Source organism: Polyergus mexicanus, unplaced genomic scaffold, assembly GCF_030449975.1.
Source record: "Polyergus mexicanus isolate NDT 795.1 unplaced genomic scaffold, iyPolMexi1.0 SCAF_9, whole genome shotgun sequence".
Taxonomy (NCBI): domain Eukaryota; kingdom Metazoa; phylum Arthropoda; class Insecta; order Hymenoptera; family Formicidae; genus Polyergus; species Polyergus mexicanus.
This window is the reverse complement of record NW_027223329.1, coordinates 4,362,212-4,423,159: the sequence shown is the minus strand read 5'-3', so window position 1 is coordinate 4,423,159 and position 60,948 is coordinate 4,362,212. Positions and strand designations below refer to the sequence as shown.

General features: G+C 34.2%; 5 protein-coding genes and 1 pseudogene across 7 annotated transcripts in view; 4 read left to right on the top strand and 2 right to left on the bottom strand.

The window, feature by feature from the left end:
* The first annotated feature begins 1,621 nt into the window (after positions 1-1,621).
* LOC138936461 (uncharacterized) lies at positions 1,622-2,635 on the top strand. The gene is made up of 2 exons (XM_070301880.1): positions 1,622-1,793; positions 2,025-2,635. Exons 1-2 carry the CDS (start codon positions 1,622-1,624, stop codon positions 2,633-2,635), a joined length of 783 nt encoding a protein of 260 aa, XP_070157981.1.
* Positions 2,636-6,348: 3,713 nt separating this feature from the next.
* Positions 6,349-7,931, top strand: LOC138936460 (uncharacterized; annotated as a pseudogene).
* An 8,933-nt stretch (positions 7,932-16,864) lies between these two features.
* On the bottom strand, positions 16,865-17,956 carry LOC138936459 (uncharacterized). The gene is made up of 2 exons (XM_070301879.1): positions 17,786-17,956; positions 16,865-17,518 (listed from the first exon to the last, which is right to left on the bottom strand). The coding sequence occupies exons 1-2, from the start codon at positions 17,954-17,956 to the stop codon at positions 16,865-16,867; spliced, it is 825 nt and encodes a 274-aa protein (XP_070157980.1).
* Positions 17,957-27,295: 9,339 nt separating this feature from the next.
* Positions 27,296-28,325, top strand: Pig-f (phosphatidylinositol glycan anchor biosynthesis class F). The gene has a single exon (XM_070301427.1). It carries the CDS (start codon positions 27,443-27,445, stop codon positions 28,139-28,141), a length of 699 nt encoding a protein of 232 aa, XP_070157528.1. The 5' UTR covers positions 27,296-27,442; the 3' UTR covers positions 28,142-28,325.
* Positions 28,326-31,200: 2,875 nt separating this feature from the next.
* Positions 31,201-49,813, bottom strand: Ltn1 (E3 ubiquitin-protein ligase listerin). Of its 3 annotated transcripts, XM_070301548.1 has the most exons (9): positions 49,588-49,813; positions 49,128-49,337; positions 45,119-49,056; positions 44,882-45,028; positions 44,195-44,325; positions 40,848-41,056; positions 40,573-40,764; positions 31,498-31,665; positions 31,201-31,429 (listed from the first exon to the last, which is right to left on the bottom strand). In XM_070301548.1, exons 1-9 carry the CDS (start codon positions 49,630-49,632, stop codon positions 31,370-31,372), a joined length of 5,100 nt encoding a protein of 1,699 aa, XP_070157649.1. In that variant the 5' UTR covers positions 49,633-49,813; the 3' UTR covers positions 31,201-31,369. The 3 variants fall into 3 exon arrangements, with proteins under 3 accessions (XP_070157649.1, XP_070157650.1, XP_070157652.1); XM_070301549.1 differs by lacking the exons at positions 31,201-31,429; positions 31,498-31,665; positions 40,573-40,764 and adding an exon at positions 42,403-42,491 and having other exon boundaries at positions 40,944-41,056; XM_070301551.1 differs by lacking the exons at positions 31,201-31,429; positions 31,498-31,665; positions 40,573-40,764; positions 40,848-41,056 and adding an exon at positions 42,502-42,652.
* A 10,742-nt stretch (positions 49,814-60,555) lies between these two features.
* Positions 60,556-60,948, top strand: part of LOC138936458 (terpene synthase-like) — a 7,448-nt gene continuing 7,055 nt past the window's right edge. The window contains exon 1 of the mRNA XM_070301877.1: positions 60,556-60,626. The gene's annotated coding sequence lies outside the window, so the exon portion shown is untranslated. The remainder of the gene's footprint in view (positions 60,627-60,948) is intronic.

Genomic DNA, 60,948 nt, shown 5'->3' with positions numbered 1-60,948 from the left:
CCTTCCACACCAATCAATAAAATTTGGCAAACAATACGTTCCTTTTATAATCCATTTAAATTAGCATGCGATGAATCCTCTAACCACATTTCTCTCAATCACTTTGAACAAGCGTTTGACGCTATAGCCCCTCTGATCTTGATCTAATCGGAATCATGCAGATATCCTTTCTTTCCTAAATGATATTTCGATCCTTCACATTAATATAGATCCTTCTTTCATGATACTTCCCTTCTCTGCCTCTGAGTATGACTCTGCTCTGAGTTAGGAGAAAATAGCGCCTTAAATTGCGTTCTGCCCCCGGACCGGACTTAATTTCCAATTGAATATTAAAACGCCTTCCTCCCGAAACGCATACTTTTATTTTGAAAATGTTCAACCTCATATTTCATAAATGCATATTCCCATCCGATTGGAAAAAATATTTTATAATATTTATCCCCAAACACAACAACAAAAAAATGCCTTACGTCCCATCTTACTGTTCAATAATGTACAGAAACTTTTCGAAAAATTAGTTTACAAGAGAATGGAATGGTGGGCAGAGAACAACAACACCCTCCTCTCTTTTCAATTTGGCTTTAGAAAGGGGCTCTCGTGCACCGAGAGCGTTGCTTTTTTGGTCTCCAAAATTAAGATCGCTTCAGCCCGATGCCAGTTCACTGGCGTTTTGTTCCTGAATCTTGTTGAAGCTTTTGACCACGTCATACTGGAAACGCTAATACTTTTATTTAAAAAATATAGATTTCCTTTCAAAATTACTGCTTTCATTAAAACGCTGTTAAGCAAAAGGCATCCGGTCGAGTTAGCCTTTGGCATCCATATGTAGGACCGCACAGCTAACCGCGGTCTGCCGCAAGGGTCTATTCTCAGCCCGCTGCTTTTTAATCTATACATTGCCTTGATCGAAAAATGTCTTCCCCCCCCCCCCCGTCCAGATTCTTATGTAAGCGGATGATCTGGCGATATACTGTTCTCACGAATCGATAGCATATATCAAGAATCAATTGAATCTGGCTCTGAGTGGCCTCTCTGTTTCTGAGGGACTTGAATCTTTCTATCTCCCCTTCCAAATTTTCTTTTACAATTTTCTCGAATATGAACTCCAGGAACTTGAATACTTTGATGCGATCTAACAATATTAGCGTACATTTGAATGGAGTCCGGGTTCTCTTTTCTAGGACCTCTCGCTTTCTGGGTGTCCAGTTAGAGGCTAATCTGTCGTGGGGATCTCACATCAACATGACTAAAAAGAAAATTCTGTCTAGGTCCAATATATTAAGAGGTATGACGGGAATTAGATGGGGAGTACATCCCTCCACAATTATGATGGTCTAGGAGCATCATCCCGTCCGTTCTTGATTGCCAGGTCTTCCATCCTTTGAACTGTAAAGAATATACGACCATGTGCAAACTACAATACGCGTCGCTTCGTTCGGCATTGGGCCTGATGCGCACAACTACGATCAATGCCATACTGGATCTCTACGGTGAATTCTCTATGCAAGGTTATCTCTCGTGAATCGCATGTCCTTCGCCATCTTCTCATTGATCATCTCATTGATTGATTCCTCGGAGGAGCAATCCCGCATTATGTCAGGCCTAGGGCCTAGGTCAAACTATGCGGCTTGGTTCTGATTTGTTTAAACGGATAGAATCGGCTTGTTATGTTGGCTATCTGTCTGCTCTTTTTGAGGTGAATCATCACCTAAATTTAGAAATCAATACAACTATCGGTTTCACGAGTAGAGTGTCGTGGATTCTTTTGAGTCTTTGGTGGGGCGCTTTGGAGAGTATGCCGTATTGCTCACGGATGGGTCTAGGGCGGAGGTCGAGGGTGCGGTTAGAGTCGGGTTCGCGGTGGTTGTCCCTCATCTCCACCTGACAGTCGGGGTTCGTTTGAGTGACTACTCAACAATTTATGATGCGGAGCTTTTGGCCCTTGAATGTGCCCTACGACAGAGTGTTAAGCTTAACCTTCCCAAAGCCATTATATTTTTTGACTCTTTGAGCGCCTTGAATAGTCCCTCTTCCTCCGGATTACAAGGGCAATTTGCACCCTGCAGTGTACAAAATTAAATCTATACTCTATTCTTTTAACAAATCTGGCCGACGGGTTGGCCTTTACTGGATCCCGGCCCATAAAAGTATCCCAGGCAACGAAAGCGCGGACGCTGCTGCGAAGGAGGCTTTGCTTCTCCCTGATTCCCTCATGATTGCCAAATGCTATTATACCAATCTTTACTTCTGCTGCAAAAAAGACGCGAAATCTGACGCAACTAACATCATTAAATCGGAAGCTGAGAACAAGGGGTCTAGATACTTCAACAAGAGCGATACAAAACTGGCTCCACCATGGTATGAGGCTACGGGGGAACGCTTACCCAGACCATTGATCGTTCTAGTGTCAAGGCTCAGATCGTTCTACGTCTGTGTCGACACACACCTATCGGATAAAAACATCATTTCCGACCCGGCTTGTTCATGTGGACACGGGAATCAGACTATAAATCATGTATTCTTTGACTGTCCGCTGCTCTCGGAGCATACTGAAACCTTGATTTCTGATCTCTATCGCGCTGATCCATTAGTGAACTTGGATATCCCATCTATTAATGTTTTCAAAAAATACTAAATTATTTCTGGCACTTCATAAATTTGTCACTAACGTTCAGCTCAACATATAATCCATCTAAAAGCAATAACTAAAATAGGTATATTACACCGCCTCTCAGGAATTCACTAACGGTCGCAGAAATCGCGACAGATTCATATCTTGACTTGAAGATTTTTGAGGATCATTCCATCGCAAAATCCCACGGCTGTCAGGCAGCTTGAGCACCAACTGGCGTATGGGCGGGTCCCTAAGATGCCTAAGTGCTATATAGAAGAAGAAGAAGAATCATATAGTTACATCTCAGCAAATAAATTTAATCGTGATAATTTATTCACAGATTCTCCGTGCTTGCTATGCAAGAAACAAATTTTGGTGCTATAGATTTCGCACTACTCCAGAAAGTGGAAGATGTTGATGAGATATCAATAATTCACAATATAAGGACAATTTACAGAAGTTCGCTTATTAATCAAGTAAGTGTATAGTAATCAGGCAAAAGAGCATGAAAACTATTGTCCCTTATTTCGTTGTTAGTTCCACATTCGTAAATAGATTAGCCTCTCTCAAGTCCAGCTATTGCTCTGCATTATTATCTATTGTATTTTCCGAGATAGCACTACACATTCTTATGAACATTCTATGAATATTCTTCAAGAATATTTCAAATATTCTATAGGACATTCTTACACATTGATCGTATGTTCATAGTACGAAGGGTATAGTTCGAATGGCATAGTTCGAATGGCATAGTTCGAATGGCACTACTATAAATATTCGTGGAATGTAAATAGAATAATCTATCAAATATTCTGGAGAATATTTTATACATATTTATAGAATATACCATAATTTTTTTATAGAATGCTTTATGAACGTGCATAATATATTTTACAATATGTTTTATAAATCATTCTATGTATGTTCATAAAACATTAAATAAATGTCCTATAAACATATTATAGTTATTATTTCCAATCGAGTAAATCCATTTTATCTCTTTTTACAAGAAAAACAAAAAATTTGTTAGGAAACAATATAACTCGAGAATATTAAAGTGTTAATATTATCTGTTTACTGATATTATTGGTATCTTAATTTTAATACTTATGCATTTTCAACGTGTATTATTGTATTTTGACTAACCTTTAATTTTCTTGTAAAAAAAGGTGAATGCACTTTCTGGTGAAAAATATTTGACAGAAGTGGACAAAAGTTGATTGAAAGGACAAAACTTTTATAGAAAATATTAGCTATGCAAATGGATTGTTTAGAAGATATTCAAGGAAATAATTAGACAAAATACTATTTATCATCAAAATTTTCAACGTGTATTATTGTATTTTGACTAACCTTTAATTTTCTTGTAAAAAAAGGTGAATGCACTTTCTGGTGAAAAATATTTGACAGAAGTGGACAAAACTTCATCAGACACAGACTATTTTACAATCTGTCATTAAGAAAAAAGAAATATGGTCTTTAGATGATTCAAGATCAATGAACATAGCCAAAAAGATATGTATGTTTTATTTTTGTATTTATTTTACAGAATCACTATGTATTTCATTGTTACGTCCTGGCAACTCCTTCCTTCCGCGATATAGCGGCAACGATAGTCGATCAGTGATAAAAATGAGTCGTTCGGTAAATAGAGCATCTTGCGCCACGCATTTCTTTAAACATTTAGTCACTTGTTATCTATGAGTAACCGTGAGAAAGACGCGAGAGACCGGTGACGAAACCGCGCCGGTCGCCTAAAAATAAATAAAAATCAGTAGGTACCCTCGCCGTAGAATTTTCCAGCGGAAGAATAAATTGATACCGAAAAGATAAAAAAAATTCCTTCTAACGAGATATCTGACAAGTATAATTAAATCAATAACGATGAAACCTCTATAACGAAATATTCAGTAAATACAGCTACGTTAATATTGATAAAAATAATCATAAGGAAGTAAGACTTTTTCTAATCAGATCACGTGCGTAAGGGAAATCTAATGCTCAAGAAACTTGAACTGATATCGAGATCACCAATCGACGATCACCACGGGTAAAAATTCGAAAAATAGAAGGAACACCCCGCCTAATAAGGACACTAGCATAATTTTTAATTCGTTAAGATGAAGGATTCCCACTTCTACGCAATTCCAATTCGTTAAAATTTTTGGAAGATTCCCACTCTTGGAATTAGAATACACCCCGAAAAGAGAATTATTATAAAAAGGGGACTCGAAGAGACATTTAGACACACTATATTTCTCCGGTCTTCAACTTCACGCAGTCTTACTCTATGCTTCGCGAGTTAGGCACTTATGCTACCACTGTCCTTACTTGGCATCATCTCCAGGTCAATCACAAATCGAACATCGGGTTGTCGACATGAAACGCAAAGCGAAACACCGTACAAATTCGCCACCCCTCCATCTTTGAATTACTATTTTAAAGAAGTAAGTTTAATTGAATAATATTTCTTTTCTTCCTTCTTGTCTTGTTTCTTATTTAAATCAAAACTTTCCGAAGAATGTCTTATTAAAAAGTCGGAATAAAGTAAAAAACAAAATTAATTATTTAATTAAATGTCGAATAATTTCTAGATAACACAAAAGGCAAGAAGTATCTTCGCATATAGCTCGACAAAAATAATTTTGGAGGCAACTTAATTTACAGAGTTAAACTTTTCTTCATGTTTATTTCTTGAGCCAATTGAAATCATTTTAAGGGAATCCTGGACCGAACGTAATTTTTTGAATTATTATTTTTTTAATAGACTAGAGTAAATATCATCAGAGAGCGACATAGTAGCATAACATTCTAAATAACAAATGCATATGTCATTATTCTGATGTTCAATGGTGTCATTTGACATCAACTAGGGGTTTGTTTTTTATAGCTGAACTGGCTGCATACACTTGTTCAGAGTTTATCTTTTTTGTCTCCGTATTGAAAGGAGAAAGATAAGCTCTGTATATTATTCTTTTAAATCATCAATTCGTTCCGGCAATAAGTCTTAGAAAGTTTTAACTCGTGATCTTAATCTAACACGTATGCGAGCGAACAATTTTATACTTCTGACCGTTATTAACATATACAGTTATTTACTTATACATATTGATTTTGATTTTATTTTTTTTATCCTTTCATCAAATATATTTTTATATTGTATTAACCAGTCAGAACACCTAAATGTTAACGATAGAATCTTTTCTCTGCATTCTGATTGATGCCCTCCGTATTAATGTAATATCCGCGAATTAAAACACATATACACACATGCATTCACCGAGAAATTAGAATCAACAATATTTTATTTTTATTTTTATATAATCATGTGTACATCTATCATTTATTTTAAAATATGAATAAATTCATACTTTGTTAATTTAAATAAAAGAATTACTCTTTATTAAATCCCCACTCATTCCTAGTCAAAGGATTGCACTTGGTCCCATTCCGCGTAAAAAAGATTAAATTCTCTTACCGAAAAGGGACCACCGATCTAACGTCTGAATAACGAATAGCGTAATAGCGACTCAGTCGTTTACCTGTTTTTCAGGCCTGTCAGTTTGTTCGACTCGATTCCAAACGCCACGAGATGTTTAACTTCGGGATAATAAAAGATAGTTGTTACGCCCTTTCGTCGACTCATCCTTCCCCGAGTCTGGACGTAACATACTATTTTTAAAATTTTGGGAGCTCGTCCGGGATTGTAATGTAACGCGATCTTTTGAACTGGAATGAGTAAAGGGACAAGAGGTACAGCTGATAAAGACGAAGTAGAACAAAATTTTCAGCTTACTCAGGAAACATACAATCGAACAAAATCTAACAAATCAGAAACACACCACACTTTCACTTCTAACAAAACCACTAAAAACATTAATTTTTCATTAGACGAAACTGTAATTGAAAAAGATTTCGAAAAAAAGTTTAGCGAAACAGCGGCCGAATCTCATTTTGCCGATTCCTGCGATAAGACTATTATACCTAAATTTAATAAATCCGAAAAAAAGAAAGACCCTGGCGGTACCAGCGGCAACATGGCTCAAAATAATCCTTTCGCTACTTTGAAATACGCGGTCGAAGCCGTCCCTTATTTTGACGGTCAAAACATTCCACTAAATTATTTTATTGAAGGATGTGAAGAAGCGAAATCCATGTTGCCTAGTGAGGCTGAATCACAGTTCACTAAAATAATAAGAACTAGGATAATAGGTGAGGCTCGCCGCACTATACAAGATCAAGATTTTGATAGCGTTTAACTAAATATTTAAAGCAAATTTACGGACTAGCAAAAAATTTACTAGCAATTTATTAATTACAAGGGGAATTAGGTTGTATAGTATATCAAAAAGGAGATGAAGATGTAATAACTTATGCAACTAGAGTAAAAATTCTCGGGAAACAAATATTAGAAGCATATAAAAGTTCGGGAAACGTGACACATGGCCAAAATATTAAAGCTTCATTAGAAAAGGACATGTGCAAATTAGAGGGCTTTATTAGAGGGCTAAAACCAGAAATTAAACAACGAGTTGCAAGAAATTTATTAGATGTACAAGAAACTGCAGCTGACGCTATAAGTATAGAGAGAGAACTACGAGCAATGACAGATTTAAGACAGGGAATAGATAATATTTCAGGTAGACAGAAAACTAACAATTTAAAAAAAAATTGTCAAATCTGCTATAAGGAAGGGCATGTAAGTAGTAACTGCAGAAAATATTTACAAACCTCTCAGCAAGTTAACAACCAGACTGATTTAGGAACCGCAATATTAGTTTGTCAAATTTATAAAAAATGCGGGCATGGAGCAGAGAAGTGTCGTTTCCGCGATCCACAAATCCGCCGACCGGTAAACGTAGTTCAAGGAAGAATAATAACTTGTCAATGATGCTTAAAACCTGGTTATGATGCAAAATCGTGCCGACAGAATAATACAACTAACAACAATAAAATTTCGGTAATTTGTCAATGGTGCGAGAGACCCGGCCATTCTGCAAACAATTGTTGGAAGAAACAAAATGAACAACGTTATACGGAAAACAAAACTCGTATAACTTGTCAAATTTGCAACAATTTCGGACACATTGCTAAAGATTGTCGATCAAAACTAAACCAGCATATGGAATCCAGGAATTCTTTATTCTGTCGCTATTGTAAGGAGCAAGGTTAATTTCTCGAAAATTGTCAATTATGCCATGCTAGTAACTTTCGAAAAAAGGAAAAAAATGGAAACTACAACGGCCCCTCGACGTCGGGTGCACAACAGGGGTCCGAACGAGAGCCGCGCCCATCCAAAACTCAGATAGCCAAATAGACAAGGACAGAACCACCATAAGGCCCGTTACTGTAAACCTCGACAAGTATAGTCGCGTGCCTACCGTTCAAATCAATATCGACAACTTAGGTACTCGTATAACCTTTATGCTAGACACGGGATCTGGACCAAATATAATCAAAGAAAATCTTGTCCCCGAAGAAATAAATATTAATTACACTAATATCCTCAATTTGAACGGTATAAATAATTATCCTGTACATCTTAGGTGAAATTACATTAACTCTTTTCAAAATACCGGTTATATTTCATATTGTATCTAACGATTTTCCAATCCAGCATATTAGGAAACGATTTCTTTAAATAAACATCATCGAAAATAGATTACGCACAAGGGCACTTGGATGTCTCCGGAATCAACATATCTTTCTTATCACCTGAAGCCATTGTAGTAGCTCTGCGATCCGAATCATTATTTTATATGAGAATAGAAAATCCAGAAATACAAATAGGCTACATACCAAGATTAAAAATATTGTAGTATATGGAATTTATTTGGGGGACACCATCGTGGAAAATATTTCTGGAAAAGCATATTTAAATGTTATGAGTACTTTAGATGAAGAAGCAGAAGTACATGTTCCGACCTTGCGCTTGAAACCATTGAGCGAATTATTAGATGACCATGATTCAAAGAACGAGGCTTTGAATAAGGAAAAAGAAGAAACCATACTTACGGAACTTCTATACATACGAATGAATACGATTATAAAAATTATATGAATATTGAAAATAAAAGTGAAAATGAAGATGAAGAAAATATTATTATCCAAGAAATCAACTATGAAGACAAAGAAAAAACTTTAAATAAAGAAGAACATAAAAATAAGAATAAAATTAAAAATGAAGACGAGATAAAGGAGAATACACTTAACGCAATGAGTAGTGTATCTAGGCCGGTTCTAAGCCATGGTCCTCTGAGGGGGGGTGAGGGGTGAGGAGAAACCGGCGCGGGAGGGATGACGTCACGGGGGGGTATGACGTCACGGGGGTGAGTATGACGTCACGGGGGTATGACATCACGGGGGTGGGAATGACGTCATGGGGTGGGAATGACGTCACGCGGGGGTGACCGCGGCGGAACGGTAGGCGCGGGGTCCGCGGTGAGGGGGAGGGGACCGCGGCGGAACGGTAGGCGCGGGGTCCGCGGAGAGGGGGAAGGGGGACCGCGGCGGAACGGTAGGTGCGATGGCCGCGAAGAGGGGAAGGGGAACCGCGGCGGAACGGTAGGTGCGGGGTCCGCGGAGAGGGGGAGGGGACCGCGGCGGAACGGTTGGCGCGGGGTCCGCGGAGAGGGGGAAGGGGGACCGCGGCGGAACGGTAGGCGCGGGGGCCGCGGAGAGGGGAAGGGGGACCGCGGCGGAATGGTAGGTGCGGGGCCGCGGGGAAGAGGGAACGCGAAGGTACGATGCCGCGAGTAGGTGTGGCATTGGTGTTGGAAAAGGATGACGTTCGCGGGAGAAAGAGATAAAGAGAGATAGCGCGAGGCATGCATGTACCGATGAGATAGCGCGAGGCGATGCGAGAGAGAGCATACGCGAGGCGGTGCGAGAGAGAGCATATGCGAGGCGGCGCGAGGCGATCACAGGCACGAGGGAGAAGGATAGCGTCCGCATTGGTGTTGGAAAAGGATGACGTTCGCGGGAGAAAGAGATAAAGAGAGATAGCGCGAGGCATGCATGTACCGATGAGATAGCGCGAGGCATGCATGTAGGAAAAGGAAAGAAGAAGGTGTAGAAATAATTGATACTTTAATTACAATTATAATAATAATAAGTTTATTTCATAATTGTGTGTATATTACAATGTGTGTGTGTGTGTGTGTTAAAATAAAAATAAAAATAATAATAATAAAAATAATAATAATAATATATATATAGGCGGCGCTCCTTCTGAAACAGAAAAATATTAAATATTAAAAATTAAATTTATATTAATATAATATTTTTTTACATAGATACTTACATTTTTATATATCAAAATCCCAATCCTTGGACATCACTATATAATGATCTCGCAGACAATGATCCAGATCTATTGTACGAGATTTATTCAAACCGATTGCTTGACCTTGCACCATTTGTACAATTGAAGTGACAGGAGTGTTTGTCGATAGCGCTGGGACACGGACATCTAAAGGTTTGTATTTTGTGCGTAACGAATGTCTTAAACTTTCAAGTCGCGCGATTCGGCTAGCCAGCGATTGAATTCCATGCCCCTGTTGTAACATCTCGTGACGGTACTGTTCTTCCAATCACTCGAGACATTTAAAGCATGTTCTTTCCCATAACTCACATGCACACACCGAGTTCACCTGTATGAAATCCTCCCATAGAAATTGTTCTAATTCCGCAAAATGTTCGGAGGCCCCCATATTTCCTATTTAAGTCTTTTCACAACACAAGTTTTGTCCAGCTTATACTGTGCAAATTGGGCACATATTGCAGGGCATTATCTGGTACAGCGGTTTTCCACACTCTCTGCAAAACGATCCCAGGATTAGTTCATAAATTGCACTTTCATGCTCTCGCACAACACGAATATTCGAAAATAAATCTGAAATACGCATAAAACAGCATGTGCAAAATTTTTTGTTGTCTTCACTTTTATAATAAAAGTATATACCGCACATTTTTACCGCACCTAAACTATTTATTTCAACTCGGTTTAAAGTACGTTGATTTATGTCCGTAATAACACTACTGCAATCACTATTGTAATCGGAATCCTCAGAAAGTATGCGGTCTTCGTCTGATGAATCGTCCGACAAAATCTCAATTTCCATCAAGTTGTCATCTTCGAGAATGACATCCTCATCTTCAATAATAATAACTTCTTGATCAGCCATAACACATATTGTTAAGATCGTCGTAAGGATGAAGACGGTTGCGTATTATAACGTTACACACTCCTCTCAATTATATATTGTAGTTTCATATCTTTTGTCTCCTTCTAACTGGAGTATCACGTCTCATCTACCTCATCATTTTTTCTACATCTTTAGCAGAGTGTGTCGAGAGAAAGATTTAAGTTTTGTAGACTGTGCATATCTATTACACAGTTTTATTCATACATAAAGGATGGGATAAATAATTAAATTCACAGATAATTAGTAAAATCACTTATTTATTACAAGCCTCGTGAAGAATATCATTTACAGCACATGTCAATCACTCGCAATCTATGAGCGATTCGCTATTAAACATATCACTTTCATGTATAGTTTTTGTAGCGTCGCATACATTAGCGATATTATTCTGTTGTAAAACAGTTACAAATTGTTTGAATTTTTCATTTACAATATGCGTATTTTCGCATAACCAGTAATACATATGATCTATACATTTTTCAAAATCGAATAAATAGAATAGAGTTGGCGGTTTCATATATAAAGAATTATTTGATAATCCAATTTTTATAATATTCGAATCAGATATTTTAACCACTTCGAATGTCAAATCTCGAATCCGCAATGGGATTTCAGCCGATTGTAGAAGCCGTTCAATGTCCGCACGTTTCTGCATTAGCGATTTCCACGTTTCAAAGGGCAATATTATTTGATTGCCCCGATTATCGCCGAGAACCAATTCCACGCAAGATACAGCTCCAACGTTTATTCCAATGTCCAAATATTTGTACGACGTCGGAGTTAAGGCGTATCGTCTTCCGAGTATACGAACCGCGCGACGAGACTCAGATGAAATGCTAGGGAGTAAAAACAATATTATTTATATAAATATTTAAAAAGTATAAAAAATATTTAAAAAGTATAAAAATTTTTCAAGTTAATTAAAACTTACTTGTTACATTTCTTCTTACACGGTGAAGTTTCATCAGCATCTTGAATCGGAACGTAATAATTCATGCGGCTTCCTTCAGTGGGATACATTTTTATATGAACTTTTCACACAAGTGGTCGATGCAATACTGAACGTATTGAACATATTTAAAATATGTATTAGCGTTTCAAAATTGCAATGTGGTGGGGATTATTGATGACGCGATATTTTTTTCAATTCTTCCATTCAAGCGCCGATATACGGCTGCTTCGCGATGACATCATCACCAGGTGTGAGATTTAGCCGAATGCACAAAAATGCAACGTAATATAAAATTTGCAAGCGCCGATGTGCGGCTGCTTCGCGATGACATCGCCTATAGATATCAGATTTCAAACGCGCGTGTCAAAACATAACAAAATTCTAAAATATAAGGATAATCCTCATGATTAAATTGCAGTAACATTGGGCAGCTGCATGTAATTTGAAACTTTTGCGATACACCTGGAATTTGACATCATCTCTAGACGACAAAATGCAATAATCGACATTAGCCAAAATGTACGTGACAAATCGCGAAGTAAAGATTTAGATACACATAATGGAAAGAGACATCAAGATAAAATATAAAATCGAGGTAAAAAGGCACACCCTGTCAGTATTTTCGCATAGAGTTCCGAGACAATAGCTGTTAATAAGCACATCTTGTTAGCAAAAATTTTTGGCATAAATTTGGAAATATGGCGGAAAACAATGCCGAACGAATTCTGCGCGAGCAATCTGCATGGGTAAATTCGATAGAGGAGTACGTTGCGTGGGAGCAACGATGCGACGAATATATCGAATCATTGGAAGAGTAAAGCCGAATCAAACCTCCACGATTATCGATTGGGATTCGACAATCGCTGATTGCCCGAATCGCACGACTCGAGGGATTGAAGCAGTCGTTACGCACGCGTTTTGTACACGCGGGTGCAGGATGCAGCACGCGGCAACACGGATTGATTTGGCGAGAAATCGATACGGCGTTCGAGAGCCGCATATTGACTGGTGTGGTTATAAATCCTAATCACATCGAGCCTCGCCAATTTTTCGAGGATGCCAAAGACATTGTGCTCGAACACGTGCAAAATGTGCTGAAAAACGCTTTAATGTGAAAATTAATACAGTGTTCAATGGTGAATTTGTGACGGGTGATAAACGCGCAAATAAAAGTATCAATACGAGAAACTATGAACTTTTTCGCACATCCGATTTACGCGAATGGTACGAGCGGCGCGTTGTCGAGCCCACTCTAGCATCGCTCGAAGAATTTCAAGAACGCGATAGTAGGTGGGCATTATCGCGAATACTCGATTTAAATGTAAATATAAATAAATATAATCCATTGCGCGCGGGATGCCACATAAAATTACCGCGAGAAATAACGATGAAGAGAGCGGTAATCAACGTGCAATCTAATGACAATGCGTGTTTCGCGTGGTCTGTGGTCGCCGCTCTATATCCAACTGAAGATCATGTTTATCGGGAATCTTCGTACCCGCATTACACGACAGTGCTGAATCTCCAGGACATTGAGTTTCCAGTGACTGTGAATCAAATTAAAAAATTCGAACATGCCAACAATATCTCAATCAATGTATATAGTATCGAGGAAAAGAACATTGTCCCGATACGTCTGAGTGAGCTGAAAAAAGACAAACACGTCAATCTGTTGTACGTGAAAGACAACAACGTTGGACATTTCGCGTGATCAAGAATCTATCCCGCCTCGTGAGCTCGCAATTGAGCAAAAAAGAACACAAGAAATATATCTGCGATCGGTACGTATATATTTAATAAATTTGTAACGATGCATCCCTCCACCGTTACCCGGCCGTCGATCCGCCGGAAGTCCGCCGCCCGACAAACACCGGTCGGGCATAATGCGGAGGCGCCGAGCGCCCATTTTTAAGATATAAAGAAAAGCGTTCAAATTTATAACCGCCGTCAAGACGCGTTGTTTACCGGGAATCGTCGCCGCGCTCGGGTAACCGTACCGACCGTTCCCGAAACCACCCGAGTCGCGCGCGACGGTTCAAATTTAAACAATATGCCTTAAAACAATCAGGCATATTACGCACGCGCACCCGCCGGAAAAAGCGGTATAAATAAGGGCACATTTTCCATATCGAGACCAGATCTTCCGCAACCGCCAGAGTCAGTACGACGCCTGGAATCCAGAACGATCCTAACACACGCTCGAAGAGAGAGAAAACGGGGTTGGGAGTACCCAGCCTCCGCCGAGAGTTTGCGGCATCTCTAAGAGCGATCCTTTAAACATCTCTGCGACCGAGGGACACGAGGTTGGGCGTACTCAGCCTCCGTCGGGAGTTCTCGACACCTCACACGCATCCGTCCACCTGCGTGCAACGGCGATCATCCAGTGGTAGGGAGTTCCCTGCCATTGACGGGTATTCCCGTCGGTCGTTGCACTCCTGCATTCTACGGGAAAATCATCCCCGACGAAACCATACCGCGATATCCGCGAACTCGCGGTAATTCCGCGACCGCCATTACCGCGATCGGACCCGCCATTAATACGGCGCGCTAAGTCCCGCTCAAGGGGGAGGATCTAACCCGGCCGCGACATCGATCGACGCAATCAGATCAATACCGACACGTTTAAGGACCGCCCACCGAGCCGACCGAAATTACCGCCCGGTAGTTAGCGGCCCCTGCCGAAATCTAAATCCGCTCTCGTAACCGATATATTTACGAATCGCCGAAATCGCGCTCCGCACCGTGTATCCGTGAATCCGTGCATGTAATTCGGATGCACCGCGACCGACACTCACACATACACGAGGGCGTTTGGCTGCATACACACGATCACACCCACATACTTTCGATATATTGTAAATCCCACGCAGATATTACACGTTCGCACACGCATTCGCTCGCTTATCACTTACTCACACACTAGCGCTCACACCAACACCTACAATAGTTACACACACACTCACTCTGTATACACACATATTTAAACGCAATAAATTATATTTTACCTAACGCATCTATCGTTCGTCTCTCGATACCCTTTCACGAGCCCCGGATCCCGACCAGTGTTGTTGTTCGGGCCGGGTTTTTTCGCGCATGCGTGACAAACGCGGTATCAGTACAGTGCTTAAGTTGACCAAAAAGAAGTACCATTAATCACCCGCACAAAAATATCTAATAATTGTTAAACATCTATTATAAAAATATTAAATATTCAAATAAACACATATATATTATAAATAAAATATAAATAAACTGAAAAAGGAAAGGGTAATAAAATAATTAATTAAAAAACATTTTAATATAAACAAAAGTAAAATTTTATTTTTGGCAGAATCTCGGAGAATACCAACATTTGTTGCAAGGGTAAGGAAAACTGCCAAAAACCTCACCAGTATTCTTACAAAAAATACAAAAAATAAAAATATTTATTTGTTTAAATAAACATAAATAAAATTCATTAAATATAATTGTCGAAACCACCGACACGCTACCGTGGGGACATTACAAAATACCGTTGTAAATAAAAATCATGTATATTTATTGTAAATAAAATATTACGTATATTTATTGTAAATTAAAATTATATGTATATTTATTGTAAATTATATGTATATTTTATAAAGTGTACAATTTTGTTTATATATTTGTAAAATATCTTTAATATTATGTATTATTGTTAACATATTTATAATATATTATTTTTATGTGTCCAAGAATTGTGCGTTGCATCAAATCCCAGCCATTTCACATAAACCTCGTCATCCTTTTTGCGTATTACCTTTTCCACGAGATGTATGTCGGGATTCGCAACGCGTTGGCAACTCATATTCGTAAAATCCGCCGGCGACGGCATTTCCGCGCGAATCTTTGAGTATATAGGTCACGGGATTAGTTTTCTGCACTTTAACGATCTTAAACACTTCGGTCGACCAATTTGGCGTATAACCTTTGTCAAAAATGGTCTTGAATTTACTCACGCGTACCGGATCGCTTACTTTGAATCTTGCCGGTGCCGCAATCTTTACATTGTATACCGTATTTAAAAGTTTATCGGCGATCGCGGTGGTAACATCGATAGGTCTCATGCCGATAGTGCGATGTTTTCGCGCATTGTACTCTCTAACGAGTCGGGATAACGCGTCGATCCACTTGTAATTTCCATTAAACGTAAACATTTTCCACATATTGCTCTTTAACGTTCGGTTGAATCGTTCCATGACCGAGGCTTTCATGATAGAGTATGTCGAATAATGATTAATGCTGTGTTTCTTCACGAGTTTCTGTACATTTGCATTGTAAAATTCTTTTCCTCTGTCGGTTTGAAAATTTTTCGGACATCTTCCATCGTCTCGAATTATCTTTGCGATAGCATCAGCCGTCTCGTTTCCACTCTTACTCTTGAGCGGTACAGCCCACGCATACTTGCTCAACACATCGATAACTGTGAGTATATAGTTGTAGCCTTTGTTGAATCGTGCATACAGACGCATCTCGACCACGTCCGCCTGCCACAGATCGTCGTATCCGCGTACTATGACACGTCTACGTGGGAAATTTTTTCTCGCTGGAGCATGCAATTCTTCCACGAGCAGCTGTTTTTCAGAGGTCTTTTGCGACATATTTGATCGAGGCATAATTTGCAATAATGAGATAATTCCTCCACATATATTCTTTATATATCTTTCTTCTCCTGCGCTGAATTAGATGTTGTCTGCGCGTGAATTGCATACCGAAGCATTTTCTGCATCTCATCCATCATTATTTGCAGCGTTTGCACATTCGTCTCGAGCGTGATTATTTTTTTCTCAAGTTCTTCCTGTCTGTCTTCCAAAAGCTTGACACGTATTTCCACGTACTGTTTGTTTGCTGCATCAGTATCATCTTCCTTGCACTACGCGTCGTATCTTGCGCGACCTTGCGTCAAAGCCGGAAGCTGTCTGACACAGAGCGTTATCGCGCACATAATTTCTTAGTAATCCATTCCATTGATAGTATGAGTTGTTTGGTGTTCCCAACGATAATCCAAATTTATTAATCGACATTTCGATACAAACAATAATGACAGACTGACTCGTTTCGCCGACGCACAGATTAATTTATAATAAGGCCAGCTTCGTAAAGTTCCTCGATAATTGATAATATTTCATTGTCGTGGGCATTGTTGCCGGCTTGACGCGAAGCTTCCAGCAATCGCAAGCGATCAACCAACTCGTTGGGATCATTCCAATGCATGTAATCGATCTTATTATCGTTTAACGTCATAGCGCGCGGTATGTTTATACCTCTTCCAGCTTTTTTAATAGAGATTAATGGTGCTATTATATTTTTATACTTGTATCCCTTGTTACTTAACACTGGATTACGCATATTATTGCCACGTCTATGTGCATTTGTTGCCAGTAATATATTTTTGTATTTAATTTTATCATCGTCATTGTATACGTCACCGTCGGGTATTCTCTTGGAAATCAACTCATAGAGACTTGGTGTTCCCATGTATCTTATTCCACCGATAATTATATTGTCATCTTTATCCACATCAAAAATTTGATCACCAAGCATCATTCCTTCGTTGCAAAATTTAACACCGTAAACATAATCCATACTGTTATTTTTATCTTGACTCAAAATTGCTCCAACATATTTTTGCCCTAGTGAACCCAGATGTGTGCGCAATGTATTTTGACCCTCGGACGTTTGTAGCAGATGTTGAACCGATGTCACAAGCGTTTCAGGCGTGGTTTCGAAAACTTCTTCCAGATACGGAGACGATCTTTCGTGCAATATTTGACTCGATTGTACATCTTTTATGGGAGTAGAAGTTATCACATTCGATAATTGTTTCATTCGCTTACGTTTCGATTGATTTGGAGTAGAAGTTATTAGCGAATCGTTCAATGATATATTTGACCTTGTTCGCTTTGTTCCAGACTCTTTTTTCAGATGCTTGTCTTTGAGCATACTCGATGGTTCGATTTTCGCTTCATTAGATTCCACATTGATTGTATTTTCGACAAGTTGTTTTAGAGGTTCGATAATTGGTTTAAAGTGCCTCTCCAATGCGACGTCTTCCTCCATTTGACCGGTTTTTAAAGAACGATATTTTTTGCGGATTGATTCGCTCGTTTTTACAATCTCTCTCGCAATTTTCTCACGATCGTCACTGTCAATCGTCATCGTCATGTTGCGCTTGGACGAAAATTTTTAGACGTTGCTCGATCGATATATCGATAGCGACTAACCACTTTACGGTATTGCAAAATCGTTAAATCCTTTTCGATATCTTCCATTAGTCTGTAAATTGTCTTTATCAATCACTACAAATCCATACTTGTGTTGCCAACATTTCTGACAGAATGCGCGAAAATCGCCGTAAGACATGTCAGTATTTACATGATCGTTGTATACATGTTTCAAGTTTGTACCATCTTGTTTAAATAAAATCAGTAAATTTGCATTGTCCCGTATAAGATGCTTGGGTATCTTGGCATACGTTTGACAAAGATAGAAACAGTCGACGCTCGAGTGTCGACCCATTGCAAAGTACTCTCTTATCGTATCTTGCTTATCGCACGCCACGTCGTCAAAGATAAAAATGAAATTCGGAAGCGCCTCGCTCGGTGGAATAACGTCACTATTATTAGAGAATGTAAAATAGCCAATTTCATCGATCGATAATAGCAAATTTTCCAAGTATCGATATTTCGGTTGTTGAAGCGATTTCGAATATACGTACACATTCTCGAAATGTACACCGTGTGGACTTTCTATCAAACTTATCAACACGTTAGTCTTACCGCAATTCGAAGGACCGCAAATGATACCGCGTATAGTAGTCGGCAGCATGTTTCCATGCTTGCGTATTTCTTTCTCGGACATTACTCGTGTTTTATCGTCAAAATTTATCACTTTGATTATCGTCGCTTGTCGCGCGAACCGCATGTTTGCTCTCGCGAATCTCAAATCAGATTTTGGAAAATGAGTCATCGGGGCCCTATTTATAGAGGCGCACCGAATCGAAACCGCTCAGTCTCAAAAATGTTTCTTCTTCTATCGGTTGACAGCGATATTCTCGAACTTACCACCGAGCAGTTACAGATTATCTCCAAGATTGTTTTACTGCGAGACTTTGGTAGCTACGTGGAACAATTGTGGGACAAGCTTCCCGAACATATAAAAGCTGACTCAGAGGTTCAACAGTATCGTCGATGCACGCGACATTATAATTTGTCGTGGCAGCAAACACATTTCGACGGTCCAACACCGTTAATAAAAAATTGTGACAAATGTCAGCAAAAATTATAAGAGGTAGCGGTTTGTTAAATCGTGCGATAAACGCACTTCCTATCGAATTACATATTCCAGGCTATCAGTTTTGCGGACCAGGAACTCATTTAGAAACACGATTGGCTAGAGGCGATCGAGGTATCAATCCATTGGATGCCGCGTGTCGCGAGCGCGACATAGCTTATTCCCGAAGCAACGATCTTGGTCAACGACACGTTGCGGATAATATACTCGCCACGAAAGCGCGAACGCGTATTACCGCGAGAGATTCGACTCTTGGCGAAAGAGCAGCCGCTACAGCTGTTTGGGCGGCTATGAAGGCAAAGACAAAATTCGGTATGGGGCTGAAAACAAAAAAATCATCGATGAAGAAAAAGACTGCGAAAAAACGAATACTTCCTATAGCGAAGCGCGGTGGTATCTTACCAATTTTACCATTATTGGGAGTTCTCGGTTCGTTGGCTGGCGGAGCTGCGGGAATCGCGAAGGCGGTGAACGATAGCAAGGCGACGCAACGTCAGCTCGAAGAAATGCAGCGTCATAATCGCGTCATGGAAGGTCACGGACTTTATCTCGCTCCATACAAGCGTGGACGAGGGTTCTCAACAGCAGCCAAGAAAAAAAAATGTCAAAATAAAAATGCCTGCCGATGTAACAACTAATGTACAATTGGAACAGCTTGCAAGACGTATGTGCCCAGTCAGCCAGGTCTGTTCTAACAGATATTGCCAAGTGCTTGCTACAAATTATTGTCAGCAAAAAGGCTACAAATTTGGTACAAGAGTTGTTATTACCGATTAAGCTGGCAGATTGCCGGCAAAAATCAAGCAAAGCTTGCTAACATAACTACACAGCAAATTGGCAGCAGAAACCGAGCAAAGCTTGCTGACATGACTGACATCAGATTGTCGGCAAAAACTGAGCAGGATCTAGAGTGCGCAATTTGATGGCAAATTGGCAGCAAAAACCGAACAAAATCTGCAGCTTATTACAAAGTATTATAAAATAGTTCAGTCGCTTATCGCTATGCGGCGCGTTATTCATTATCTATACCCGTATTCAAATTCTTGTCATGAGTGTATATAAAGCCTACAAAATGCTAATAATATTATAATATATATATTTCTATCAGTTCAATTTTTGACATAATTCTTATACAGGAAATTCAGATATTGAATTGATTTTTGGCAAATCGGACAGATAATTGTTCGATTTTCACTTATTCAAAACAATTTCTGTCCAAAAAGATCCTTAATTTTACAAATTAAGTTATTTGAATTTATTTATATGTTTTAACATATTAATATATGATTTTATATAATGTCTAATTATCTAATGGTCATTTTATGACCAAAACTTATCATCATTTTGTTACTTAGGGTTAAGGCTTTAAATCTATTTAAATATATACTTTTATATGAATGGCCAAAAGCTGCAGAATTTGTTCGGTTTTTGCTGACAATCTGCTATCAGATTGTCTTGCGCAGATCTTGGTCGATTTTTGCCATCAATTTGGCGTCAAATCATGTCAAGCTTTGCTCGGTTTTTGCCGTCAATTTGCTGTCAGGTTATGTCAACAAGCTTTGTCACCAAAACACAAGCTTAATGCGGACACAGATGGCACTGGATTTGTTACCAAGTTTTGAGCGAATTTGATGCCAATTTGGCGACAATTTGTTAACAAATTGCTATCTGGGTGTATACAATTTTTTAAAGGTGTTTTCATGCGCAATAATTTACCGATAAACGGTGTACGACGAAATGAGAGCGGTATGTCAATTTGGATGACGTCGATGGTTCCGGTACTCATTGGGTTGCGTATGCAAAGAGGGGAGATCGTGTAGTATATTTCGATAGTTTTGGAAATCTGCGACCGCCCAAGGAATTAGTGCGATATTTTGGACAGAATGTTGCAAATATAGAATACAATCACACGGCCTATCAAAATTATAATCAAAGTATTTGTGGACAATTGTGTCTTGGATTTCTTCAAACGGTCGATGATCGATATAAATTTAAAGCCTGACAATTCACCATCGCGACTCAGTATTCGTTTGACAGTTTTCCAGCATGTCACTTACACTTACGTTGACCGGCAAGAGTAGCGCGCTTGCTGTAAGTTACTTTCCGGCTATAGATTTAGACGATGGCGATTACGAGCTTGGTTTAACGGACTTTGAAACGTATCATACGATATCGAATGTAAATTCTTGGAATAATAAATTTTATTTTGATAACGACGATAAGGAAATTACGATTCCCGAGGGATCGTACGAATTACACGCTATAAACGAATATCTCCGACGTGCAATTTTACGACATCGACGCGTAGTTGATTCCAACGATATTGTTGATGACGAAGAACACGATGAATATCCAATAACGCTTCGCGCTAATCATAATACGCTAAAAAGTGAAATCAAATGTGTCTATAGAATAAATTTTAGTAAACCGAGCAACGTTGGATCGTTGTTGGGATTCTCGTCGAATCGTATATTACAGCCTCGGAAATGGCACGAATCGGATGTACCAATAAATATTATTAGCGTAAATATTATTCGTATAGAATGCAGCGTAACCACTGGCGCGTACAGCAATGACAAGCGCGTACACACGATACATGAATTTTCACCGAGCGTGCCGCCAGGATATAAAATATCGGAAACGCCAGCACAGATCATTTATCTACCGATCGTCGCACGGAGCATTACTGATTTAACGATACGCATTGTTGATCAAGAAGGACATTTGCTCGATTTTCGAGGAGAGGAAATTACCGTAAGATTGCATATACGGCGGCGGCAAAAATAAAGCTTTTGACAAATGAAATGCTTGTGTTGAACGGAAGCACGGAGCACACGAGAGACAATATCTTTGCAAGGGACAATATTTTTGCGAGAAGGCGAGTGACTGCTGTATCGTGTGACAATAATCAGATATCTGGTTACGCTAAAAAGAAGCTCAGCGCGTTGAATCGCGAGTTTTTAAAATCATTGGGATTCGTCGTACGAAATACATAACAATATGATTGACATCTTGAATATCGGAGATGAGCAGATCTTTGACGACTGTATCATCAAGATTGAGACTCATACGTACAATCCATACGCCAACACAACGCTTGGATATAGCGACGAGATACGGATACCGATACAGCATCAAGATTTGTACACGTTACCATGTGAAAGTTTTCTATATGTCGAAGGAAAGTTGATGGTGCGTAAAATAGCTGAAGAGGGAAGAGTGGTATTGGGAAACAATTGTGTCGCGTTTATGTTTGATGAACTTCGATATGAACTCGACGGTGTGGAGATTGACCGCAACAGAAACGTTGGAATAACTTCCACGATTAAAAACTATATCTCTCTAACAACCGAGAAAGATAAAATCTTGGGGAATGCTGCGTGGAATATGTCACATAATGCTGTTGAATCTTACTTCAATTTTTGCGTGCCGCTAAATATACTATTGGGTTTTTGCGAAGATTATAAGCGAATTGTGATCAACGCTCGTCACGAATTAATTCTGAGTTCGCGCAACGACAACAATTGCATATTTGGACATGCTTCGACTGAAGCTGATATCGAATTATTCAAGATACAATGGCGTATGCCACATGTAATATTGAGCGAGATCAATAAACTATTCTTGCTGCGCGCGTTGGAAAGCGGGCGATACTTGAATATCAGTTTTCGCTCTTGGGATCTATACGAATTTCCTCTATTGCATAATACGACCAAGCATTCGTGGACCGTGAAAGCCGCCTCTCAGCTGGAGAAGCCGCGATACGTGATCTTTGCGCTGCAGACTGGTAGAAAAAATGCTGTGTCAAAAGATATTACTACATTCGACGACTGCAAATTGACCAACGTTAAACTCTATCTAAACTCGGAATTTTATCCCTACGATGATTTGAATTTAGATTTCGATAAAAATAGATTCGCCCTCTTGTTTGATATGTACTCTCGTTTTCGCAAATGTTATTACGGGTGTGATAATGATGATGTGCTATTAAACATTTCAAAATTTCTACATTGCGGTCCTCTCGCGGTTATCGATTGCTCGCGACAAAACGAGTCTGTCAAAAATTCCACCGTGGACGTGAGATTAGAGTTTGAGTGCAAGGAGGATATACCGACAAATACTACCGCCTATTGTCTCATCTTGCACGATCGCGTTGTCGAATATTGCCCATTGACCAACGTAGTTCGTAAAATTACCTAAATCAGCAAATATCCCCTCCAATGTCAAAATATAAAAAGATTGAGATTTTGACGATCGGCAACAGTCGTACATCGTTCTTGCAATTGTACGGTAATATTATCAGCATTATCGCGCCAACGTTTGTGGATCTGCAGGGATTCATTATCGGGAGAAACTTTGTCGTGAAGGAAGTAGCGATATTGAGAAATGGATCTGTTCTCTCTCATTACTTTTTTGCAAGTCCCCTACCATGACGTGCGCTTACAAAATCTGAGAGATGCCAAGCTTCATGGTTAATCGGACATCACCATGGACTTCAATGGGAGGATGGAAACGTTCCATACAGCTTCGCTAGGCGTTTGATTACGAGAGCTGTGATGGGCGCGACGGAAGAGGAAGATGGAGCATCTTCTATCGTGTACGTTAAAGGATGCGAAAAACGAGAATGGCTGGTCGATATACTTGACGATGATGCGAGAAACGACGTTATTATTGAGACCTTGGATGCGGACTATGAAGATATCACTTCGTTAAATAAGCTAGATGTTACTAATACTATGCGCTGTGAAAAACATTTAAAAAATTGCGCTTTACAAAATGTATTTAAAATTTTCAATTGGTGGACGAATCATCATAAAGATTTGCCCAAACATTATTTAGAATAAACTATTGTTAAAATATATTTTATTCTCTTTTATTCTTCCCTTTTCCTCTTTCATATCCCAGTATGCGAGTATTAAATTTCAGTATGTGACGTTAGATAGCAGCGTCACCCACCTTATCAGGCTATGAATGTTACATTTCAGTACATGCACATAGACTTTAAATATTTGAATGGTGTATAAATAATTGTTTTGTCGTTTAATTGTCGTTCGTTAGCCGTTCAATAGTCGTTCAATAGCTGTTCGATTGTCGTTCTATAACCGTTCAAAGCCGTTCGATAGCCGTTCGATAGTCGTTCAAAGCTGTTCGATAGCCGTTCAATAGCCGTTCATAGCCATTCGATTGCCGTTCGATAGTGGTTACATATTATAATAATATATTATTCATATTTAAAAGACTTTAGATATTTGCTCGTGGAAACATGCTAACTTTTGTTTTGTTATCAAGAGCTGAGAGTAAGCGTTCTTCGTAAGTGATACATCTCCTACTCTAAAATGTTTGAGACAATGCCTTTTCCTACATGCACGCCTCGCGCTATCTCTGTCACACTTACTCGCGGCATCGTACCTTCGCGTTCCCTCTTCCCCGCGGCCCCCGCACCTACCGTTCCGCAGCGTTCCCCCTCCCCCTCACCGCGGACCCTGCGCCTACCGTTCCGCCGCGGTCCCCTCCCCCTCATCGCGGACCCCGCGCCTACCGTTCCGCCGCGGTCCCCTCCCCCTTTCCGCGACCCCCGCACCTACCGTTCCGCCGCGGTCCCCCTTCCCCTCTCCGCGGACCCCGCGCCTACCGTTCCGCCGCGGTCACCCCCACGTGACGTCATTTCCACCCCCATGACGTCATTCCCACCCCCGTGATGTCATACCCCCGTGACGTCATACCCATCCCCCCCTGACGTCATTCCCACCCCCGTGACGTCATACCCCCGCGCCGGTTTCCCCTCGCCCCTCACCCCCCTCAGAGGACCTGGCTTAGAACCGGCCCAGTATCACTACTCTCCTAATTAACGCTCTGTAAATGTTGAGTAAGAGCTGAGGGGAAGCTCTCCAGCAGGTACCTCTCAACATACTCAGGATGTTGATCAGTTTAGAGCACCTCCTCACCAGGAACCTCGAGTGTTCCCTTCCCGAAAGACGACAGTCAAGATGTATGCCCAAGAATCTGCACGAGTAAGTCGATGGTATGTGATTATTTAAGATTTTTATAGAGAAAGAGAGTGGATCCACACGGTTTTTCGTAAAAACAACGAGTGAAGACTTGGTGAGAGAAACTGTCAAGCCTTTAGTTGTGAGATAACCGCATGCGCGTTTAGCGGCTGTTTCAATTTTAGAGATGGAATCGTGTATTTGTGGGGAGGTATGAAAAATAGCTATGTCGTCCGCGAATTGAATAAGTTCGCAGCTCCTGTCCATACTAGATCTGAGCTTAGAGATATAGATATTAAATAGTGTCGGACTAAGAATGGATCCCTGAGGGATTCCTTTGTAGGAGTGAAACTCGTCGGTAAGCTCTCTATTGATGCAGAACTGCATATTTCTGAAGCTGATAAGGTTGTAGATGAATTGGCGTAAGATTGGAGGTAAGCCGATCTCATCAAGATCATTCATTAAAATGCTCGGGATAACATCGTCGAATGCATTGGATAAATCCAAGAACAAACAGGCTGTGGAATTTCCTTTGGAGAAGCCACCATGAACTTCAGTGATCAAAGAGGAGAGATTATCCTGGCAGGATCTGAACTTCCTGAATCCGAATTGAGAGTTAGGAAGTTTGAGGTTGTGTTCCAACCATCAATCCAGTCTCAGCAGGATTAGTTTCTCAAGCAATTTTAAGCAGCAAGAGGTGAGGGAAATGGGTCTATACTTTCCCGGAGTAGATTTGGGAATAAAGAAAACAAGAGAATGCCTCCAAGCGTCAGGGAAGAGGCCCGTAAAAAATATTTGATTAAAAGTTGCAAATAGGAGTAAGTGATATTTGTGAGGAAGACGAGAGATAATACGGTGATCGATTTGGTCGATGCCGGGTGAAGATCTTTTTTTAAGAGAGTGAATAATATACAGAAGTTCCTTCTCTTTAAATGGAGAGTCAAAATATTTACACGCATAATCATTAGAACTAGTGACAGAGAGGATTCTCTGTTCGTGAAGGCAGGAGGAAGGACATAGAGAGTTGATTTGATTCAGCATGTCTGCAGGTATACTGAAATTGGATTGAGAAATCTGTTCTTAAATCTCTTGATGACTTTCCAGATTTGCAATATGGGTGTGAAGGGCCCCAAAGATTCACAGTATTCCCTCCAACCACTGCGTTTGGCAGAGCGTAAAACTCGTCTAGAAACAGCCTCCTGTCTTTTAAGGAGAATGAGATTATCAAGACAGACATGATTTCTAGATTGTTTAAGGGCTTGCTTCCTTTTTGCTTCAGAACACTCCTCGTTCCACCATAGGGCCGGAGGAGATGTAAATTTCTTACATTTCTTACATTGTGTGTGATTACATGTTGGAAGTGGAGTGAGCGAGAGAATGGTATTTTTAATGACAGTTATAATAGAATCGTATTTGTCTAAAGATGAGATGCTATCCTGGTTGAGTTGAGTGAGAAGCTGGGGTGCTGGTTTAACAAAGAGAGTGTAAATTGTTTCCAATTGATACGTGAGGTATTAAGTTTATGCGAAAAGAAAGAGCGGCATTTGACAGGATTAGAGAGTGAAATAATCGTTGGAATATGATCGCTGTTTAGCGAATCATCGAAAGATGTCCATGAACGTGAAGGGAATAGATCTGAGGAAGCAAAAGTTAAGTCGATCGCTGAAGGAATCTGATTTGGACGGGATACGTAAAAATGCCATCATTTAAGGGATAGACAGAGTGGTCCAATGCGGAATCAAGAAGAGCTTTACCGACAGAGTCAGGGGACGCACAACCCCAAATATCGTGGTGAGCATTAAAATCACCCGTGATGATAATTCGAGAGGCGGATGGGATGGAAGAGAAAAATTATTATGCAAGAGTAAAGAAAAAAAGCAAAATAAATAAGCAAAAATATATTAAAGACTATCAGATTTGCATTTTTCTCCATATAAATTTAATCCATTATGCAGTTCTAAATGTCTTGAATCAATTTCGAAATAAGTACAGTTAATATTTTGAGCTTAAAAACTAGACCAAACTATACAAATTGAAGAGACTATATCGTTAGCTAATCGGTTTCTTTTTTAATTTTTTATATCTGTTACAATAAAAAATATTTAATAACCTTGTCATTACTGCAGATAGATACGTCGTTGCTAATGGTTATCATGGCCGCGCATGCGCGAGAAAACCCGGCCCATCTCATAACACTGCCTGTCTCACAACACCGTGTCTATGTATAGGACTCTACTCTCTGATATAACCTATGCAGTTTTGTTGTAATTTTTTTTCAAGTTGAAAACATTCTTTATATAAAAAAAGTCGTAGACTACGAAGTCCGAACAAGGATTAATCCTCTAATAAATTACATGAACGTTGCAGCCAAATGGGTATTGGAAACAAGACGGAACAGAGATTATTACTGTCTTATTGTTCCTTCACTTGCATCTATCTTTCCGGAATCTTGACATTAGTGAAATTCAATGATAATTTATGCAGTGTTGGTAAATACAAATTTTTACCCGTATTACTGATACTAATGTTCGCAGAAGTGATAAAATTACTGTTTCCTATGCTTCAAATAGAAGCACCTGTTATTATTAAAATTGAACAACGAAATTCGCCAAAAGCCAAGAAATCCTGGACAAAGAATCTGAGAGAGATCCTTAAGTTCTTGCTCACTGCATTTGTATTGTCAATAATTTATTATATAATGATTGTCTTGTTTGGTGCACCTGTACTGAGTGATCACGAAGAAACAACAATGCTTGTAATCACATTGATTATTTTAACTTTTGTCGCTACTAGTCTGCATTTAGGAGTGGATAATACATTGGATGTCTTAATAGGAGCTTATTTTCAAAAGAACAGTATCCTTGCAAATGCTTTAAGGACCAATATACAAGCGACAATATTGGGCACATGGCTAGGTGCTATCGTGAATCCTTTGGATTGGGATCGTCCTTGGCAAGCTTGGCCAATTCCTTGCATAATCGGTGCACTGCTTGGATACTTAATTGCCCACTTTATTACTCTTGTCAAGATGTTTCCTACACCCAAATTACATAAAAAAGTTCATCAATAATAAAGAAATTTGTGCAGAAACTTGTTAAAAAGTATCATAATTTCGTAAATAAAAATTATTTTTTAATTTAACAAATGATTAAGTTTGGTTATATTATATTTTGAAATATATCAGACCATTAAAAATAGTTAGAAATGCATTAATGTATTGTTATCTGTAATCCATGAATTAATATATAAAGGTATTATATATTTATTGATGATTGTGATATATATATATATATATATATATATATATATATATATATATATATATATATATATGTATGTGAGAAAATTGTGATCATAATACAAATAATGAATTTTGTTTTACAAATTACATAGAGTAATAATATTTATAATCAAATTTCTCAATTTAGACAATCTATTTCTGTATATATTCATGTATGCAAACTTAAATAAAGATTTCTAATTTATAAAGGCAGATAATATAAAATGTAAGATAGATCAAAATACACAACACCAAAAAAGAGGTCATTACTCATGCAAAAATAAATCGATAAAGTATAAAGTAAAATTTTTCATATAAGGTTTTTTCTGTAAGAAAATTGACTTCAAGAATTGAAAAATTTATAACTTGCTCACACTTTTTGTATATATTATCGAATTTTGCTTTCAACAATGGTTAAAAATATGCACAAAATATATTTTTTTTCTATTGAAAAAACAGCTTATCTTAATACTTTATTAATTATTCAATCATTCTTGTAAATTATTTTACTAAATAAAATATATTGTTGCTACATATGTTAATTATTATTATTATTTTTAGAGTTATTACTTTTATACATATACTAAATTATTAATGTTAATATATTTAGATTTTTTAAGCTTAAATGTGTTTTTTAATTGTCCGGTAAGCAAAATACTAGCAATTTACCGACAGATTGTCAGCAGATTTGGTTAAAATATTACAGTGGATTGACATCAACTACGTCCACAATTGGTGGCAACCCAGTAAACAATTTGATAACAAATTGTTGCCAAATTGGCATCAAATTCGCTCAAAACTTGGTAACAAATCCAGTGCCATCTGTGTCCGCATTAAGCTTGTGTTTTGGTGACAAAACTTGTTGACATAACCTGACAGCAAATTGACGGCAAAAACCGAGCAAAGCTTGACATGATTCGACGTCAAATTGATGGCAAAAATCGAGCAAGATCTGCGCCAGACAATCTGATAGCAGATTGTCAGCAAAAACCGAACAAATTCTGCAGCTTTTGGCCATTCATATAAAAGTATATTTATAAATAGATTTAAAGCCTTAACCCTAAGTAACAAAATAATGATAAGTTTTGGTCATAAAATGATCATTAGATAATTAGACATTATATAAAATCATATATTAATATGTTAAAACATATAGGTAAATTCAAATAACTTAATTTATAAAATTAAAGATCTTTTTGGACAGAAATTATTTGAATAAGTGAAAATCGAACAATTATCTGTCCGATTTGCCAAAAATCAATTCAATATCTGAATTTCCTGTATAAGAATTGTGTCAAAAATTGAACTGATAGAAATATATATATTATAATATTATTAGCATTTTGTAGGCTTTATATACACTCATGACAAGAATTTGAATACGGGTATAGATAATGAATAACTCGCCGCATAGCGATAAGCGACTGAACTATTTTATAATACTTTGTAATAAGCTGCAGATTTTGTTCGGTTTTTGCTGCCAATTTGCCATCAGATTGCGCACTCTAGATCCTGCTCAGTTTTTGCCGACAATCTGATGTCAGTCATGTCAGCAAGCTTTGCTCGGTTTCTGCCGCCAATTTGCTGTGTAGTTATGTTAGCAAGCTTTGCTTGATTCTTGCCGGCAATCTGCCAGCTTAATCGGTAATAGCAACTCTTGTACCAAATTTGTAGCCTTTTTGCTGATAATAATTTATAGCAAGCACTTGGCAATATCTGTTAGAACAGACCTGGCTGACTGGGATAGTGTTTTGGAAAGCTCTCGACATAAGCTATAAGAATATGCAATAAAAAATAGGAGGTTCCATTTAAGAAATTAAAGGTGTCCTTGACTTGACCTTAACGATGCTATCCAAGGTCAAACCAATGACACCATCTTATGTTCCCCTCAAAATCATACAATTTTTGTTCAAAACGTTTTTCTCTAAAATACTTAGTTTTTGAAAGAAAAGGGCTGTACTGATGGTCTAGGACACTCTGTATATTCTGTCCAATTGTAAATTAACCGTCCTGGCTTCAGTTGTCATATCGCTGTTAACAGTCTTGTATATTATAGAAGTCTGTATTTAGAATCGGTGATCGCGTGCAAAATAAATGCAGATTGAAATAAGTAAGACAACAAATGGCTGTACATGTCCCTAAAAAACATAGAAAAAAGTAGACGCTCAAGATAGCTGCCGCACTGTTCGCGATAAGTCTACTCTCACTACCGATATGCTCACTCCTGTTATTCTTTACTTTAGTTCCACACCATAATGTTTTCAAGGATTTCTGAGCTCTGTTAGCAATATAGGAGTATTACATATATGTGAGACATAGCCATATTGGCAGTCTAATACTAGTATATATAGAAGTATGTAGTTCAAAGCAATTAAGTTTGTGCAGCGATATCTTAAAATTCGAAATAATCTAGTGTAATCATTCTTTTTATGAATTGCACACATTCTGCATCCTTTCTGAGTTTTCTCTTTCATTTTCCGAAATATTTTTCAGTCGTCAGTAACAATTTTTACAAGCTTGTTTCAAATAAAACAAATACCTGTTAGTGTTATCCTTTGTTTTAAATATCGAGTGTTATTGATGCTTATTATGTTTATATTAAGTACTTATAGCAGCATAGCGGAAAAAGATAGATCTATCCATTTCGTTAAATGATGAATCATGAAACGAGTAGATTTATTCGAATGATCATCATTATGTTAATAACAACCTGTCTGCTTTCTCGATCAGGCGGATTAAAAACGAGGCATTGAAAACTATGTACACTCTGTAAAAAGTAGTCAACAATACAATTATATTACTTTATAATTTGTTGCATATAATATTATTATCGTTGACATTCTCTTTCAGTTCTTATTAAAAATTTATTTTTATACATATAATTATAATGTTATACATATATTTACATATATATTTATTTCACATATATACTGTTCTTCTCTTTCATTATTTTTAAATTGTGTTTTGTATTGTCATACAACATATTGTTTTTATCCACAAATATTTTTTCAAATTAAATTAAAACACATTCCTGCAAATCGGGCAAGTAGATTTTTGACTTGTATTGAACCATTTATACTGAAATAAAAAAACAACATATATAATAATGTTAAATAAATTTCTTAAAATTAATAATATATGCTTACCAAACAGAGAGTGTGAAATTTCTTACGACAAGTATGGCATGACAATTTTGGTATTTGATATGTGTTAATATGGAAAATACTAAAGCATATGTAACACTCTTCAACGCCTGCAAATTTCTTATCCAAATTACGTTTCCACATTATGAGACCATCCCAAACGGAACCATTCTGTAAGAGAAAAAAATATTATTTCAATATATTGTTAAATTTCTATCAGTTAAAAAATAGATTTTATTTTTGTCAAAAGAATCACAATATGCACGGAAAAAATATCTGGATACAATTAGAATATATACACACATACATGTGTATGCATAAAATCTAAATGGTTTAAAACAATTTTATAAATTAAAATGATATAAAAATCTGGTATGCTCCTGTTTCCTTAGGATGTAAAAAATTTGATTAATTAAAAATAAAATAATTGTGTTATAAAATTAAATTATTATAAAAAAATTTTTAAGTAAAATATCAATTTCACAAAAATAAAAATATTTTTATAACAAAACTATTTGGGCAACTGTTAAGGGTCGACAGAAGTGACGTCCAAACTTCGAATTGATATTGGAGACTTCGCGCGGTGACAATGCGAAACTGCGACTTCAGGGTTACTAATTTGAAATAAATTCTCGATCTCTATGTAGAGGTGTATGTCCGTATATGTATACACACGATTGCATTGCTCGCGTGGACGCATCGTGGAGAGGAAAGATAGAAAAGGATCAACGATCACGCTATCTTTATTCCACTAGCGTATCGTTTTATGGGGCAAAGTGCCCACTTTTTATAAATTTTATATTTGTTTATGCACATTTGTGCGTATATACAGTGTCCTAGACCACCCGTACACTCCTTTTCTTTCAAAAATTAAACATTTTAGAGAAAAACGTTTTGAACAAAAATTGTATGGTTTTGAGGGGAACATAAGATGGTGTCATTGGTTTGACCTTGGATGGCATCGTTAAGGTCAAGTCAAGGACACCTTTAATTTCTTAAATGGAACCTCCTATTTTTTATTGCATATTCTTATAGATTATGTCGAGAGCTTTCCAAAACACTATAATAAAGTATTTTTTCATTAAGTACTTTATGAGTTATTTTATATTTTAATCTGACATATTTTGATATAAAAAATAAAATATTTCGTAAAATATTCAGTTTTCGATAATCTTACCGTAATACTTTTATGTACAGAATAACGAGACAAATCAATTAGTATAAAAAAATAATTGTTTTTAAGAAAATTATTTACAATGTATTTTTTAAAATAATTTTGTTTTTTTTTGGCACTAATTGATTTGTCTCATTATTCTGTATATAAAAGTATTACGGTAAGATTATTGAAAACTAAATATTTTACAAAATATTTTATTTTTTATATCAAAATATGTCAGATTAAAATACAAAATAACTCAAAAAGTACTTAATGAAAAAATACTTTATTATAGTGTTTTGGAAAGCTCTCGACATAATCTATAAGAATATGCAATAAAAAATAGGGGGTTCCATTTAAGAAATTAAAGGTGTCCTTGACTTGACCTTAACGATGCCATCCAAGGTCAAACCAATGACACCATCTTATGTTCCCCTCAAAACCATACAATTTTTGTTCAAAACGTTTTTCTCTAAAATACTTAGTTTTTAAAAGAAAAGGGGTATATGTGTGGTCTAGGACACTCGGTGTGTGTGTGTGTGTGTGTGTGTGTGTGTGTGTGTGTGTATCAATAATATCTAAAAATTATATATATTATTAAAAATCGTATGATGATAAATAATAACAGTAAAAGAATAACTCACAGAGTGAACTAATATACAGTATGTAAAACACGGGCATTTATTAGACTTGGCAATTTATTGTTTTTTTACTTATTGCTTTTTCATTGATACTTTATGTATTATCAGCACGATAAAGCGACAAGGAGAAAACGATTGTTAATTCTTGGCTGACATTGTCTTTCAGCAATTGCAAATTTATAAACTGACAAGTATGCTATCTTGATTTTTTTTCGATTATATCGATATTAAAGTGTAAAAATATCTGTTAGATAAATACTGATAATATAAAAGAATTTACAAGAAATATATGATGGTTCAGTACAAAAATGTTCAATCTATCACATAGTGGATTCAAGTTCAATTCCACAGACATCTCAACAAAATTTGTTATATTTTTTGTTATATAAATGTTATTACATTTTGTGTGAGAATTATATTTAAAATAATTGTTAAAATTTTGAAAATATATTGATCATTTTGTAATTGTATAAAAAATTTATTTTATTTAATATATCTTATAATAAACTAATAATAGCTAGGAGAAAAAGCTATTATTATCTTAAATATATTACATATATTAAAATATTAACATACTTTCAAAATTTTCAAATTTTGTTCTTAAAATAATTCTCAAAACACAAAAATGTAATAACAAAACATATAAAAAAATTTAGTAAATATAGCGAAAAGGGTCCCAGCCCCAATGATCTTGATCTTGACATATGTTATCAAGGTCGTCGCCCTGAGTAACTCTCAGAAGATTTTAACTGTCGTTCGTTGTTTACAAAAAAGTTATTAATAAACAAAAATTTGTAAAAATCAAAATTTATACAGTCTGACAATGAAAAACTGGATATTTAAGTTAGTTTACAGAAATAGTCCTACGTATACTACACATATAAACTTAAATAAACATGTCAGTTTTTACATATATAGGATGTTCAAAAATAAAATATAAGTACCAGCTATATAAATATGAAACCGGAATTTTTGTATAGAAAATACACGTTTATTGTATGAAAATGATAAAAAATATTTTATTCGAAGTATTGCCCATTGCTAGCTATACATTTTTCCCATCTCTCTGACAATTTGTGGATGCCACGCCAAAAAAACTGTTGCTCCTTTGAGGCAAACCAGTCATCGAGCCATTTTCGTACATTTTCGTAAGAAGTGAAGTGCTGCTCAGCAAGTGCGTGTCCCATCGATGCAAATAAGTAGTAATCGGATGGAGCCAAGTCTGGTGAGTAAGCCGCATGCGAAAGTATTTCCCAACTAAACGCCTCAATCGTTTCCTTGACCAGTTTTGCTGTGTGTGATGGTGCATTATCATGAAGCAAAATCACTTTGTGTTGCCTTTTTTGATATTCTGGTTGTTTTTCACGCAAAGCTTGATTCAAATCGATCATTTGTTGTCGGTAGCGTTCAGTATTAACGGTTTCGCCAGGTTTTAGCAGCTCATAATAGATCACACCCTTCTTCCATGTTCTTCGTTTCTCACGTCAAAATCGCCACTTTTGAATTTTTTAAATCACTCAAAGCACTGTGATTTACCAAGAGCATGCTCACCGTAAGCTTCGACAAGCATTCGATGTGATTCTGCAGCAGTTTTCTTCTGGTGGTAACAATCAATGCTGTCCGCAAATCATAGTTTCCAGGCACAAAATTCGACATGTTCAACGCTATTAAAAACTATGCTGTTGTATGAAACTTGTATTGTTGTGAGTTGAAAATCTTTATCAGATGTCAAAACAAGAAAATGGCGCCAATGACGCGGTTTGACGGTAACTACATTGACAACTAGGGCTATTTATGGGCAAATTCCGGTTTCATATTTATATACCTGGTATATTATTTTTTTACCCCTAAACCTTGATTTCTCAAGCTAAAATTAGACAATAGATGAAATCGTCATTTCCAGCAGAATTACGTCCAATCACTATAATTTATATACTAGTCTATTCCATTGCAAAATAATAACATTGCCGACTTATGTTTGTGACTTTACCTTACAAGACATAAATCACATCTTATAGACTTGTTCCTTGACACAAACTAATAGATCTTTTATGCTCTCAGGCCTTCAGAAAAAGTTAAAAAGTTCTTTCTACAACACATTCAAACTCTTTCAAAAATCTTTCTCTGATAATACTAACTATCACATCAAAATAATGCAATGTACAGTGCATTTGTGTGCTTAAGTAATAGACAGTTCAAATGCAATCTTTGCATTTAACCTTGCTTATTATCTTTGTTTATTTAATCTTGTACACAAAGATGTAATATACACTACAAGCTAATTAGTTGATGGCAGAGTGAACTAGACCATTTCCCCTGCTCAGTGCCAATAAAAGAGAAAGAAGAATCATACATCATTGTAGTCACTTTGAATAGCGTTATAATGTTTATTATATCAAAATATGCATACATTATTGTAAAATCCTATTTGCTATTAATATTATTTATGTTTGGTTCTAGATAAATATGTATCTACAGACTTCTATATATTATACATTATACCTAGACCACCATCAACGATGTTGCTAATGAAGCCAGAGCAACCATTTACAATTGGGCAAAATATATATATAGGTTGGATTAACTACACAACTAAACTACACTCTGGACATGTTCCAAAATTTACTGCCAGTACCGAAAATCTATAGTTTATGTAAAGTATATTATAGACTTCTAGTACTGGCAGTGAATTTTGGAATACGGCTTCTACACACACTTATATTCTTACAATTTCTTACATAAACATTGTATATACTTATATATTCTGCACAATTGTAAATGGCTGCCCTTGTTTCTAGAGTTGGATAGTAATTAGTTAAACAGTTAAAAGTTAAATTAAAAAGTTAAAAAATTAATAACTTTTAAATTAACTTAATTTTAAACGTGTTAACTTTTAATTTAAACTAGTTATTTTTAAATGCATTAACGTTAACTTATTAACTTTTTTTATACCAATTAAAATAATTCATCAATATTAAAGTCATGTGAAAATGGTTGATCGTAATACGAATATTTCATTTGTCGTACAACAAATTTGTTGGATGTGTCAATTCACTATTATATGAAACCATAGACGTATAATATATAGACCGCGCGTCTCTACATTTTCTGTAGTCAGAATAGTCAAAAAATAGAAAGAGATAGCTGCTATATGATCATCAATCTATCTTTTTCTAATGATGCGTGGTAATGTAAAGAAGTCTTCGTTGACTGAGAAACAGAAAAGTAGAGGGGATGAAAGATAAAGATAGAATGGTAATACTAAGCATGCTATCTCTGTCTAATATTTAACGACTCCCACTCCTTAACTCTCGGTGTAGATTTCGATGTACTATGTCTATGTATGAAACATAAGCCCATATTCATAATCGGTTCTTATATTTAAGACCGTCTTAAATACAATCTTAAGGTATCATAAATCAATCACAGAGTCGTATAAGCATCTTAAGACATTAGTTAAGATGGTCTTGAAATAAGAAATGAATAAGGCCAAGTCGTAATAGCAGTCTAAGTATAATATGCATATAGAAGTCTGTGTATGTATCTAGCAATAATTTTCACTCAGCGCAATCAATTGTATTAATACAAATAGTAATAATCATTTCAGGATTAATTAAGTAATAAATTAAAAAATAGTATTTCAAAGACTTTTCACTAATATTATAAAAAATTAATAATGATAATTTTAATTATATTAATTAATATTAATATTTATTTTATAATAATTATATTGTTAAAGAAAACGTATTTATTAGGTGTACAATAAAGCAATTTAAATACAATATAATTTACCGCTATTTTGCAATTACTAGTATTGATTTCACATTAAAAGAGATGACATATTTGGAAGGATAATTAACATTATCTCAAATTTTATTAAATAATAGAGAAAATTTCACCGATAATTTTCTCGTTTAATACCGCATTCTTTATGAATTTCAACAAAGAAAGAACATTGCAAAACCATGAATCAATTTATTACTCTTTTCTTGGCATCAATATTGTATCATATAGTATATGTGCATATTAATTTATGTTTTAAATAAGATTATTTTGACATAAGTGATCATGAATAAATTTTCAGAGGTCTTCAAAAATTCGAACAAAGAGTCGATAGCGATGTGTTGCTTGATGAAAATTAAACTCAAATGTAAAAAAAAATTCGCAAAACAGAAATTATTTAGCAAATCACACATTTCCAACCTTGCTTACAAAAAATAAAAAAAATTTGAACGAAGCAAAGGGAGTACTACATGAACTAAACCGGAAAAATATTTCAAGGACTCATTTGTACAACTAATAGAATAATAATATAACAGTTGGAAAGGTCTAATAAGAGCCAATTGCAGTAAATTAATACATCACTATCTTTTTTAAATCATTCAAGAAATCTTCTTTTATGATATACGTTTTGATCCTTTCTTTGGATTATTTTCAGCAAGTTAACGGACAAAAGCTCGCATGTCTTAATATTCGATTTTATCTCCCGTTCCCATAGTGAGTCTCCTATCGGTTCCAGCCATTAAAAGATGTCATAATGTCCATAGGATGGAAATTACAAAGCTGGAGAGAATTAAAGATCGAAACATAATATAATTCTTTCCGAAGTAAAAAAATTAGTAAAGCGTAACGAGAAGAGACTCACCAAATTAGTTTCAAAGAGGAAGAGCCGAGATCGAGGAAACACAAACATCTGAGTGTCAGAAATAAATGGCATGCACTGATACAAAATTAAATAATGACAAGACTGACATAGAAAATCATGACTTCGCAGACAACAGGGACGGCATAATACATAAAGTGCGAGAGGTTATTTAAATTTTCGTTAAATTTTTTACGATTAAAGCATATGTATGATGAAGACATCCTGTGTCCATTTGTCGGTTAAGACTTTTTTTTTTGACGTCTTATTAGTCTTATTAGTCTTATTAGTCTTTTATTAAGGATAGATTTCTTATCCAAAATCTCAATATTTCCCAATCAAAATTTTGAGTCTCAACATTCTCTGCCATAAAAGGCACTGTAATGGGTTTGGTGAATAGAGCTATTTTATTTCATCCACGGTTTCATAAAAAAAATCTTGAGTTTGCAATTAAAATTCTGCTTGAGAATGGTTATCCATTGTCTTTCATCTTTGAGGTCCTCTGAAACTAAAAACGCTATTTTTTAACAAACAAACGACAAAAAAGATTGAACATTAATTGAACGACTTTAATGGAGACGATAATGATGACCGTAAAAAAATTTTTTTCAAATTCCATTTATTGCAAGAGTGTCTGAACAATTTAAACATGTGGTCCGTAATCAGAATGTAATGCTCTCTTATACTACTCTGAATAAATTATACTCTACCAAAGTACATAAAGATTCTCTGCAGAGACAATCACGTATGAATATGTGTATAAGATCTCTTGTAAAGACTATGATGCATTGTACATAGACCAAACGGGTAGATTATTAAAAACACGCATTAATGAACATCGCAATCACATTATAAAAAACACGTCGCAACATTCGGTGATCATTGACCATAGATTAACAAACTATGAATTTGATTGGGAAAATGTTGAGATTTTGGATGAGGAATCTATCCTTAGTAAAAGACTGATATTCAAAATGTTATTTATAAGACAAAAAAATAGTCTCAACCGACAAATGGACACAGAATATCTCCACTATATGTATGCTTTAATTGTAGAAAATTTAACAAAAATTTAAATAATCTCTCGCGCTTTAAATATTATGCCGCCCCTGTTGTTTGCAAAGTCATGATTTTCTATGTTAGTCTTGTTATTATTTAATTTTGTATCAGTGTGTGTCGTTTGTCTCTAACATTCAAATGTTTGTGTTTCTTTGATCTCGACTCTTTGTCTTGTTTTAAACTAATTTGATGAATCTCCTGTTCGTTACATTTTATTAATTGTTTCACTTTGAATAGAATTTTATTATGTTTCGATCTTTAATTCTCTCCAGCTTTGTAATGTCCTATCCTATGGACATTATGCCATCTCTTAATGGCTGGAACCGATAAGAGACTCACTGCGGAGACAGGAGCTGAAACCGAATGTCCAGACATGCGAGCTTTTGTCCATTAACTTGCTGAAGATGATCCACAGGAAGGATTAAAACGTACATCATTAAAGAAAATCTCTTGATTGTTTTTTTTAAAATAATTCGGTGTATTGACTTACTACCGGCTCTTATTAGCCCTTTTCAATATTCAATATTCTTATATTTATATCAGAGGTTTTCTAATTTGTTATTAGAATAATAATAATAATAATAATCATAATCATAAATTTTATATATTTGACATGGAGCCACAGATGTCTATATTAAATTAAATTGCTAACTAAGCCTTCGGACTTGTGTCGTATAAGGTTTCCGATTATATGAGAGAAAATGGCGGCGATCCTGTGTATGTAAATCATGTCATTTGTGTAAAGATGCCTTTTCACGCTGATACTCGACGCTCATTTTTAGCGTCAAAATAGGTCACGTTATTAAAGTTGACATTACATTGTGAAAAACGCATGAAAAAGGTTTAGCATCGAATTTATAGCGTCAATACCATGTAATCGTATGTGAATCATATCATTCAGAAATAAATATTACGTGGTTAAGCGAATGTACGAAAAAATTATCAGAACAAAATCGGCAATGTAAGAAACTTTTAGCAGCAGTTCTGATAAATGATGAATTACAAAAATAGGAAAGAAGAAATTATCGTAGAAAACGTTATTGGGTAAATCCAATATTCATAGAACGATACAAACATGGATTTTACCACGCATTTTTTCCTGTCGTTATTTTGGAAGAAGCACGATTCAGGAAAAAAAAATCTCGTTCATATGGCCAACAGCACAGCTTGACGCTGAAGCTGAGGAAATCCAGCTTTTTTTTCTTGATGTTGAAACGAACGTCCCATGAATTCGCACCTTGAGTCTTACTTACAGCGTCGGTGTGTGTCAACTAGTCAAAAACTGTGCTTAACATTGCTTGTATGGATAATATTATTCAGAAAGTTTCTGATAAAAAAAAATAAATTAGCAACATATACAATATTAGTCGATTTAAAAAATAATAGAGAATTATGCTGTATGATATAGTATATGCGTCACATAGCGTTCTTTCGCTCATATACCGGAAATCCTATCGGACGCAAGTCATGCTATTGTAATCGTGACAAGTTAGCAATCTAGTTTAGTATAGACATCTGTGCATGAAGCACACCATATATACACTATGTTTTTTTAATAATCAATTTATTGCAATACTTACTTGATGTGTGAGAAATATAGAGAGTTGCATATGACAGTTTCTCCAGTTTGCTGTACCACCAATCTGTTGACCAGATTCTACCTTTACTGTACCTAAGGGATGATTTGACGGTAGCACTATGCTTAATTCCAATTTCGTGTCATCCATTTGATATAAAGCTATTACTTCCCTTGTTGTTGGATGCACCTTTACCTATAAATATAGCACATATAAAATTAAATTACAAAGTTTAAAAATACAAAAATAATTTTATAAGTAAATTTTAATGAATATACCTGCATATTTTCAACATTAACTAATCTATTATTAAGCTCTTCTTGACAAAGCATAGGGCTGATATAATGACTCGTAATTTTATCTATTATTGCACTGACTTTACTATCAGCTGTACTCAGCCATTGTCTCACTAATACTGGTAAATGTCGTAAGCAATTTGTATATAACGAGCATACAATATGATCTAATCTCCATTCTGTCCAACTTTCTATAATATAATAATAAAATTAATATATATATATGGTATATATAGGATGTGTGTGTATCTCATTCAACGTTATTTTCACTTTAAAGCGTTTAATCAATTAGGACAAAGAATTTTGGACTTCAACAGGAAAATAGCGTCAAGCAAAGCGCACTTATAATCATATTTTATTGACCAATAAAGCAAAAAGCCATCATATCTATAAAATTAGCTTGCTTCATAAAGTTGAAAGACAGAGTATGTTATAGTTTTTTTTTTGTTAAAATTTATAATTTATTTATTAATTAAATGTTTTTAATCTAAAAAGAATCAATCTTTTATTTATTTAAGGGGATTAGGTAGTCAAAAAAATCGATATCTTTTTTATTTTCCGAAACTGTTGTTTCCTGAGTAAAATGCCGTTTAATTTAGCAAAATTGTGGATTTAGTAGCCGAAAAGGTTGAGCGGCGCACAAACTAGTTTTCGCTCGAACGTAGGTAATCGTAATTTGATAATAATGATTCTTATATAAATAATCCTAATCTTGAATATGAAATAATCGATTTTTTTCTTATTTTAATATGATTGTTTTATTTGTTGTGTATAAAACGTGTGATAAAAATATTATGCTACTGGAAATCATTAGACACGGTATATATCGAAAATCATACTTTAAAATCTTTCAAAACTTTAAACGTGTTTTCCTCCGTTTTTTTTATTTTCTTTTCGTTTTGCAGTGATAACTTAAATGCAGATTCAAATCGACTTGAAAAAAATTGTGCATGTTCACAATATGTATAATTTCAGACTGAACCTCTAAAAAATCTGTACAAATTTTAGTTTTTGAGAAAAAAAATCAAATAGCTTTTTTTCGACAAAAAACAAACTTTAAAAAAAAATCGCCATTTTATAGCCATCACTTTAATAATTTTGTTCTGATTTCTTTTTTACAGGCTCAATGTAGAACCCGATGTATTTTGAAGGAATTTTACAAGTCGCTATTTTTTTTTATTTTAAGTAAAAATTGCTGCAAAACTTATTTAAAAATCATTTCCGATCAGCCATTTGCAGCGCCATTCGTAATGCATATTTTCAACTAAAAAAATTTTTTTTTTTAGTTTATGATTCTAATATACATTTTGTTAAAGGATAAGTTTCGATTTCAATACATTGTTTTGTAAGAAATTTCCCCCCAAAAACTTCATTTTTGTCAAATCTGACTGCCTAGTCCCCTTAATGTATGTGTCTAATGCTGTAAGATCATGCATTTAAGGACAAAATAAAAATTTTGTTAAAATAATATAGTATTTTAATTTCAGAAAACGATAAAATATTATTCTAATTAATAGTTAATATGACTTCCCTTTACCTCAATAACCATTTTTTGAAGTTTTCTTGATATATTTTGAATTAAATTTTGCAAATTCTGTGAGTCCAAATCCTCCTGTGTTGGTTGTGCTTTGAAATAGGAGTTATTATTAGTTATTCCGAATATATGTAGGTCGATCAAATATGAACGAGACTTTCTGAATAGGAGTAGGATACTTTCACGCTCGTTGTTGTGAATATTGGGCTGTTAGTAGACGTGTTTAGACCCGCTCTAAGCTGCGGGTTTGTGTCTGCAATCGTTTGTTCAATAGTAAGCATGATGAGTGAACAGAAGGTGCCTGTCTCTGTTGCGCAACGCATAATTATTAAATTTGTGATGTATGACCATGTTAAAATAGCTAAAATTTTGTGCAGATTACATATAAAATTCGGTAAAAATACATTATCGAAATCTCAAGTATGCAAATGGCATAAGTTTTTTTGTGAAGGTCGTGAAGAAGTTGCAACTTTGACTTATGCGCGTCGACCAAGGACAAGCATTATGCTTGAGAAATGAATATGAGAATTCAACAAATTCGCGACTTTATGGAAGACAATCAATGAACAACAATGAATAAATGTAAAATTAGTAAAGAGATTGGCATAATGGCATACTTATGGAAGTGTGCAAACAATCAGAATGAGTTACGATTTCGAAAAATCACTGCACGATGGGTGTCTTGAATTTCAAATGCAGATCAGAATGTCGTAAAAGTCGAAATCTCTCAAAGGCTTTTGAATCACCATGCAATAGAAGGAGACGCATTTTTGATGTGCATTCTCAATATGATGGATTTGTTTGGATCTCTTAAAAAAGCCTTAGCGAGAGAAAGGTTTTCCAACAACGATGAAGTGGAAGACTTCGTGCGCAATTGACCTCGTACTCGTCTTGCTACTTTTTATGAAGCAGGGATAAAAACTGCCAATGCAGTGGCAAAAATGTGTAAACATTAGTAGATGCTATGTAGAAAAATAATTATGTTGTTTTTTATATGTGTTAATCAAATATAAATAATTTTGAAACAAGTCTCGTTTATATTTGATCCATCCTAGTATATATATATATTCGGTATAACTATATATATATATATATTTATCAATTTTATTATCCAGAAATGCCTACAGATATTCGATCGAGTTCGAATCTGGAGACTGCAAACAACCACCAAAATATATAACAAAGAAAAGCCAGGCTTTTCTCTGTTCCTATCAAATTAATAACTCGAATGATCTCTGCAGTCTCCAGATTCAAAACCGATTAAACATTTGTAGACAATTCTGAATAATAGAGTTGATAAATTTCTGGAATAAATAATAATAATTCCTATTTTAACATACTATAACTAGCATAAAAGAATTTCAACTTACATTTGCAAAATGTAATTTAAAATATACCAAGATTTGAAAAAATTATTGAAGTTACAAAAAATCACATTAAATATTAATTAAAATAATATTATTATATATTGAAATACTATATTTAGCTACTATATTTACTTTAATTGATTTTTCACCCTTAAATGCATTTTTTAGAAATAAATATGTTATATTTTATACATTAAGTAAAAAATTGATCTTTTAGATAATTAAAAATGTTTCATAAATAAATTTCTAATTAAAAAAAAATCTATATACATATCTTTTCTTTCCATGGATAATACTTTATCAAGCAAACCAGTTTCAGTTTACATGAGGTGGATTTTTATTTTTGGTGGTCACTGTTGTGTGTGTGCGCGCGCGCGTATATGCGTGTATGTGTGGATGTGAAAGTTTGTAATCAATATTAATAGTACCTCCAAAATTAAACGATGGAGTAATGGTAAATGCTTCCAACAATTTTACAGTCTTTTTTTTATTATCCTGTAGTATTTCCACGGGCATTAACTTAAAGATATTATTTAATAGACAAGGAAAAAAATCATTCCTAAAATTCATGACATATGTTAAAAATACATAGAAATAGCATATAAGTTATTAATAATAAAATTAAAATATTGCACATATGGAAATATATGTGCATATATATATATATATATATATACACACAAGATGTCCTAGACCACCCGTACACCCCTTTTAAAATGAAAATAAATAGCTTTTATCAAAAATCGCGAACACTTTTTAAGTAAATCGGATATGTTCTATCGAATGGTGACCTTGAACTTAACCTTAAGGGTCAATTGAAGATCAACTTTGATTTTTTAAATGGAAATCCCATTTTTTATTGCATGTTCTTGTAGTTTATCTCGAGAGGTTTTCAAAACATTATAATAAAGTATTTTTTCATTAAGTACTTTTTGAGTTATTTTATATCTTAATCTGACATATTTTGATATAAAAAATAAAATATCTCGTAAAATATTTAGTTTTCGATAATCTTACCATAATACTTTTATGTACAGAATAATGAGATATATGTATATATAAAATATGTATATGTATATATAAAATAATGTATATATAATAGAATATATACTTACTTCAATATTTCAGCATATTGATACCGTAAATCACTATGAGCATCTGCACACATATCTAACACAACCGTCCACAATAGCAAATATCCTAATGTATATGTATAAGAATCTGTAAACGGTTGGATTGTGCAGCTTGTTGTATCACATAATCTGAAAAAATAATAATATAATAAGAAACATAAACACAACACACACATCTGATTAAAAATGGTTATAAAATAACTTATTAAACGAACTTACTTGAACTCCATGAGCATTGTATTTACAATATTTTGTGTATTTAATAATACTGCTTTGAATCTCCTAATATTAAAATTGTTTGATTCAAAGTTATCAGATTCGATAAGAATTTTGTCACATTGTACAAGTTTTGATACCATATGTTTCAATGCATAATAAGCTCCTAATTGAATACTAGGTATAGGAGATTGTAATAATTTCAGAGACAGTTCTAACATCTCATTGAAATTAATTATTTCAGAATATTCGTCTAATTTTTCGAATAATGTATTTTTATCAAGAATACTAATTGATTTTCCTAAACAATCTAATAATATAACAGATTTTAAATTATCTTGATTGTATAAATCTGCATAAAACATCCAAGTTTTGACAATACCACTATTTATGCAATTAGCAAATACATTTATCCATTCATCCAAAAGTGCAGGAGATAATTCTGGTATTGGTTCTTGCTCATGTTTGTTCATTAAAGTTTGAACTGCATAGTATAATTGATTAACTGCTATCATTAATGCCATTATTTTAATATCAGTATAATTAAGTTCGAAATTAATAAATAACTGTTGCCATGTAGTAAGAGATATCAAAATAAAATCCCAATGTTCATATTGTAACTTTGATGGAACTTTTTGGACAAGTGTTTTAAGCAATCTTATAACTTCTAGCAACAAACACAGCTGATTCCATGAAATATTAGAAATATCATAATCTAAAAGTGCGATATCTTTTTTATCATATAACATAATCTTTTCTACAATTGTAGTATAAGTTGAACTATCATTTTTGAGACATATCGCAATTCTGGTGACAATTAGTGTATGAATATCGTTATTTGTTAATGACGGAATATTTTCTGGTATCCAATAATCGCTTAAGACTTGAATTGCTTGCATGTATGTTTCTTCATCATATTCTCCTTCATTATTTTTGCAATTTTCATAGTACTCTACAGGATTATCACTCATTTTAAATTTAGCATAATGTGTACGAATCATATATGGTAGCATATATCCATAATTTGATTGATTTTTTTGTATATGAGATAGTACATCACTATGGATATATTTCCCAAAATATTTTTCCAGATTGATAAAACTGCTTTTTAATGAATCATAAAGCTTATTAACATCATTATAATGTTTAGAGGCTTTATAATGTTTATTGTATATTTCAGCTACACTAGCTACATATGTAATATTTATCAATATTTCTGTAATTCCTGGTAAATTTAGATCATATAATTCAACACCTTCTTTTGAATCTAAAGATATGTTAACATCTGTAGTATTAGAACTTCTTAATCTCTTATATAGATTATTAAGCAAATCTGTGGTAAATAAAGCCCATAATAAACAATTGATCATATTATCCGAAGTTATATCGTTCGTTATATCAATAGACATATAATGATCGAAAATTCGTATCTTCTTCTCAATATTATCTATATATAAGTTGCCTGTCATTATTTCACCATATATCGCAATAGTGGTTGCTTCTGCAATCCATAATTTTATATCAGATGCTGTTAGAAATAATAAAATAGTTTCATTAATGCAATGAGACTTTGTGTTATTATTATTAATTATAATTTCTAAAACATCTGTTGCCAAATTTATTAATATATCCTTAACATGACATGTATTATATATTTTATTCCAAATTATAATTGCACATCTTTTAACAAGATCATTAAATTCTGAATCAGATAATATCTCATTACTTTTTATAAGTCCTTCTTTCCAACTATTGCGCACAATATCAGTAGTTAAATCATCATATTCTCGAGTGCATAATTCAAAAAACGTTTTCAATATCTGTACAGCACATAATATTATTTGTTTTTGACCCCATATTAAAGTCATTAACTTTGTCATAAATGTAATAAATTCCATAGAGCAATTATCATTTGTTCCATTTAATGAATCACAAAATATTGCCACAATCTCATTTGCTCCTTCATCATTTACTAATAAACCTCCAGTTGCCGAAGTTTCAAACGCTAACAAAATCAGATTCTGATTTTTTTCTAAATTATTGTGTCCAGGTGAAACAATTTCTTTAGCTACAGAAATTAATAACTTGGTTACACTAGTTTGTGTATACCATTTCTTTATTATATGATCATTTCTATTACTTTCAGATAAACTACAATATATTACGTTCCTTGTTATTGCCATATCATTTAATTCAATTAATGATTCTAAAACTTCATTTTTTTCTTTATCATTTATATATTTAATAAAATAGAATATTAATTCAGTAATTTGTCCTATTATTTCCGAATTTTTCAATAATAAGGGTCTCAAGTTATTATTGTAAAATTTAAAGAAATTCTTATCAAACTTAAATGATTTTGAAAGCGCAATGAACAATTCTCTACTTGCAAAATGTTTTATAAGTTTGTTCAGCTGTTTGATATATTCAATAGATTGCTGGTTGTTCATGTTATTAAAGTAAATTATACAGAGTGCATTTACAAACTCGTAAAGTTCTGCGTTAAAAACTGTATCTGTAGAAATATCGGTAATTTTTACTTTTGACTGGTTTGCAATAGAATTACTTAAATCAGAAAAGTTTACTTTTAATTTCTTACGGGTGTGATCTGGTAAATTCTTTAAAATTAATAAAAACTCAATTTGAGAATCTTTTGTATCTATAGTATGTGATGTTACAATATCTCCTGATATATTTATGAGTTTGGTAAACAACAATCTCAATTCATTCCAAAATTGCTGCATTAAAGAAATGTATGCTTTATATCCCTCATTAATACGATTTTTACTCCAATATTGTACTAAATGTGCTATTTTGACAAAACAAAATTGTTTCATAGAAATGCTATCTGTCATACATGCTTCTATAAATAACATAAGCTGTTCTTTGAGAAGATAAATGCATAAATCTATATTTTCGACATTTATGAGAATTGAATAACGCAGGCATTCGACAAAAGAGGTCGCTATAGCCATCGTTTCTGAGCGACTCATTTGCACATTTTTGGCAAAAAATCCCTGACGCATGTTGTCAAAGAAGTTCATGTACAGATCATTGGTATTGACATTCAGCTTTGAAAATTGACTGATAAAAGGCAACAAATTTGGATAAACAGTGCTGGCGCAGCATTGACCACCAGATCGTAAAACATGCCATAATTTCGGTAGTACGAGTTTATCAATATTTACGACAAGATACCAATCACCAATTTTAGTTGTAGCTATAAGCATGGATTCCCATACAGCTGATAAAATTCCAGGCTCAGATTCATCAAGACTATTTATAATAGTAGTCAATGTTCTTTTCTTTTCATTTTGTAATAGTTTTTCTGCATTTTCCATTATAGATGTCAATACATTGAAGAAAGCTGTTTTTACTGGCAAAGCATCGTGTTTAGCCAATTTCCAAAACTTTGAATTGTTCAAAATTTTGTTATGAATCTCTAAGATTTTGTCTATTTCATGAAGTGGAACTTTGTTGAAATAACAACTATATCCTTGCAGATTCGCTACTAATATCCTCTGATATTTGGCTTCCATTTCTTCTTTAGTAAGAGATTTTTGCATCGATAATGTTTGAGCTGTGTGTACAGTGATATTGTCATTAATATATACTAAAATTTCACGTTGGTAATAAACAATTGCATCAATTATCTTCCATGGTGGAAAAGTATTATTGAAAGAATTGATAGCAGCTGAGGCTGCTGGAGGATATGTGTCATATTGAGAAATAAACCAAGCACCAGCCAATTGTTTTAAATATATTGCTATGCCTTTCCTTATACGTTTGGCAACTGCTGCATGTGCTAACTGTGCAGCTTCTCTTACTCTATGATCTATATCAATGGATAGAGCACAATACAGTCGTGGCCAAAAAGACAACATGCTTTCTATTATTGATAATTCAGCATCTTGACACAAAGTTGCAAACTCTTGCAATGCCTGTACATTCATACTTTTATCATTTTACAAAACTTAGGCAAATTAATCAATTAATAAATCAAAATAATTACCTTGTACTTTGTTGTAGCATCTTTTTTGTTCATTTTTTTTAGTAATACTTGAAAACTAGCATCCACATTGTTTATTTCTCCTTCATTTAAGGAACATAAGGATAGACCAGGTAAAACAGGAACATATCCTCCATCTTTAACTGCTGAGAAACCAACATAATTGGGCATTGCAGTTCCCAAAAGTTCTGCACTGCGACTACTATTTGATGGCTAGAAAAGGATTTTTTTAAATCTTACATGATATTTCAAACGTATAAAAATAAAAATAATATAAAAAATGTCATTAATGATACGAAAGTAAAAATATTGCCATAAACAAATTATTTGTTCAAGTAACAATAATTATATATTAACATACGCTAATAATGAATATTTAAATAATGCATACTTAAGTTACATGTTACAATCATTATGCATCATGCTTATAATCATATATAATTTATATATCATTTTCTTTTACCCGTGCATTATTTTTGGTTCGATGTGCTTGTTTATTTTTACCCATGTTAAAAATTCAATGGCGTGAAAAGAATTTGATTAATCTCAATATCTGTGACCTGTGACTGTGACTTTAACCACAAATTAATAGTCAGATAGCCAAAAGCCCGGGTTAAGGGTTGACAGGAGTGACAGGCAAACTCCGAATTGATATTGGATACCGATAATAATGTGAAACTCAGGTTTTATGGTTACCAACGCTGAGGAATGAATTCTCAGTCTCGATCAGTATTGCCAACTCGGATCATCGTTATCCCACTAGAGGGTTTCGTGAATCCTACTAAAAACTACTAAACTCCTCTGCGTTCTTTCCCACCAGAAACCACTAATGGTGCATGCTTTCCCACTCAAAAATCACTGTATGTATACTTCGATTTTGCCTTTAGTCCGGATCTACAATAGGTGTAGTAAGCCTTTAGCCTTAAGAAATTGACCTATCACAATCAAGTATGAGGAGAATACTCGACTGTGATTAGTCAATTTCATTGAAGATTGAGATTCAAGATTCAAGATTGAAATTTGACCAATCAGGACAAAGAAATTTTAGTCCTTTTTGTTCTGATTGGTCAAATTCCAATCTTTAATCTTCAATTTTCAATTTTTAATGCGTGGTCTGATACGGGCATTAGGACTTACTACATATCTATTGTAGATCCGGACTTAAGCAATTAAGTATTTACGAACTCATGATTTGATTCAAGTATTACTTCCTCTTTTATAATTGAAAATTCTTATAAATTTTCTTCGAGATGAGCAAAGCTTCGAAAGATAAGCGATATGTCCAAAAATTCAGAAAAGTCTAGCTCACGGATGTACAAATGAAAGAATGGATCGTTCAGGTATATATACCCAGTCAGCCACGTCTGTTCTAACAGATATTGCCAAGTGCTTGCTACAAATTATTATCAGTAAAAAGACTACAAATTTGGTACACGAGTTGTTATTACCGATTAAGCTGGCAGATTGCCGGCAAGAACCAAGCAAAGCTTGCTAACATAACTACCCAGTAAGCAATTTGATAACAAATTGTTGCCAAATTGGCATCAAATTCGCTCAAAACTTGGTAACAAATCCAGTGCCATCTGTGTCCGCATTAAGCTTGTGTTTTGGTGACAAAGCTTATTGACATAACCTGACAGCAAATTGACGGCAAAAACCGAGCAAAGCTTGATATGATTTGACGTCAAATTGATGGCAAAAATCGAGTAAGATCTGCGCAAGACAATCTGATAGCAGATTGTCAGCAAAAACCGAACAAATTCTGCAGCTTTTGGCCATTCATATAAAAGTATATATTTAAATAGATTTAAAGCCTTAACCCTAAGTAACAAAATGATGATAAGTTTTGGTCATAAAATGACCATTAGATAATTAGACATTATATAAAATCATATATTAATATGTTAAAACATATAGGTAAATTCAAATAACTTAATTTATAAAATTAAAGATCTTTTTGGACAGAAATTGTTTGAATAAGTGAAAATCGAACAATTATCTGTCCAATTTGCAAAAAATCAATTCAATATCTGAATTTCCTGTATAAGAATTGTGTCAAAAATTGAACTGATAGAAATATATATATTATAATATTATTAGTATTTTGTAGGCTTTATATATACACTCATGACAAGAATTTGAATACGGGTATAGATAATGAATAACGCGCCGCATAGCGATAAGCGACTGAACTATTTTATAATACTTTGTAATAAGCTGCAGATTTTGTTCGGTTTTTGCTGCCAATTTGCCATCAGATTGCGCACTCTAGATCCTGCTCAGTTTTTGACTGGGCAGTCAGCCAGGTCTGTTCTAACAGATATTGCCAAGTGCTTGCTACAAATTATTGTCAGCAAAAAGGCTACAAATTTGGTACAAGAGTTGTTATTACCGATTAAGCTGGCAGATTGCCGGCAAGAATCAAGCAAAGCTTGCTAACATAACTACACAGCAAATTGGCGGCAGAAACCGAGCAAAGCTTGCTGACATGACTGACATCAGATTGTCGGCAAAAACTGAGCAGGATCTAGAGTGCGCAATCTGATGGCAAATTGGCAGCAAAAACCGAACAAAATCTGCAGCTTATTACAAAGTATTATAAAATAGTTCAGTCACTTATCGCTATGTGGCGCGTTATTCATTATCTATACCCGTATTCAAATTCTTGTCATGAGTGTATATAAAGCCTACAAAATGCTAATAATATTATAATATATATATTTCTATCAGTTCAATTTTTGACACAATTCTTATACAGGAAATTCAGATATTGAATTGATTTTTTGCAAATCGGACAGATAATTGTTCGATTTTCACTTATTCAAACAATTTCTGTCCAAAAAGATCTTTAATTTTATAAATTAAGTTACTTGAATTTACCTATATGTTTTAACATATTAACATATGATTTTATATAATGTCTAATTATCTAATGGTCATTTTATGACCAAAACTTATCATCATTTTGTTACTTAGGGTTAAGGCTTTAAATCTATTTAAATATATACTTTTATATGAATGGCCAAAAACTGCAGAATTTGTTCGGTTTTTGCTGACAATCTGCTATCAGATTGTCTTGCGCAGATCTTGGTCGATTTTTGCCATCAATTTGGCGTCAAATCATGTCAAGCTTTGCTCGGTTTTTGCCGTCAATTTACCTGTCAGGTTATGTCAACAAGCTTTGTCACCAAAACACAAGCTTAATGCGGACACAGATGGCACTGGATTTGTTACCAAGTTTTGAGCGAATTTGATGCCAATTTGGCAACAATTTGTTATCAAATTGCTTACTGGGTTTCTATCAGTTCAATTTTTGACACAATTCTTATACAGGAAATTCAGATATTGAATTGATTTTTTGCAAATTGGACAGATAATTGTTCGATTTTCACTTATTCAAACAATTTCTGTCCAAAAAGATCTTTAATTTTATAAATTAAGTTATTTGAATTTACCTATATGTTTTAACATATTAATATATGATTTTATATAATGTCTAATTATCTAATGGTCATTTTATGACCAAAACTTATCATCATTTTGTTACTTAGTGTTAAGGCTTTAAATCTATTTAAATATATACTTTTATATGAATGGCCAAAAGCTGCAGAATTTGTTCGGTTTTTGCTGACAATCTGCTATCAGATTGTCTTGCGCAGATCTTGCTCGATTTTTGCCATCAATTTGACGTCAAATCATGTCAAGCTTTGCTCGGTTTTTGCCGTCAATTTGCTGTCAGGTTATGTCAACAAGCTTTGTCACCAAAACACAAGCTTAATGCGGACACAGATGGCACTGGATTTGTTACCAAGTTTTGAGCGAATTTGATGCCAATTTGGCAACAATTTGTTATCAAATTGCTTACTGGGTGGGTATGTATAAACGTATAATGCCCTGCAATGTTATTTTATTTTATACATACATACATATATATATATATATATATATATATATATATATATATATATATATGTACGTATGTCAAAGGGCTATTTTGATGACATTTAAAAAATGAATATTTTATTGCATACATAAGAGTACATTTCTAACGCATACATTACTTTTATTTTTAACATAAAATGTACTAGTATATATATATATACATATGTATAAGAAATAAATTACCAATTGGCTAGTACGACAGTACAAAACTATTTACAATAATATATCATATGATTAATATGACGACACTATTATTTTTTATGAAACGATTATTTTAACGACATTCTATATATCAACTATTTTAAAATACACAAGTAAATTTTAAACACAATAAACGAGTAAAAAAAAATTAATGAAAAAAATATAAAGAATTAACAACACAAAATTACTTTTGATGAAAATTCAGTACAATATCTGAATTCCCTGTGTTGGGATTGTATCGGATAAATTAAACTGATAAAAATAGTTATATCTTTAATCTTATTAGCCGCTCTTTGCAAGCTTTATGTAATCATCGTGACTGAAACTTAAATGCGGAATAGATAACGCAACGCGCGCCGCGTAGCGGTACAACAAACGAACTAGCGATTACCGAAAACTGTTTTTTGTAATGTTTTTGAAATGCTGTAACATTCTCATAAAATATTACAATTATATGTTCCAATAATGTCTCAACAATATTACATTGCAACTTGCAAGATTGTAATATTACTGCAATGTAATTGCATTGTTCTATGCTGTATGGGATATAACAATATTAAATAACAATCTTCTATTTATCTTTGACACTTTCATTTCGCATTTGCTGAAGTATGTTATAAGTCGAATATGATGTCTTGAGCAACTAAAATAAGTTGTCTTATTTTTAATAAGCTTAATTTTATCGAGTTTGTAATTTTTTTATTCTAGAACTGTGTTACACACAATAGTCAATGGTATCATACGGAGTGTATAATTACACTGTAAAAGTAGATTATATATTAACACCCACAAAAACGAATCGAGATTCATAGGGAAAATATAAGCGCTCGTAAGCGTTCGATGGGAATGGTACCATACCTTGTGATTGTCAATAAATCTTTCTTTATATCTTCCCCCAGCATAAGCCATTCTAGTTCAAATATGTTATTAATCAATTGTATACTCTACATTATATAGTAATAAAGAAAAGAAATATTGTGGTAATATTAATTCTAAACGAGAAAAAAAACTTTTTTAATTATAAAAAGATGATATATTTGATGTATAATAAAATGAAAGTAATGCAAGTCACAAAATAATATAATATAAAACTATTTTCTCATTTTTCAAAGCTTAGTGTTTAATTGCAATATCTTAGCTTTTTTCTTTAGGTATCTTTCATGGACTGTACTTATTTTTATAGTAATATTTATATCTTTACATATTGTACTTTTTGGCTTACTTATACAAAAATATTATTTTTCTATTTAAAATTATAATTTTTTGCACAATTTTTAACATTTTTTTTATTTGTTACATTGTTTTTTTGTTTTGCATCTCTTGAATATAATATATTTAATAATGATAAATGAAAAAGAAAACAACCAATAATGTATAATGTTTATTTCTCTTTTTAATAAGTGCTCTGCGATATGTATGCAGCTGTTGTCATATGGAATAAATAGTTGCATATGAGAGAGAGAGACAGAAACAAAAGAGAGAAAGAGGGAGAAAGTAATGGAATTAGAATAGAAATTTAAAAAAATGGTGAAATAAAAACTGAACATCGTTAGTAAAAAGAGTTAAAAATTTAAAAACAGACGGAGAATTGTCCACTAAAATTTTAGCCATATTATTCATTCTGTAATCTTTTACATTCCGCAATAATGAAAACTAGCAAAAAAAAACAGTTTGTCGATTGTTATAGGCATACAGAGGAAGCGGAAGAAGAAGATAACAAACAAGAGAAATGAGGACAAAAGGGGAAGAAGGAAGAGAAGTCAATCGGCGATTTTCAGCGCCAACCGGCATTTTTCAGCGCCAATCGGCACTTTTCATTGGCCAAAGCGGCACTGAAAGGTGCTACATTTGAAATTATCGAACGATGAAATTCGCCTCGATTCGCATATCATATTGGTACTTTTAAGTGCCACTAACGGGAAAAATGCTCTTTTTGTATATGGGTAATTCCACATCAAATCGAACAAAAATCAACCTTTTTGATCTCGCATTTTTTAAATCGATCAAAACTTCTTTTACGTATATCGCCCGTGAAAAAAATTTCAATCAATTTAAAAAAGACAAGGTTATTTTTTATTCAATTTGATGTAAAATCACCCATATATGTGTTTATATTAAAGAAATATTTTATTTTAATGTGTTCGCTTAAATATTTCAATAAAACAAAATTTTATTAATTTGTGTATAATTACTTTTTAATATACAGGGTGATTCAGAATCTCTGCAACAAACTCTAAGAAACGATAAATCTCGCAGAGAGGTTTTGTTATGAAGCAACCCATGTTATCTGACGTGTCGTTTATAGGAACTATGCGACCACGCAGACGGGAGTCTTAAGGTGACATTTATTCCAATTATAGGATGAATTATTTATTTATTGTTTCAAGTCACACTTGCAGACAGTTTACAGAAGATGTTTGAAGTATCTACTCTTGCATTCTTTGGCATTCATTGCCTCTGTGCTTCTCAATTCAATGACCTCTATATAGATGATCGCAAGAGGCTAACTGTAGCGCAGAATGCAATCAAAGGTTCAGGCACTTGAACAGTATAGATACTTTGAACATGTAAACTGTCTGTAAGTGTACTTGAAATAATCAAAAATTATTCCTCTCTGCCAGATTTATCGTTCCTCAGAGTTTGTCGCAGAGGTTCTGAATCACCCTGAACAGAAAATTCCCACAAATTTCCTATCACGCCATGCACAGCAAGGTTTGCCCTATTCTTGCCACAAATTTGCTGTCATGTCGTGCACGGCAAGGTTTGTCCTATCCATGCCACAAATTTGCTGTCATGCCGTGCACGGCAAGGTTTGCTCTATTATTCGCGTAAAATGTGCATCACGCTATTGCGACAAGCCTTATCAGTAAAAGCTAAGCTTTTTGCGGACACACCTTGTTACAATTTCGCTGTAAAGGCATGCTCGGGTTTGCTGCAAACTTTGCGCAAAGTTTGCATCATTTTGCTTGCTGGGTAGGTATCATATTCCGTGTTATAATTATTAAAAAACTTCTTTTTACGTTATGATTCAAAGTAAGCCATTCCATTTCAAACACATTACTGGCTAGTTGTTGATTCTATACTAAAAAATATGGGAAAATAATTAAATAATTTCAGTTATAAGATGGGATAAATATTCAAATTATATGTATAATTTTACAAATTGATTCTATATATCTATACAAAAAATGAGGTAAAAAAACCTTTAAATAATGATCTTAAATAAAAATTAATTCTAGTAAAATTGTATATGTTTTAGTATATCTCTGATATGCAATAACGTTATATTAAACGTAAAAATGCATGCATAATATAAACAAATTCGATATGCCATATAAAATAAAATATAAGAAAAGATAGAAAAAATAATGCGTAAGGAAAGAAATATATTTTAAAATTCCACATCTTAAGCTTGACTTCATTTCTGTACCAGCAATAAAAAGAGATTTGTATCAGCATGCAACACCTGTATAACATTATTTGAATTTATTTTGCATTTATGTCCATCTGTGTTAGTTGATGCAAAAACATATTATCAATATACTCACTACAAATTGAACAGTGATGATAAATCTAAACTTTTTGTTCACCTTTTTGTTTAAACGCGAATCTAGAATCAATTGGACACATAACTTTTTCAAACATTTAAAATTATTTTGCACATATACAAATGTACATATGAGAATAAGTAGAGTAAAACCGGGTATTTTTTGGATTTGTCTTTCTACAAAAAATCAGAGGGTAAAGCCAGCGGCACACGATGCTATTTTATCTGCTGAATCGCTTGCTTGAAAATGTGATATCAGTTGTATTGAGAACGATGATAGAAAGTGACGTCGCTGAGGGCCGTGCTACTGGCTAGCCTGTTGAAATTTGGTAATTGAACCCGTGCTATTTTTCTAGCATGTTTTGCTACTGGCTCAGAAAAGCCAATCAAGACGCAGCCTCCCTTAAATTATTCTCTAAGTCTTTAATGGAAAGAAATATGACGTCTACTAATTATAAATAATGCAATTTTTCCTGGTTGAATTGCAGTAGCAATTGCCTGCTCCATATTTATTTATAAGATGCCAGTACAAAAGTCATTACGAACCAGCACGAAAGCTCGTATCGTCCAAGCCAGTATAACACAGTCAGTAGCATTGCCAGCATACCTGCCCATACGGTAGCAAGCATGCAAATCTAGCTAGTAGATAAAATAGCTCGTGTGCCGCTGGCTTTACATTGAATATATCAAAGAGAGAGAGAGAGAGAGAGAGAGAGAGAGAGAGAGAGAGAGAGAGAGAGACCGGTCTTGATCCTGTTAAGTATGATAATGCCTGCCAATATAAAAACCAAGATTTCTATAGTTACATCATGACTATTTAATTTTATACTCGATTCTGACTTTCGATGAGGAAAGAACATTTTTCCCAACAGATTGCATTGAATTTCTCGAAATAACGTGAAATTAATATTAAAAATTAAATCATATTAACCAAATTAGTATATGATTTTTGCAATATGGTCAGTCTCAAAGATAAAACAACATTACACGTGCAGAAAAACACACGCTTATATGACTGATGATTCATGCAATATTTATGTTAGTGACCAAAATAGATGTGATTGTATTTAATTTAGAATATAATGTATATATAACTGTACATATATTACATTTTCTTATCATGTAATTACATAATGCTACATGTAGCTCAACGTATAAAAAATATTATATAGAAATAAGACAGTCGATGACCGGAGAGAATGTAATTACATAAATCAATTCATTATGAGCGTAAAAACAAAAATCTATTGTAAGTTCTAAATCTTTCTGAATAATATTATAACCTTATAATAATAAGATATTTTGTTAAGATTGCAAAAATTATTTAAATTGCAAGAATTATACAAACTTTTTCATACAATTCATGTTTTGTATCTTAATATTGAATATCATATATTAAATATTAAATATATTAAATATTAAATATTAAAAAAAATATATATTCCATAATACAAAAAAAAAAAATTAATAAAAAAATAAAAATTTAGAAATTAGTATAAAAAATTACAAATTTATACAAAAATTAAAAATTAATACAACTAAAAAAGATTAAAAAATTTTAATTAAAAAAACTTCGCCCTGCTAAACTAAACAATATGCTGAAATTAAAGTATTCTTTAATACACTTACATTGCAGTTATTGATGTAACTAAATTAAATATAATTCAATAATTTAAATTTAGATTCAAATTGAATTTATTATTTGACGGTTTTAATATATACTTTGAAAGTTAACAGTGCCAAGTTTTTTTAATTAAATTTTTTTTTATTTGTATTCATTTTTAATTTTTATATATTTTTTTAATTTTTTATATTAATCTCGAAGTTATAATTTTTTTATTAATGTTTTATTTTTTGTTTCTTTTTGTATTTTGTATATATTAAATATATTTTATCTTTTAATATAGGAAATAAATAAATTTTATATATATGGCATAACTTTTTATTTAATTAGCGCAACTTTTTAATATCATTATTTTTATAAAAAATGTATACAGCTATTTTTTGTATAACTGTTTTCGATTACAATATTTGTATAATTTTTTAATTTTAATTGGCGCAATTTCTTATTTTTTGATATTATTATTTTTGTAGGATTTTGTAAATACATATAACAGTTTATGGCGCGTGAACTTGGTATATTTATACGTATGTATGTGTGTGTAACAATATTGCAGCAACATTGCAACATTGTTGTAACATTGCGGCAAAAACATTGATGCAATGTTCTGTGCTATATGGGTACGGACTTAACTTGTATCTTATAAAGATCATCGTGTCATTGCGCAACTAAAATGTATGGAAAAATAGCTGTGCGACTAAAATGTATGGGAAGATAGCTGCGCAATGGTACTTATCTGCTAATGCTTTCTTGTAATTATTTAATTTAAAAAATATTTCGTATGTATTATTTATACTTTCATCTATTATTTTGTATTTGTTTAATGATATGTTGTGATTAATTAAAAGGTATTTCCTTCTTTTTCGATTCAATATTTCGTTCACGTTTTACGAAACCGCCAACCGGCATATGCATTACTGAACTTGCACAAACTTGGAAGTATGTGCAAATTCAGCCGAAAGTCAGCAATTCATTAGGACCTACTTTCTTTAAAAAGTAGTAATTGTTATTTTTTTGCAGGATGCTGAAAACATTTTCGGAACGCGAAAACAGTACTATCAGTACTTTCAGCGCATTTCGGAAAACACTCTGTATAGAATACACTATATTACATTTGAATCTTGGGCAACTTTAGGGCAAAAATTTTATTGGCTGTTGCAAATTCTATCGCCATTATGCGCAATGCAAATGATACACCTTGTATTCTTACATTATGGGCATTGCCTATTAGAGTCCTATACGTAGACATAGTGTATCTAGACCGAGCGTTTGCCTTTATTTAAGGAGTGGGGGTAAAGATCCACCAAAGGACATACTCTGTTTCGTGGCCCTTGCGTTCTCTCTCGCTCGCACAGACCATAGCGCTCTCTTTCGTCATGCTACGCGCGAGCGAGAGAGAATGCAAGGGGCACGAAACAAAGTATGTCCTTTTTTACGTGAACCTCGGCTCTTACTCCTCAACACTCGGTATAGATATACTATGTTTATCGTCTATGATCCTATATAATCAGAGAAGCGACATCGTTACCCCCTCTATGTTTCCCATGATTGCCATGTTGGTCCCGCAGCTGTCCATGTGTAATCTAAAATGTCTTAAAAATGTCTCAGAGATATTCAAATGGTTTTTTTTTAGAAAATAACATTACATATACTTTTTTCTCACTTACGGTACGCCGATTGTGATTAGTTTGCGTTAGTTTGTAGGATTCATTATGTACAAACCAACCGCCAACATAGGACGCGTTCACTTAATGACTGCAACACTCGCGAGCATTATCTGTCTTTGTTTAATTTTCGGTGAATAACAAAGATGAAATGATACGTGACTGTTGCGGTCGTTAAGTGAAACGGGCCCGTAGCGGTCAGCCAATCAGCAAGCGGAATTGTCGCTTCTCTGATTATATAGGAGTCTAGTGCCTACGATGCCCGTCCATGCTCGTACTATCGTTCGAGGCTCGAGTTCGATAACCGCCGAATACGTGGAATGGAGTATCTGGGTCAGATTTCGTCCCAAAAAGATACCTAATTTATATAAATGTAAATTATTTAATGGGAAGGGGTAAAATCAAAGATATATAAGAGATATAGAATCACAATTAAGAACAGTATATGTTTGATAATCTGGTGTGTACGATTCTGTTCAAACTTTCACACGAATTCTGATAGATTATTGAAATACGAATAGTGAAAGGTATGTAAATAAATAAATAAATAATATAATTAAATATATGTATATATATGTAAATGCGCCCTAGCATTAGTGTTTAATGTTAAAGACTATGCAATCAGAAATATTTATATATATACAATATATATATATATATATATATATATATATATATATATGTAGTTGATGTGACGTTGAACTATCAAAAACTATATATTGAATAATAACAAAAATAGGCAGAGTAATAACAATTAAGTGGCAAAACTGACAAATAAGGTACGGGTATTGGTGTGCAAACTTATTATTGTTAAGTTTTAGTAATAAATGTGTATTGAAAATATACGTT

Excerpts from the sequence above, each read along its gene's own strand:
- LOC138936459 (XM_070301879.1), bottom strand. The coding sequence starts at position 17,956 with ATGACGATGACGATTGACAGTGACGATCGTGAGAAAATTGCGAGAGAG. Across the intron at positions 17,519-17,785 it reads AACCTCTAAAACAACTTGTC|GAAACCACGCCTGAAACGCT; the intron begins GAAAATACAATC and ends GAAGAAGTTTTC.
- LOC138936461 (XM_070301880.1), top strand. The coding sequence starts at position 1,622 with ATGCGGCTTGGTTCTGATTTGTTTAAACGGATAGAATCGGCTTGTTAT. Across the intron at positions 1,794-2,024 it reads TTGGTGGGGCGCTTTGGAGA|TCCCTCTTCCTCCGGATTAC; the intron begins GTATGCCGTATT and ends CGCCTTGAATAG.
- Pig-f (XM_070301427.1), top strand. The coding sequence starts at position 27,443 with ATGGGTATTGGAAACAAGACGGAACAGAGATTATTACTGTCTTATTGT.
- Ltn1 (XM_070301548.1), bottom strand. The coding sequence starts at position 49,632 with ATGGGTAAAAATAAACAAGCACATCGAACCAAAAATAATGCACGG. Across the intron at positions 45,029-45,118 it reads ACAATGCTCATGGAGTTCAA|ATTATGTGATACAACAAGCT; the intron begins GTAAGTTCGTTT and ends TTATTTTTTCAG. Across the intron at positions 31,430-31,497 it reads AATTTCACACTCTCTGTTTG|TATAAATGGTTCAATACAAG; the intron begins GTAAGCATATAT and ends TTTTTATTTCAG.